This window comes from Chenopodium album, chromosome 2, assembly GCF_948465745.1.
Source record: "Chenopodium album chromosome 2, dcCheAlbu1.1, whole genome shotgun sequence".
NCBI lineage: Eukaryota > Viridiplantae > Streptophyta > Magnoliopsida > Caryophyllales > Amaranthaceae > Chenopodium > Chenopodium album.
The window spans coordinates 11323370-11394074 of record NC_137835.1 but is presented as its reverse complement, the minus strand read 5'-3'; the positions used below and the strand labels follow the sequence as shown (position 1 = coordinate 11394074).

Below are 70705 nucleotides of genomic sequence, written 5' to 3'. Positions count from 1 at the left end.
TGGTGAATAAAATACGAAAGAATTTTGACATCAATATCCTTCCACCACATCCCCAACCCTCCAGATCTACCAATACTACTAAAGCAAACACCGTTCGTGTAACCACAACGATTTTTTATTTTATTTAGAATTTTTTCATCAAGCATAGTCTCCATTACAAAGACAATATTTGGCTTTTCCCTCCAACACATATCTTGGAGGCCCCTAACTGCACGCGGGTTGCCAAGCCCGTGGCAGTTCCAGCTAAAAATTTTCATTGCTTTTCGAGGGCATGGGCATTCCCACAACCCTTTACTTTAGATTCAGAAATAAAAGAAGAAGCATCACCTAAAATAAGTTTCAGTTTCTTCTCAGAGACATTGGTAGGAGTATCATCATTCGTCTCAAGCATAGCATCAACACCCCTTTTTCTGGACCCACCGCTACCGTCACCACTTTCACGTACATCCATAGGCACACATTCTTCCTGTTGCTTGCTAGTTTGTTGCTTCGAAGCTGCTGCCCCCCTCTCCATAACACCAGCAGACTGCCCATCATAGTACATATCTTGCGCACCCATATCTACAACCCCTACTTCCGAACTCTGCCCATTACAAACAACACTAGGCACCATAGCATCAGACTTGGCTATCCCCTCTTGCATCACAGAAGGTCTCAATACTAGCTTTCCATTACTGTCATCAGGCACGGCTATGAGAGAAATAGCTCTTGGCTTCAGGGTAGTTGCGAGGCATGTGTTTGGTGATGAAAATAACAACTTTCTAGCTGCCCTAGGAGGACCTAGCCGAATAGCAGAAGGATTATTGTAGTCTGACCTTGGCACACGCCCTTTCTTGGATAAACTTTCAAACCATTTTTTCTCCTTCTCCCTTTCAATAGCAGGAAGCTTCGAACGGGGGGGGGGGGGGGGGGGAAGCTGTCAAAAACGACCCATATTGGAACACAATTGGAGAATTATCAGTGCAAGTATCCTTTTCCTCACAATCTTTATCGTTATGCCCAATTCGACCACAAAAATAACAAAAATCCCCAAGATGCTCATACTTAAAACCAATCCACTTGGTTTGCCCCGGTTCAACTGCAATTTTCATACCCCTACGAAGAGGTTTATTAATGTTCACTAGGACCTTAACCCTCATGTATTCCTCCCACCCAAGGGGGTCCGAGTCATCTACTTCCAAACATTCACCAATACAGTCACCAACCTCCTTAGAAAATCAGGTAGAGCGTTTGCCAAAGGGAACATCCAGAATTCGAATCCAAAACGGGCAAGAATCGAAAGAGATTTCAGAAGGTTGTTCAGTAGCACTAATTTCTTTCAATAGAAGGGTTTGATTATCAAAAGCCCAAGGCCTACCATCTAACACTTTCTTCCTATCATCAACATTAAAGAATTGAAAAATAAACAAATTGGTATCGACAGACCTTATTTCCACATTGTCATCGATGCGCCAGAGATTCTTCAATACCCTTTTCATAGCCTCGACATTGAACGACTTCTTTGTAAGGAGCTTACCCACCAGAGACAGAGCAAGCTTTTGTTGAGACCCATCATCATCGACCATACCACTCGACTCGTCAAGCACAAAGTTTTCTTCATCCGTCAGTTTCAAGTTATCCCACGCCACGATCAATTGGTCTTCCATATCACCAAGAAATCAAGAACATAAACTTTTGATTGATTTATTTGAGAAATAGCAGCAATAATTGGCACGGAAATTTTGGAAAAAAGCGAGAAACGTAGCCCTAGACGAGAGAACAAAACCCTACGCGAGGGACTTTCCTACTTATTATTATTTATTGATTATTATTTTTTTTATTATTATTATTATTTATTGATTATTATTATTATTATTTATTTATTTATTATTATTATTATTATTATTTATTGATTATTATTATTACTATTATTATTATTATTATTTGATTATTATTATTATTATTATTATTATTATTATTATTATTATTATTTGATTATCATCATCATCATCATCATCATCATCATTATTATTATTATTATTATCCTCGTTGTAATAAGAGCTTAAAAGAATGAAATTTGGCTTTATATCATTAGCAATATCATTACACATGAGCTGAACTAAATTGAACTGAACTGAACTGAATTTCAACATATGAGAAAAAACCCTTAATGAGTATTGAACTATTGACAATTTGACATCATCCATTTTTTTTCTTTTACCTTTGTGCTAAATCCTTCCATAGAAAATTGAATCTACCCTTTTTTTTTTTAAAGAAAAAATTGTACCTACCTATCTTAAATCAATGCACGACTACCCTTGTTCCTCCCCCCCCCCCCCCCCCCCCCACACACAAAAAAAAAATAATAATAATAAATTCTTGCATTTACTCTTCCTAATTTAGGTTGTTTTATTGCCCCTTCCACCATTACTTTAATAATTAATATTTTTTCCATATATGATTGTATTCTAATATACGAAGTAGTACTAATTTTATATTATTCGAAATTATGTAGTGTGTAGTCATGACTCTTTCGTTGTAAATTTTTGGTTTTTTTTCATATATACTAGCATAGTGCCCGTGCGATGCACGATTTATAAATCGAATTATTGAACCCGTAGGAATATAAAAATAAAAATAAAGGTAATTCAATTACTAATAAAGGACTTGGTTACTAATGGTCAATTAAAAAAAATGGAACGTAATTTTAATAGTATTCTATGTTATTTGAATTTCTTTTAATTTTTTATAATGTTATTTTATTAATTGAAAAATAACTGATTAATACTCCACATAACTATACAAGAGAAATGGACTAATTCATTTATATCTCCCGTTGAGAAAAACTTAAATTTTCTTATCATACCATTCGCATCAGTAGCTACAAGAAATCTAATATATACATGTTTTATCCGTTGCACTCACCAAATCTATTGAACACAATAATAACCTTATATCTGACCTATCATTACATATATTTTCTTAAGTTAAGCATTGTGCCAAAAACTATATATTATATAATAGTCATATAACCAACAGCTGGTTAAATATAATATACAACACAAATACTTCGTATATAGTTATGGATACTGATAATTTTATATAAATAAAATATACAGAGTATATATTAAGATTTATCCCTACCTTAATTATAAAAAGGTTAGCAAAACTCTTATAATAATGCATGGACATTTTTATCTCTAAAAATGTTCTTTTACATATATTTTCCCCCATTTAATTTTAAAAGCCTTAAAATTGTCTCTTGAATTCGCTAAATTGATTTAAAAGGTTATGTTTATTTCAATATTTTAAGTCATTTATTATTTTCATTTCCTTTTGTTTTAATTTTTCTATTTAGAATTTATTAGACTATTATATTTCAAGATCGAAGTCAATATCTTTTTACCGTATAATCACTAAATCAAAGTAACTCAACTAAAGTTTTGAACATTGCATAGCTACACAACATCCAACACATTTAATATCTTTCAAAATACGAAATATTTGTTTCCTTAATTATGCCACTTTAATCATATTGCTTCAAATAAGTTATTGTTCTTTAACTTGACTATAAATAAAGATTGGAAAGACGTTATGAACTATTTGTAGTATTGGAAAGTATATATTTTATTATTAAAAATAAAATCAATATTTATGTTAGGAAATCATGAAAATCTTATGCATGTATAGAAACCTGCTTTTATTGTTTAAAGTTGAACAAAAATAACTATGTTCGAATATGTAAACAGTAATTATATCGATATATTTTATACATAAGATAAGCCAATGAGAGAGTGACATTTGTCATCCTCACATTGAGGCGCTTCTCTTTTAGTATAATATATAGATTTTATTTCGAGCCAGACCCCATTGATATCCTATATCAACCAAATTTCGTTGATATAATGGCAATCTAGTAATAAGTTGAAACTTATTCTGAATCCCACACGAAAACTAGTGGAATGCTGACGAGGACCCCGTATTTCCAATTTTTTATTCAAAACTCGTAACGGTACTCATATGGACGGAAAATTTAATGTCGTTTGATATCTTTACTAAGATCTAAAATTCAAGAGGAGAGAGAATAACAAATAACTTATCTTCGTAAGAGCAAATGATGATTATCGCCGGTGGATAATCCGGTACCACCGCCGGTCAATTAATCAAATCAATACTTCTATAATTTATGGGCGTGATTTTGCTGCTTACCAGCTTAAAATTGAAATACAAAAGACGAATTCATCCATGGCACAATTAATAACATTCGTCTGCAACTCATTGTACTAAATTCAACTAGCAATGCATATAATCACATTTTCCAGCAATTTGTGAATCGAATGATACCTTAATTTTGGATTCAAATTCAACTTCGATCCTGTCTTTGTCAAAGCAATTGAGCTCCATCACATTTTCACTCTTGTTATCCTCGAAACCCACAGTCTTCATCATACGATGTACACGACCTTATTGATCATCGAAAATCCCAAGTACATCCACTTAATTCAGTGTAATTGTCGAAGAAATAGCGCAAAAACCATTAATGAGCTTCGACGCGGAAGAGAGAGAAAGCTCCACAATTATAAGCATTTCGAAGAGAGAGAAACAAAACCATTAACGACTGTTAACGTCGTGTACATCAGACCCCACATCAAAACGAGGGACATAAAACGAGGCGACACAGGATTTTCATTTATCTTCCAACTTTGTCCTTCATTTAATGAGTGAATTGACGACGCCACCCCTATATCAACGCCGCTCGTTGATATAGGATATCAATTTGGATTTGCTCTTTTATTTCCAAAATTATTTCAACTAATAGCTAGAAATTATATTTGTTTTATTACTCTTTTTGTTAAAATCGTATACCATACGGGGGCTAAACTAGTAAAGATTATGGAGTAAGGCCCTGTTCTCTCAGTTTAGTAAAAATAAGATCAGTTTAGTAAAATTAATTCCAATCCAGTAAAAATAATTTCAGTTCAATAAAAATAAGTTCAGTTCAGTAAAATTCAGTTTTCCTAAAGAAGAATTATAACAGAAAATCAGTAAAAATAATTTTGATTAAGCAAAAATAGTTTCATTTTAGTAAAATTAATTTTAGTTCGTAAAAATAATTTAAATTCAGCAAATATAAATTTTTTCAGTAAAAATAATTTCAGTTCAGCAAAAATAAGATGGAGAGAACGGGGCCTAAGTCGAAATTATATAAATTCATAAATTATACCAAGTAGTATTCATCATTCACCAAGCTTACAGAGTAGACTAGGATAGGATAATAAAATTTAACCACAGTTAGGGCCTGTTCCGATTGACTGAACTCAGCTGAACTGAACTGAACTGAACTGAACTGAACTGAGCTGAACTGAACTGAACTGAACTGAACTGAGCTGAACTGAACTGAACTGAACTGAATTGAACTGAACTGAGCTGAACTAAACTGAACTGAACTGAACTGAACTTATTAATTAGTGATTTTTAACTACGGATTAGTGATCTTTGATTATTTATTACTATACATATGTGTATATACAAATGTACATATTATTATTAATATTATTATTAATATTATTATTATTATTATTATTATTATTATTATTATTATTATTAGTATTATTATTATTATTATTATTATTATTTATTGATTATTATTAGTATTATTATTATTATTATTATTATTATTATTATTATTATTATTATTGTTGTTGTTGTTGTTGTTATTATTATTATTATTATTATTATTATTATTATTATTATTATTATTATTATTATTTATTGGTGATTATTATTATTATTATTTATCGATTATTATTATTAGTATTATTATTTCAATTATTATTGTTATTATTATTATTATTATTATTATTATTATTTATTGATGATTATTATTATTATTATTTATTGATGATTATTATTATTATTATTTATTACTTATTGATTATTATTATTATTATTATTGTTAATATTATTATTATTATTATTATTATTATTATTATTTTTATTATTATTATTATTATTATTATTATTATTATTATTATTATTATTATTATTATCTCAAAAACAAAAGTCATACAACCTACAATAAATTAGTGGGAAGCCGAGATACAATCTGGGCCCCCACTCCTCTAGCTATTGCAAATTCTACCCTAGTGAAGATATGAGCTGCAGCACGAGCCCCAATATCTTGCGTCGTCGAGAACCTCTGAATCCGCTTCAGTAACGCAACAACCTCTTTCTCTAATTCCCCAAGCGAAGAAAAGGAGAAGGGAATGAAACCATATCCAATCGCCTGACATCGAGCTTCATACTTAACCCGCTTCCGATGAGCTGCATCAGCCACAACCCGCCTAGGATTGAAGTCAGATAGCCCTGACTGTGTCAAAGGAGAAGACCCTGTCAAATCAACACAGACATCGCGACCACGATCCCATGAATAAAGTAACACATCCGCGGGTCTGAGGGCCTCGTCGTTCTCTCCGGCCAACCCAATGTCAATCTCTTTTCTCGCTGAAATCCCAGAACGATAGCAAACATCAACAAGGGTATCCCAAACAACATTATGCCGATGTTTAATACCCACAATACCAGCACAAGACACCGCGTGATCACCGAAAATATCTCCAGCAAAAACCCTCGAACAAGCAGAGCACAACGTCGAGATAGAGAACAATGGAGCACCCAACCGATAGGACAACACACAACGATAAGTCTTGGCGTTCATCGTCTGACCCAACCCTGAAATAGGAACCGCCCGAAGCCAAGCAGAGGTGTGATCACCCTGCTGTGATTTCCATAATGCTGATTGTCGAGGAGTTAAAGAATAAGCAGATTCTGCAGAAGCGGTAACCTTTGTGAAATATATATCTGCCAATTTCTTCATGAGTTTAGGGGCAGCGACCTCACTAGGATTACTCAAAATGTCAGACTCCACTGTTCCATTAAACAGACTCAACGCATCCTCAAAGGCTCGTCCAAGACCAACAATGCCAGCATGCCGAAGAAGTTGTGTCTGCAACCCAGCAGACTGTAACCGAGAAGCAAGAAAAGCATAGTGACGAACATCACCTGCAGAATAAACACCAAGCCCTCCAAACGCAAATGGTAAGGTGGCAAGTCGCCACTGCCAATCACCAAACCCAGGCCCCGAAACAGTAACAATACGCTCCATGGAAGATCGAAGAACTGCATCAAAAGTGCGCTGAGCCACCTCAAAAGTACTAGGAGGACAAGTACGCAATGCAAAGTAGAGTTTTGAAACTCCAGTACATGCCCTAAGTAACAACAGCTCACACTGAGGATCATCGAGCATAGCGACCTTATCCATAAGGGCAATGGTCTTGGTCACCCTCTGCATCACAAGCTCACCACTAAAACCAGAATCGGAACTAGCGGGACCTCCAAGCAACCTAACACCACGCAAAGGTCGAGCAATATTAGGTGGAAAGACACCCACCAGCCTGCTTCGAGGGTCTTCTGTAGGCCAGAAAACTTCAGTTTTTTCCACATTAAGACATAACCCAGAACGAGGTCCTTCCTCCATAATCAACTGCAGAACTTGCCCCACCACCAAAGTGTCAGCAATAATCGTGCCGTCATCTAAATACCAAGCCTGAAGACATACATCAAAAGTCTCTCTGATTTTACACACCAGGGGTTGTAAAACCAAAGAAAAAAGCAAAGGACCAAGGGGATCACCCTGCTGCACCCCTTGAGATGACCATAAGGTTTGGTCCCCATAGTACAACCTGGCTGGAGTAGAATAGCAGAATTCTACCCATCGCGAAATGCCCGGACAACGACGACGTACCTCACGTAACATGACCGAACGATCAACCAGATTGAAGGCATTTTGAAAATTCACCAACAACATAGATAGACCAACAACAGAACCACGGTCCTCAATTAACCGATTCACCGCATGAAGAATTGCCTCACCACCTGAAGAAACCCCAACACCAAATTGAAGGCCATCAAAGTAACTCCCTAAAGACTGACCAACCATAACAGCACCCACCTTCGAAACGAGACGCCGCCAAACCATACCCACAGCAATAGGACGGATACTACCACCGGGCTTGACAAGTGGCGTAAGAGGAGCACTAGCAATGTACTCTCCTAATTCCATAGGACATCTCCCAGCTAGAAAGAGATTAACCACCCCAGTAATAGAGTCAACCAACTCATCTGAGACTGCCACAGCTGCACCACTCAAGCAATCCATAAGATGTTGAGCACGCAAACCATCCCTACCACAAGATGTGCCACGAGGGAAACTCCTAATCCGATCCAAAACAACAACAGAAGTCGTAACGAGATGAAGGTGATCAATAGGTATATCAGGCAAGGATGGAGCTGGAGATGAAGGGTGCTTTGACTGTAAATCTGCAAGAGTGGCATCATTATTATTATTATTGTTGTTGTTGTTGTTGTTGTTGTTGTCGTCGTCGTTGTAATAAGAGTTTAAAAGAATGAAATTTGGCTTTATATCATTAGCAATATCATTAGACGTAAATTAAGAGTTGAACTGAACTGAATAGAACTGAACTGAACTGAATTTCAACGGAAGAGAATATGCCCTTAGAGGTTGCCATAATACCATATTACTACTTATATGCAGCTCCAAGATTTTTTTTTTTGACAAAGCCGCTCCAAGATATTGTGGTCATGTTTACCATGTTTCATCCTCGTGCTTTGGGTAGATTGTTCGTCTAGCAGAATGCTCGTTCTCAAATTAGTAGGACAACTTTGTTTCAAAATTGTAAAACTTTTACTGTATTTATTTAATTTTATTATTATTATAGATGTATTATAAGAATTGAGCCTATGTATAGAACCAATAATTGAAAATTCATCTCCAACCTAATAAGCAAGGAATTGAATGTTGCATAATACTCAAACTTGATAAAAAATAAGCGACGATTCCGGTGAATAAGCGATAAATTAAATGTCGTATAATCTGACAAGGAGTAAAATGGTATGTAGTATAATCATTTTAAATAAATCAAATTTTAAAGGTAGAGTCATATTAAATTAAAAACTTACCTTTTAACACACGATCACAACCCAACACGCCCCTTTGCCATCTTTGGTCACAATTTATAGGGCGTGTTCGGCAAAATATAGCTGTGAAGGTAGCTGTAGCTGTGGAGGCAGCTGTTAGCTGTGTAGGTAGCTGTTAGCTGTCAACAAGCTGTTAGCTGTGAAGATAAATAATTTAGATATGAGTGTTCGGTAAAGTAGTGGTTGACTAGCTGTTACATATAAAAATTAATATTTTATTTTTAAAACTATAGATTAAATTTTCAACAGCTACTTGAAAAACTACCTCTAATTTCAAAAGCTAATGTTTCTAACTTTTCACAAAAGCTACCTCCACCACTAAAAGCTACTCTAACCACTACTTTGCCAAACACTCACATTTTTTAGTCAAACCACTAAAAGCTACCTAAAAGCTACTCAAAAGCTAACGCCGAACACGACCATAGTCAATTGATTCCAGTCCGGGTTTTGAAAGCGTTAGTGTCTTCACGCCACCGTAGTAAAGAAGCCTACAAAATATAATTTCCGAATTTGTTTTAAGTTTCTGGGACAATAACACAAATTTCGAGGTTCGTTGAGAAAGGATCCTGACTCCCTGAGAGCCTGACCTTTATTTGCAGTTACAGTCGTCGGCAAATCCACAACTCCGGCGTTGAATTTCATCAAAAACACAAACTTTTCATTGGTATTTTCGCAGCATAGAACAAATTTTAATCCTGAAGCAAATCCAGTAAGCGATTCTACTCTTCAAATCGCTGCTAAATTACTCATCTTTTTCGCTTTTTCTGTGCATAAATTGCCCATTTGATGCAATTTGATTGATTGGTATAGTTTAGGTTTAACATTTTTCATGATTTCTATCATTGTTGAATCAAATATTAGTTTATTTGCCCTAATGTTGTGAGGGTTTGAAACTTTGAATCGAAGAACAATAACAAGAACAAGAACAAGAACAAATTTTGTGACATGGGTGATATTTATAATTTCAATTATACTTCAAGATTAGTTCCTCCTTTATCAAAATCGCAATACCCAGAAAGCATACAGCGTGGAAATCAAGGGAAAAGTAGTTTCCCAACTTACCTTGATGTTCCTTATGTGACCCCTAGAACTAGAATTCTATGTGATATTATATATGGAACCCCGGTATCAGATATCGAAGCTGCGTTGATTAGCAGTGCCATCACCCCTAGCCCTGAGCTTGTCGAGGAGGTGCTTAAGCTCTCCTATGGTAGCCCTGATGCTGCTGTGAGCTTCTTTCGTTGGGCGGGGCTTGCTCATAAACCGTCGGTTTATGCTTGGAATTTGATGGTTGATTTGCTAGGGAAGAATAAGATGTTTGATCAATTATGGGCTGCTATTAGGTCTATGAAGGAAGAGGGGTTAATTTCCCTTCCCACCTTTGTGTCTGTTTTTGGGAACTATTGTGCGGTTGGGAAATTTGATGATGCTGTTATGACCTTCGATGTGATGGAGAAGTATGGGGTTGAGCCCGATGTGGTTGCAGTGAACTCCTTGTTGAGTGCTATTTGTCGAGAGAAGGATCAAACTCAAAGGGCTTACAATTTCTTTGACAAAATTAAGGTGAAGGTTCCACCGGATGGGGATACCTTTGCTATTTTGTTAGAGGGTTGGGAAAAAGAGGGCAATGTTTCCAAGGCTAAGACCACGTTTGGGGAGATGGTGGTTCGTGTTGGTTGGGATGAGAAGAACATGGCGGCTTACAATGCATTTTTGATGACTCTTGTTCGTGGATCACAAGTTGATGAAGCTGTCAAGTTTCTCAAAGTGATGAAAGGGAAAGGCTGCTTACCAGGTTTGAAATTCTTTACCAATGCTCTTGATATTCTAGTTAAGCAGAATGATTCAACCCATGCTGTACCTTTGTGGGATACAATGGTGAGTAGTGGCATAATGCCCAATTTGATTACATTTAATGCCATGATTGGCCTGCTGTGCAACAACAATGATGTAGACAATGCATTCCGCTTTCTTGATGAGATGCCATTTTATGGAGTCTTCCCCGACTTGCTAACTTATAATATGATCTTCGAATGTCTGGTAAAGAACAAGAAGGTTCGTGAGGTGGCCAGCTTTTTCAAAGAGATGACAAAGAATGAAGTCCTTCCTACAGTGGCTAATTGTGCTGCAGCTATCGAGATGCTATTTGAACGTGATGATCCAGAGACAGGGGTTGAGATTTGGAACTTTGTTCTTGCTAATAGAGTGATGCCTGTTGATGAATGTGCTAATGTGCTCCTCATGGGGCTGTGTAAGGTTCGTCGTTTCTCAGAGTTGAAGAGGTCTGCCTATGATATGCTGGATCAGAGGATCATTATATATGAATCCACGATGAGGACATTGCAAAAGATCTTCTACAAAGAGGGCAGGAGTACAAGAGATACTTACGACAGCCTTGAGAGGAGGTGGAAAGCTTCATACTTAAGATAGCCTTGAGAGGAGGTGGAAAGCTTCGTACAAGTGTTGACACTTTATCCTCTTTTGTTGACACTTTATCCTCTTTCTCTCTCTCTCTCTCTCTCTCTCTCTCTCTCTCTCTCTCTCTCTCTCTGCCATCCCCCTTCTGTTATTCTATCAAGCAGCGTATTAGTGGTTCTTCTCCATTTTATATGCAGTTGCAGCTGTAATTGAAAAGGCTTTTTTGATATAAGGTTATTTCTTTTGTTTATTACTTTGGCAAAACTTTCCTGCCTTGCTCCCCCTTATTATTTTTTTCGTCCTTTTTCTATTCAAATTCCACTCGCGAACACTGAAAGGTATACGTTAACGTACGTTTACAATTGCCTTCTGCTCCTCAGTCATGCTGTTCATTTCAACTATTCTGTCTTGAACATACCTTTCCTTAGCTACAGATAGTGTACTCTGTAGTAATGTTCCCTGGTGAAAGCATGTGTTATATGTTTGCTGTTGCCAGTCAGCTGTGCAGATTTTTTAAACTCTTTGTATTATCTGCATCAACCCTCCTGCTTTTTAGCCTCCAAGGTGTCTTCTGTGAAAGAAAACAAATGTTCTGTAGTACACTCCTTAAGACTTTTCCTTATGACTTGTGGAGTCTGGATGTCATTATTCCAAGTCCGGAACAACTTATTGTAATGTAGGAGCTAAGTGCACTCGCAAAATTTACTGAAGATGCCTACTGAAGATTCCGAAGCTTGCTAATCACCATCGTTCTCCCACTGTTTGAGTTGATGGTTCCAAGTCTTTCAACTGCCTAAGCTGCCCAAAGTATTTTTTTCCCGAGGACTCACTTATTTAGGAAGCATTTTTTCCTGGTTGCTGCGTTTCCTGGACTGGAGAATTCATTTAAACCCTATCAATTGAGGTACGCTCCCTTCATCATAATATCTCAAAGTTGGTTGAATCTTCTTTCCTTCTAGATAGGGAGGAAAGCCAAACAGTGAGGTTGAAGGCCATCTTGATGCTACAGGTGGATGATATTTTGCTGTCCTTGATGGAAAGCCCTGTTCAAATGCTAGGAGGTTTCTCCTTAATTTTGAAGCCCAGACCCAAGCTAGGAGATGAGAGCATCTCGATCTTCCTTTGTCATGCTGCTGCTGTCTTTTAATCTGGCGTTGCCTCCTTTATCTAGAAGATGAGAAATTCTGCTACCTCCCTCGTCATATATAGTAACTTTTGTGAACTCTGTAATGCTTCTACGTTCTTTAATTTTGCATCAAAGAGACATGAAGTTTCTTAATGCTTCGTTGCAGCTATAGTTGGTGATCTTTTGACCCTTATTTTCACTTTACCATGCTGTCAAGGGCTCAAGGCTGATTAAAATTCTTAGTTCCTCTTTTGTTTTTTTCTTTTTCAGAAAATATTTTTTTCTTTTTGATTAAAATTCTTAGTCCCTCTTTTGTTTTTTTTCTTATTCAGAAATATTCTTGATTTTTGATCCTGTTCGGCACATGGGCGGTTGAAGTATAGAATCATATTGCTTGTCTATCATAGCTTCTCTGTGATTGTTTTGGATTTTTTCCTTACAATATTTTTTTTTTTTAATTTCCTCTTTCTGCATCTATGCCTATTGGACTTGCCAATGTCATAAATGTAATGTTTTCAACATTTGTTTGTGATGATTCTTTTCTTTTGCTATGGTTGATTCAATGTACAAAAAACCCAAGACACACAAATGCAATAGGGATCCTATTACGTCTAGGCGCTCCTTGGGTGGGCTTTGGTGTGCCTAATTGAAGTGAGACTGCACTGTATAATTTTTTTAAAAAAATTGACTGATGTGCACCTCCATAATTTGTTTCATCAAAATGCTGATTATGTTTGGCGGCTTATTGTTTAGTAATTAGTCCACTTCATACAGACATAAATCACTTGATGCTTAAAACTTCTCACATTTTCTTGTATAGCTTAAGTTTCTTACCATCTTGAGTTCTAGGAATTCTATCTTGTGATTTGGAGATCTTTCTTTCTACCAGTCATGATTCTCACGACTTATGTGTGTTCTGTGGACTTGTTCATGAAAGATATTAATAGTACAGTAAAGTCTGTGTTGACAACATTTAGAAAATAGTAAATTTATCCTTGAAATGTCACATATGAACTTCTTGGTAATGCATTTCCACCAGCAAATTGTTTTGGCCCTTTTGGGGACAATTTTTATTAATTGAGAGTGTGGGAAAGTAAATTCATTTCAAGGAGAGCTTGATATTCCTGTCTGTGTGGCATAGTCGGACGAACAACTTTCCTAGAAAAGTTCACTTTCACCTGTAGCACTTCTAGGTTTATATCTCCAATATTCTAGGTGATAGACCATTGTTACCTGATTCAGCATTATTAGATCAGGCCCAGGTAGATAATTTGATAGCATTGATATCTAGTAGGCTGGTTTTATTAAATTAGGCCAATGTGTACAGCATTCATGTATTAATTCGCCCTTTTTGACTTGTAGCTTCCTGGAAGATTAGGGAATAGGGAATTAGGTAGCTATGTAATACTGTAAGAATTCTTAAAACACTCACCACTGTTCATTTGCCTCCCATCTAGTTTCACAATATCTTGATTTGTTGTGCTTTCCTCATGCAAATTTCAACTATAAGTTGAGATAGTCTACACTAGATGAGGAGTCATGTTGATTTGGTGACAATAGTGTATGGTGTTTTCCGTTGATATTGTTTTAGTAGATGAGTCTAGCGCAGGTAATGATTCTAAGTCATTAATTGTAGGTAAGGGTTGAAAACCTGAGGATTGATCTTGAATTGTAGAAAAAAAATATATTTGGAGTAAAACTTGAGGATTGATCTTGAATTGTGCACGGAGGAAAGTGTGGGTGCCTTTACTAAGACTGTTGCTTAACAATGAATTATTGCTAGTGTTCATCTCTTAACATTGTGTTAATGGTTCTTTAATAACGGTTGCACTGGACTGTTATACCTTGCAGTTGCTTCTACTATGACTCTGTAAGTAACCATATACTGCTAGGTAGATATAAATGTGGGGCTAGGTAGATATAAATGTGGGGTGTAGAACCTCAAGTGTTTTTTCTCTCTCTCTCTCTCTCTTTAGATTTGTTTTATTGGTTGTTACATAAGCTTTTCTGGTGTTACTTATTTCTGGCTTCTTTCTTTATTTTTTCCCCTGTTGAGTCCTTGTCTTTTAAGCTCATATGCTTAATGTCCTAACAAATACTATGTCTGTTTCTGAAAGCTCTTAACACTTGTCGTTTTCGTCCGTTTTTTAATGTTCTTTACATTTTCACTTTATTTCATTTTTGGCAAACTCCTTTTACTACAATATTTACACCTTTCCAATCACTCTCTTTTACCTTATCCACTTTTTTTTTTTTTTTTTTTTTTTTACGATCTCTCTACCTTTTTCTTACACCCATTCACCACATCAACACCATCACTCTAATAGTAGATGTTAAAAACTTTTCTTGTGCAAAAGTTACAAAGACATTTTGACATAGAATAGGGCTGGTGCTGGTGTGAAAGAGACAGTGGAGAAGTGACTCCTCTGAGTCCATAGATTGGTTCTTTTTCGTATTCTAGGAAATTTTCTCAAGCAGATATTGGAAGAGAGACATGCAATACTTATAGCACTCATATAGTCAGCCGTTAACATAGAAGGTATATTGGTTTGTGTTGGTGCGTATATGTCTTGTTTTAAATATTTTTTCGGAATTTAAAAGTTATATCCACTGGCAGAGACAAAGATGGTATGGAAATCGGGAACTCTCACAGGTGATTACAGCATGTCATTGGTTGATATTGCCTCTGTGAATTAACTCCTGCAGGATTTCCTCAGCTATGGGAATGAACATCTGCACTTACATCAAAGGATACTAAGTAGAGAAAGTTATATATGTAAATTTTGAAGGTTTGGTAATTGTTGCTCCAAAGAAGAAGATAAGCATTTTGGCTTGTATAGCAAATTGGATTTTGAGGTATCAACTAAAATGAAGGACAAAGATGTACCAGAGAGTGAAAATTTCATGAATTGACCGTGGTAGTAGGCAATTATAGTTAGCGTTTTACCATTAAACATCGATATGGCTTATTATCTGCCTCCACTTTCTTATTCATTCTGGAGAAGGAGGCCAGTCATTGCATGTAGAACCATGGACAAAGATGTATAGTTGCAGCCTTGCGGGGATACGACTACTTACATCCACCCCCCAGGCCCCCCACCCTTCTTAGAGCCGGAACTTCGTAGAAGCATGGGTTAATCCTGATTTTAATTTGCTACCCTGAAACATCTCCTGTGGCAGATTATCACTATTGATTATCTGTGATTCTAGTGCTAACAAATCTCCTGTGAGTTGTGGATGAAACTGCGTGAGATGTGATTATTGTGGGAGTTGCATCTATCCACTATCCTCCATGTTGGAGCTCACTTCTTCCTTTCCTTACTGTGGTATTTGAGAAGCTTCGGGCTTCTTTGGCTGGAAAAAGGATAAAAGAAGAGAAGATCCCACCTGTGAGAATTCTAGTGCTGTTGTAGGTACGTATGCACAACAGAAGACTCTGAGAATTTCATTAATGCCACCTTGTGATTAGCATGTGTTGATTGTGATTGCACTTGATAAGTCAAATTAAATTTTTGCTGGTGATTAATGATCATAACCAGATTGAATTGTTTCCTCAGGTGGCTGACATATTCTGTAAGACATTTTGTTTTTCGTACATATACTTGGCTGGTAGACTGGCAGTTTTATCTTATAAATGTATTATGTTGGAGTTGCATCAGGCAGCTGTGTGTGTCTGTGTTTATTGTAGCTTCAAGACTAACTGTTGGTAACAGACTTGTATTATGCTCTGCTACCTTCTTTATGCCTCATCAAATTTTCAGCTTCTGTTATACGGGGATTCATAAAGTTTGTATATGACTGTAGAAAGGTACCAAGGTTCCGACTTGCCTGCATCTAATCTTCCCTTAAGTTGCCTTCAGAGCATCTCTGCCTGTGTTATTTGTATTAGCTGTCCTGATAACTCAAGTGTGACAGTGATGAATAACAGGTTTACGCTGTCCTGATAACGTGTTTCTCTCTTTTTATTAGCATTAGCCATTGTTCCTGAAATTTTGCTGTGAAAACTGTAAAATTCAGTTCAGATTTTGAAGTGTGATATCTGATATTCTAGCAATCAAGTAATATAGGTAAGAGTCATTGAATTCCCCTTTGAAGAGTTACATTGAGGTGTAGTGGCCAAGTATCAGCCTATTAGGTGGATAGCGAAACGCCGTAACCCCCATTGCCTTGAATCCTTGTTATATATTGGACATTGCTCCAAGCTAAAGAACAATGAAGTTTAGAACTAGCATCTTATAGTAACGGCAAAGTATAGTGTTGACTGAAGTACTTGTATTAATTAACATTTGACATTTCAACAACTAATTATTATACTTAATATGAAAAAGAATGCTTCTATATCTAGAAAGATGTTCTATGTCTGTTCTTTTTAGTTCTACCTATTTTAAAAATATTTGCTTTTGAGTACATATGAATGGTAAAGTACACCTTATTTATGAAACTAATGATGATTTAAACTAATAATACAACGTCTGAGATGATTATCACACTAAGTTATATATATATGATTGATCAAAAGCAATAAGAAACGTTTAATTGGAAACCCCAATAACTTTAATTGGGAACCCCTAAAAGTAAAATTGTGAAAAAAAAAGGAAAAAAAACCGTCAAATTTACCTTGAATTGGTCTTCAGTCGGTGGGAGTTGTTGCTTGCATAAATTAAGAGCCAATGTAAATGAAAAAAAAGATAAGTTTAAAGGAAACAGAAATAAGGGAAAGAGAAAAGAGAGGAGAGAGAAAGAAAGGAAACCAGCCATACATATGAAATAGAAACGTGGGAGGGGGATGAAAGAGAAGGGTGAATTTTTAATGTTCTAATCTGAGCCGTTGGTGGTTACTAAAATCTAAGGGTGGAGATTTCTTTTCTCATTTCTTATTTCTCATTCTAGCAAATCCCTATATATAAGAAATAAGAAATAAGAAATGAGAAAAGAAATCTCCACCCTTAGATTTTAGTAACCACCAACGGCTCAGATTAGAACATTAAAAATTCACCCTTCTCTTTCATCCCCCTCCCACGTTTCTATTTCAGTTCCTTTTTTTTCAATAAGCTCTTCATTCTCCTTTAATTGATCAATTGACCAAAAAATTATGTGATCGGCAAAAAGGACAAAAATTGCACCTTTACAATAGTATTATCTTGCTGCTTTGACCAACAATTTCAATCACAATTGAGGTATGGACTGGTATTTGTTTTTTTTATTTTTTTAATAATACCTAGACTTGATAATTGTTGGCTTGAATAATTCTTGTTCGTTTGTTTGCATTTTTTTTTTTTATTAATATCAAATCAAGTGGTTAACTAGATAGTACATGATTTTGGGGTTTTCTTTGATTGATTATTGTCTTTGTGTGTTTATATGGAATAGGTACATACATTCAATTTTTATTTCATTAATAAAAAATGCTTAAAATTTCATACTCTGTAGTATCTAACAATAGCACACCATTAATGTATTTTTTAATTACATCATCAATTATAATATCTTTTACTTATTCGATACATGTTTATTGTTACCCCTTATGAAGGCAATCAAGGCAATGGATAATGTCAGGCCATCACTAGGAATGATATTTAATAACTTAGATGAAGGAGCAGAATTTTACAAACGGTATGCACATAATATTGGTTTTAGCGTTAGGTCTTCGACGGAGGTGAAAGATAAGAAGACTGGTTTTGTTATATGGAAATATTTTTTGTGTTCTAAAGAAGGTTATAATCAACCTACAAATCAATCTATGAATGGGGGTAAATCTAAAAGGTTGAAAGAAACAAGAGAAGGGTGTGGTGCCAAAATCAAAATCAAGCGAACGGAAGAGGGTAAATATGAGATTAAGGAGCTTGTTGAGCACCATACCCATGCACTTGCAACTCCTACAAAGAGACACCTTTTGAGATCGGCAAGAAAGGTTAATTCTATGCATAAGGCTGTTTTATTCACATGTAGTCGAGCCAATATAGGACCTGCCAAAGCATATCAGTTGATTAAACATCAAGTTGGAGGATATGATAAAGTTGGATGTACGTAAAAAGACCTTCAAAATTATCAAACAGGACTTAAAATTATGATCAGTGATTATGATGCACAGATGTTTAAAGAGAATTTTGAAAGAAAAAAAGAACTTGATCCTTCTTATTATTTTGCATATGAGGTAGATGATGAACATCGGTTAAAGTATTTTTTTCTGGGCTGATGGCATTGGGAGAAAAAATTATGCCACTTTCGGTGATATTGTCTCTTTTGATACGACATATGGAACAAATAAATACTCAATGATATTTGCTCCATTTACCGGAAGAAATCATCATAGACAATGCATTACATTTGGTGCTGCATTTTTGTGTGATGAGAAAACTGAATCCTTTACTTGGTTGTTTGAGAAGTTCTTAGAAGCAATGGGTGGTCATAAACCTAGATGCATAATCACCGATCAAGATCCAGCAATGAAAGCTGCAATAAAAAATATATTTGATACCTCTTCTCATCGATTTTGCATGTGGCATATTTTAAAAAAAGTTTCTGAGAAGGTAGGTGGAAGTTTTAATAGTAACGAGGATTTTCAAGATAAATTTAAATCATGTGTGTGGCAATCAGAGACTCCAGAGGAATTTGAGCATAGTTGGACACAAGTTGTTAATGAGTTTGAGCTCACAAAAAACGAGTGGTTCTCTTCTATGTACGAGATACGACACTCATGGATACCTGCATACTTCAAAGACTTGTTCTTGGCTGGTTTATTTAGAACAACTTCTATTTCTGAAAGTGAAAATTCGGTATTTGGTAGTCTTACAGATAAGTGGCTCAATTTGGTTGAATTTTGGGTTCGATATGAAAGTATTATCGACAGGCAGAGGCATAACCAAAAAAAATCTAATCATGACACATCACATTCACTTCCTATATTGAAGACAAATCATAGTATAGAAAAGCATGCAAGAGATATTTATACTCATGCAAATTTTTATGTCTTTCAAAAGGAATTTTGGTGTTCTTGTATGTATTGTGGAGTTAAGGAGACCAAAGAGGAAAATGGAAGTATAATATTTGAAGTTCATGACAGTAATCCTTGGAAACCAAAGCAAAGAATTGTATCTTATAATACTTTGGACAATGTGGCTCATTGCTCATGTAAGTTATTTGAACAAGATGGCATTCCATGTCGTCATATTCTTTGTGTTTTCAAGGGCAGAGGAATTGATGCAATACCATCATATTATATTGTTCACAGATGGACTAAAAGTGCAACTTGCTCACTTATATTTGATATGGATACTGTTGTAGATGAAGGTTGTTCTCAAATTCAACTTGCTAATATAGAAATATCTGAGTTATGGAAAGATTTTCATGGTTGTGCAGAATTGGTCGATTATGATATTGATAAAATTCGTGTTTTAAGGAATGGGATCATAGATTTAAAAAAATCTTTGCTCGAGAGTACCAATGTTTGTGTAGATAACAAGACAAATGATTTGGAAGCATATGTGGAGTCTACCATTCCAGTGAAAATTGATATTCATCCACCAAAGCATTCAATAACTAAAGGAAGTGGCAAGAGAATTCCAAGTGGGAAAGAGAAGGCTATTGAAGATAAGCAAAAGCGACAGAGACTCTGTAAATCATGTGGAAAATATGCACAACATGATAGTCGCAATTGCCCTATGAAAGAGGTTTGATTCTCTTCTTTGGTTAGTTATTCCTTATTAACAATATAATTTCTTATTTATGATGTTAGCATTATTTTTTTATTTTTTTTATGTTAAACTATTTTATAACCTTTTGCCCTTACAGGTTGGTGCTTGTGATGCTTATCAAGATATAGGCACTTCAGACGGTGTTGGGTTTAATTTGGCTATTGAATGTTTGCAGAGTTATTCCATTTTTTGTCTCACATGGACATGTAATTGATTTTGTGATTGGGATTGAATGACAGATATATATTTATCTTGAATAATTATTATCTGCATTTCTATTTGGTTCAGCTCCATTTTTACATGCTCCATTGCTATATTGATTTCAGTATATGATTAATGCAATAATGCCAAAACTATAACTCAGGAAACAACAAATTACGACTAACTGATAACCCATGAGGGAATCGAACCCACAACCTTGTGCAAATGCACAATGCTCTACCGTTTGAGCTAATAGGTTTCACAAAATCATTTTTTGTTATCTAATAATATCCGAAAATTCAACTTATGAATGCAAAAAAAAATGATACAACCAAGAGTAACTCTGCCTATTACGTAGTATATATTTTAGATCTCAAAAAAAGGAGCTAATATGTTTCTTATTCCACTAATCAGTAAGCACAACAACCAATATATCAAGGCACTAGGCCACTAACCATTTCCAAGAGTATCATAGGTTTCGTAACAAATGAATCAAAAAACACAAATTTTGGGTAAAAAAGAACAATTTTTAAAAGGGTAATGCTATACATAGCCCTTAGGGCTATATATAAGCATTAAAAACGCTCTAGAAAATTGTATAAAATTAGGAATTCATGACAAAAACACGCGTAGATCGGTGTAATTAGTGTGAATTTGTCATGATTTTCTAAATTTAAACAGTTTTCAAGAGTATTATTAATGCTTATATGTAGCCCTAAGGGCTATGTATAGCATTTTCCTTTTTAAAAACCATAATTAACAAATATTGTAGAATTTGTAAAATAAAAATCAAAAACTTTATTTAATTGCAGATCCCTGAAACTAAAATTATGATTGATCAAAAGCAATAAGAAACGTTTAATTGGAAACCCCAATAACTTTAATTGGGAACCCCAATAACTTTAATTGGGACCCCCAAAAGTAAAATTGTGAAAAAAAAAGGGAAAAAAACCGTCAAATTTACCTTGAATTGGTCTTCAGTCGGTGGGAGTTGTTGCTTGCATAAATTAAGAGCCAATGTAAATGGAAAAAAAGATAAGTTTAAAGGAAACAGAAATAAGGGAAAGAGAAAAGAGAGGAGAGAGAAAGAAAGGAAACCAGCCATACATATGAAATAGAAACGTGGGAGGGGGATGAAAGAGAAGGGTGAATTTTTAATGTTCTAATCTGAGCCGTTGGTGGTTACTAAAATCTAAGGGTGGAGATTTCTTTTCTCATTTCTTATTTCTCATTCTAGCAAATCCCAATATATATATATATATATATATATATATATATATATATATATATATATATATATATATATATATATATATATATATATATATATATAATGACTTACAGTTCTATTTAGGCTAATATAATAGAATTCATTGATATTTTTTTTTTCAATTTAAATTATTTTACTGATCAAGGCTGATATATATTATGGCGAAAGTTGTAATAACAAGATCATTTATTGCTGTTTTGATATTTTTTTGAGGGAATATTGTTGTTTTGATATGATACTACGTACTTTGAATTATTATTTTCCTTGGCTATTTAAATTTATTTATGTATAATTTTTATTTTATACTCCCCCTTTTTTAAATACTTGCTCTATTTCTCCATGCGCGGAGTTTTAGGAGAAATTGTAGAAAATAATAGAATATGGAGGTAGTGGGGTTGGTGGAAGAATTAAAAAATTTAAAAGACAAAAGTAGTGGAGAGAATTGGAGGAGAGAGAATACATGTTGGGCCCATTAGGTGAGAGAAATTAATTAAATATTATAAGAACTTTGTAAAAAAGGAAATAGAGCAAGTATTTAAAAACGGCCGCAAATGAAAAGTGGAGCAAGTTTTTAAAAATGGAGGGATTACATATTTCTTATTGGAAAGAATCATTTTCCTTACCTTTGTACATGTATTTACTTTATCTAGAAAATCCAATGAAGTACTTGCAAAACCAAAAATAGATCTTTTCACATTAAAAGATTTTATAAACATAAAAATTAAAAAAGGACCACACAGTGATATTTTCTAGAGCAAGCATGGTATTTTCTTGTCTTTAGTACTCAAACACTTCAAAAAAAAAAAAAATATGTTGATCAACAACAACAAATAAAGAACAATTTTTTCCCTCCTAAAGTCTAAACCCATATCCTTTAACGTACGATTATTATTTAAAATCATTTTAACAAATAAAAACATACCATAATAAAGATTCCTAAGATCCAAAATATAATATTCTAAAGTAGTCTAACATTCCAACCTACCCTTAATTATACACAAACTTTACCTTGAGGAAAAGAAGATACCTAAACCTTCCCTGCCAATTAAGAGCAGGAACCTCTCATACCTCAATCTTCTTCCTTCTCCTTCCCAAAACATTACTAACATCATCACACCACCATCCCTACATAACTAAATCGCGACGTTGCCTAACATCTCTTCTTTTCTTATAAACGTTGGCTTAATGCCGAACGTTACCAAATTTCCCACCATTCATTTCTCAACCGCCATTCTTTGTCATCAATGCCTTATCACGGCCACGGCCACATCCACCACCACAACCAACGCCGCACCCACCCGTTGATATGGTGTGCAGCCATAATCTGCACCTTTTGCACGGTCATTGTTATTATTTTGGGCATTGTTGTGTTCGTAGGGTACCTTGCCCTACATCCAAGTATACCCTTTGTTAAAGTTACGTATGCACACCTAGATAAATTCGAGTATAGTCAAGCCGGTGTCCTTAACACCGAGATGAACATAGTTTTTCAGGCCGAAAATGATAATACTGGAGCACGCGCTAGCTTTTCGGATTTTACGTACTACCTCAGCTTCCATGATATACAAATTGCTAGGTTGAAAAATCTACCATTCAACGTAGACAAGAATGATAGCGCGATTTTTAACTATGATGTTAAATCGTATTCAATACCATTGGATCCACAACACTCGGCTATAGTAGATCGATCGTTGAAGCAAAATAGAATTTCATTTGATTTAATGGGATATACAAGAACAAGATGGAGGGTTGGACCGATTAAATCGGTCAAATTCTGGTTGCGTTTGAGTTGTGAGCTCAAATTTCAGGGTGATGGGAGTTATACTGCGGATTCTCATTGTAACTCTAAATCAAAATAAAACAGGTTTTTTTTTTTTTTTTTTTTTCTTAGTTTATTCTTTGAAAATTTGTAAACAAAAAATACAAAAATTTTAAAGTAGGTTGGTATAAATTAATTAATGGGTATACTTTTGTGTATACATTTCTTTTCTTAATTTGTTCCATTTTAGAATATATGTTACGTTGCTTAATAGCTTAGCACTTTTTTTTTTTTTTTTTGTCTTTTAATATTTGAAAATGCTCCTCAATTTTATTTATTTATTACTTATTATTACATTTCTAGGAGTTGTTAGAATAGGAGCAATGAAAGATTGAAAGTAGATTGTCTTTGCTTTTAAATTTTTCATTTTTCATTTTTAATAAAGTGATAATAAAGTTCAATATGTAAGAAGAAAACCAAGCCATATTTACCGCTTCACAATTTGAATTCTATTTATGGAGTTTGTGTACACTAGTTAAACACTTCATTTAGTTCCACAATTAACTTTCTTTGTTAATAAGAATATTCAATTGTAGCAAAGTAATAATGGTACATTCCCTCAAAAAAAAAAAAAAAAGTAATAGTGGTACATACATGATACATCAAATTGATATATATTTATAGGTTAAATTTTTTAATGCGCTTAGTTTGAGAACTCGAATGGAAAATAAAAGGTTTCAAATAAATCATGACAAAGTTGTGTGGGAGTACTTTCAATCCTTTTAATTTTTTGAATCAATATTTTGGCATGCTTTTATCCTTAGTGCGGCTCCTTTTTTTTTTTTTTTTTTTTTTTTTTTTTTTTTTTTTTTTTTAATAAACGGGTAACTTTTATTGATACATCACCATTATTACATACAAAAATGGCCCCATATTTTTGTAAGGTATTTTTAATTCAAAATTTGTGTTCTTTGTCTTTTTGTTTTATTTAATTATCAAGTCCTTTATAAATAACAAGTTGATGTCAACATTTTTTTTAATAGAAAATCATCAAAGGGATTATATTAATAAATCATTCAAAGCAACATCCAAAATGCGAGTAGGGATAACATTATTCTCCAATCTCCCTTGTTTGACTAACCTCTTAAGCTTGAAAATGAGTCAAATCCAGCTTTTTCTAATCTATTTTAGCCTTCCTTATTAGCCCAAATCATTTTTGAATATAAAAAAGACTGTTAGCTACAATTTGGTAAAACAATAACTCCAGCGACAATTTAGTAAAAAAAAGTTAACCCTAAGTGACAATATAATTTGGTAAATAAAATTATTTCAGGCGACATTTAACCCAAGAAATACAAAAAAAAAAAAAAAAAAAAAAAAAAAATACAACAAATTACTCACAAATACTTAATTAAGTTCGTTTTTCGTGGTTTTTTACCAACCCTTTTTATAGAAATAACAATTTTAAGAAAAAAAAAAAAAAAAACATACTAAATATCAATTTCACTTAAGTAACATACCCCCTATTAATGAATTTTTCTTAAAAAGGGATAGGAAATAAATTTGGTATCAGGATTTAAAAAAAAAAATTGACATAATAATTCAAAATATTTAAAAGTAAAAATTAATTTCAAAACAAAAAAAAAAATTAAATTATGATTTTTAACGAGTTTGTCGGAAAAATAGATTTTTTTTGTCTAAATGCCGCTGGGTTTTATCGTTTTTACCAAATTTTCGCATATAGTAAGGTTTTTTTTTTTTTTTTTTTTTCCAAATTGTCAACAAAGTAAGTTTTTTTACCAAATTGACGCTATGTGTCTTTTTTATTTACTAATCTGGTCATTTGACATTTAATAGCCCAATACATTTTATTTTCTCCCATTATCCATATCCAACCCAGAAAAACTCAATTAGGGCTCAATAAAGAATGATTGCTTTACATGTCAACAGAGAACTAAACAAATATTTACCTCCGTTTTTTATTTGATACGTATTCCTTTTGATTAAATTTTTATTTAATTGACATGTTTCCTTTTAGGGTAAGCTTTTTATTTTGTATTTACTACATACCTCACTTACTTTATCACATTTTCTCTTACTATCTCCTCTCTTTAATATGTGTATCTAAATTAAACATATTAGGAAGAGAATGAAATCCAAATACTATATCTAAAAAGTAATCGTTATGCAAGTTTAAGACTCCTGTGACACCCCTTCGACTTTTGTGTCACACAAATTAGTAGGGTGAAGGGTCACGGGTGAGTACTGAGTACTGAGTAGTGGATGATACAGTGAGTTTTGTACTTCCTCCGTTTCTATTTAGTTGACGCGTTTGATTTAGGCGCATATATTAAGGAGATGAGAGAGAGTGAGAGAGAATGAAAAAGTAAGTGGGGTAGCTTGTAAATACAAGGTAAAAAAGTTACTCCAAAAGGAAACGTGTCAACTAAAAAAATAACTTCATAAAAAGAAATACGTGTCAACTAAAAAGAAACAGAGGTAGTATTTTATTCTAATTCATCCCCTTATTGTTTGTGGCCAAAATTTATAGGCAACGAACAACATTATTCTTCAAAAGAAATTTGGAGAATTTCTTTTGTGGTCTTTTTGAGTTATTTGTTTTCTTTTGTTGTTCTCCCTGTCAAAAAAAAAAAAACATTATTCTCCAAATTGTGTGACATGCAAATCCCAAGCGTGGTACGCTAGTCTATAGGTGCCGCATTCAAATCTTTCACGTGTATGTCACACGAATTCCTAGATTTGTTTATCTTTTTCGATTCTGATTCTTGACTCATCAACCCATAGAGTCACTTGGGGTTGGGGATTAATCGTTTATTAAACGCACTTTGAAATAAAGATTTCCTTCTAATAGTAAGGATTGTACTTTTAAGGTTGGAGTTTAATTTTCACTAAAAACACTTTAGGGTGGACTTTCTTTACCCTTTTTCTTTCGGAACTCCGGAAAGACTTGTAAGAGCTTCTAGCCCAATAGGATCCTTCTTACTAACCCAAAAAAAAAAAACATGTAGAGCCTTAGGGCCTGTTCTCTTCCGTTGAAATTCAATTCAGTTCAGTTCAGTCAGCTCAGTTCAGTTCAGTTCAGTTCAGTTCAGTTCGGTTCGGTTCAGTTCAGTTCAGCTCTTAATTTACGTCTAATGATATTGCTAATGATATAAAGCCAAATTTCATTCTTTTAAGCTCTTATTACAACGACAACAACAACAACAACAACGACGACAACAACGACAACAACAACAACAACAACAACAACAACAACAACAACAACAACAATAATAATAATAATAATAATAATCAATAAGTAATAAATAATAATAATCATCATCAATAAATAATAATAATAATAATAATAATAATAATAATAATAACAATAATAATTGAAATAATAATACTAATAATAATAATCAATAAATAATAATAATAATAATCATCAATAAATAATAATAATAATAATAATAATAATAATAATCAATAAATAATAATAATAATAATAATAATAATCAATAATTAACAATAATAATAATAATAATAATATTAATAATAATATGTACATTTGTATATACACATATGTATAGTAATAAATAATCAATAAATAATCAAAGATCACTAATCCGTAGTTAAAAATCACTAATTAATAAGTTCAGTTCAGTTCAGTTCAGTCAATCGGAACAGACCCTTAGTGAGATAATATGAGACCTCTAAATTAGTTATTCAATTAATTTAACGTTTAAAAACAAAATAAACTTGAGGTTCTACCTTTTGACCAAAGTGAAAGGCACAGTGGCTACACTCTTGAGGAGTTGAGGGTGATTCCATTCAACTTATGTATATTGAAGTTCTATTTATAACTAGGCAAACTAGCCTTTTGGTCGTTCCATATACGAGTTATTATTTCTTAAATTATGCAAGTTACGAAATGTCTACAATGTTTAATCGTTTAATATTATAGTATAATCTATATTTAAGTTAGTGGGAATATGAAAGACTTAATGTTATTTATTTATTTATTTGAACGGGCTTAATGTAAATTATATGTAATGAAATAAATTTTATCTATGATTTTAATATAAATGTGTAATAAACGAGAAAGTATTGGGTACGTCAAGCCATATCAAAGAATTCTTGCGGCAAGTATATATGATATATTGATATGTAGTATTTGATAAAGAATATGTATTATTTGATAGAGGATATGTGTTATTTGTTAGTGGATATGTAAAGTTTGTTGGAAGATGTATATTATTTGTTATAAGATATGTACTATTTGTTAGAGGATATATAGTTTTTGATAGTAGGAAATGTACAATTTATCTAGGATACGTAAGGTTTGTTAGAGGATTGAATATGATGTAGTATGTAGTGAAGTATAGGTGTCATTTGATAGAGAATACGTACAGTTTATTAGAGGATATGTAGTATTTGAGGAGGATAATATTTGATAGAGTATGCGTAAAATCCGTTATAGGATATATATTACTTGTTGCCGCACGAATTCTTTGGTGCGGCTTGCCACACCAAATACTTTATGTTAATAAAATAATAGGAAGAAAAGAATTTAAATGGTGAATGTGATATGTTGCGCTATTGGTTTATGTTATTATATATACAAGAGTATAGATAGGGGGAAAAAAAGCTAAATGGTGAGTGTGAGTGTGTGACATATCGCGCTATTGGTTTATGTAAGGGGGTGCTAAATACCGTCCTCCAAATTTATCACCATCGCCATCATTTCAAGCAAACTGACAATCCTGCCCTTACTAGTTTTTCCCAATTTCTTTCTCTAACATTAGAACATCAACCACAATCGTATCAACCACTACCTTTTACACCAGACAGCCACAAACGACGGCGAAAGTCGACGAGAAATCGAAAGTGATCGAGGTGGCTCGACGAATTACGAACCGGTGACGCATCCTCGCGTTTTCAGCAAGTACGACATTTTTCCGATGGTTGTAATTCGAAATATTGACCGGCAAAACTGGCTGATGACGATCAACCAGAGTCAAAATCTGGTTAACCATTACAATAACCGTTTTTGGGCTGCGATTGTTGTCCACGGTAACCGGTTTTGGCCTCCGATTACCGTGCCATAATCGGAGATGGAAACCGGTTACCGTCCACGGCAACCGGTTTTGACCTCCGGCTACCATGGACAGTAATCATTTTTGACCTCCGGTAGTTAACCATGGTAACCGGAGCCCAAAACCGGTTACCGTGGACTCCCATCATCACCCATCAAATCCATAATTTGATCCTCGTGCCACTCCGCCTCCTCCTCCATGTCCTCCCTCTCTCGTCCCTCCTCAACCTCATCTTCAACACACGCTTCCTCGACTATAGGAACGGATGACCTATGTCTTCTAGCCGAAGCAGTCACTACACGAGAATTAGTAAGTCACTCACCCGACCCATCAATAATACGGTCAAACGTCATTTTGAGCCTAGCCAACTGTCATAACCAAATTAACTAAATATTTGCAACCAACAACAACAACAACAACAACAACAACATTAATAATAAAAATAATTACAATAATTTTATTTAAAAGAAATAATATTAACTATAATAATCATAATATTAATAATAACTATCACTCAACAATAATACACAACAACTTTAATAATAATAATCTAACGCTATATCCAACAACACATTTTTTTTTTTTTTTGAAGATAACTAAATCCAACAACATTAACATTACTAATAATAATTAATTAGAATTATTATATAATAAAAATATAAGCATAATTAAAATTAAAATTGTTCAAAATTTGCTCTATTTTCTTTTAAAAAACAAAATAATTTAAATTTAAATTACGATGGGTGGTAACCAGTTGGCCGCTCCCGGTAAGTGAACGCCAAATCCGGTTACCTTCGTTGGTAACCGGAGGCCAAATCCGATTATCGTTGCTGGTAGTCGAAGGCCAAATCCGATTATCGTTGCTGGTAGCCGAAGGCCAAATCCGGTTACCAGCGACGGTTAATCGGATTTTGTTGCTGATTACCAGCAATGGTATCCGGATTTCGTCGCCGGTTACCTGCGCCACTAATTGAATAAAAAAAACGAAAATTAGACAAAAAAAAGTCAGAAAATAGAGCTTCTTTCCACCTATTTTGTCATCGTCGATGCCTGAATTCGCGCCGTCTCCACCACCAAAAGTCGCGCTGCAGGGGCCGCTGCCTGGCCTGGGGTGGCGCCGCCAATTGCTTCCTGATAAACCCCGAATATGTGGTTGTGTGGTAAAAATGGTGTATGATTGGTGTTTGAGGAGAGAGAAACACAAACTTAATTTAGGGTGAAAAAATAAGGTGAAAAATGGGTTAGGGTTTAATAAGGTCAAAATTGTCACTTTGCTTGAAATGATGGCAGTGGCGATAAATTTGAACGACGGTAATTAGCATTTCACTTATTATATATACTAAGTATAAATGTAGCCTTCAAATTAAAGCTCGTGTTTGAATGAATATGCATTTACTTCTACGGAGTTTTTATTTATTTATTTATTTATTTAAAGTATGCTTTGAGCGAGAATCGAACCCGTAACCTCCAAAATACAAATGTTATACATTTACCATCTCAACCAACTTTGATTAATGTTATAAATTTCACATAATTAACATTATATATTCCTTTCATATATTAAGTAAATTAGAGGTTATATAATTTATTTATATTTCACAAGATTAGAAAATAAATACATATAAGGTAAAAATATAATAACACCCGAGACAATGCTCAAATAATCAGTCAAACATAATTATCAAATTAAAGAAGTACATACTAGCAACCCAGGGCATCGCCCGGGCCATACACCAGTTATTGTATTAGTTCGTGTCTTTTTTTTTTTTTTTTTTTTTACCCATAGTTCGTGTCTTTAAGGGAAGCATTGAGCATTTTACTCAAACAAAAAAAAGAAAAGGATATGAGCAAATAGAATTCTAGGAGTACTAAGAAACCCCAGCCTCCTTTTCTCTCTTCTCTCTCCTAAAACTAGTCTCCATTGTCAATTTTAAAGGGGCTTTCATCGGATTTCACCGGTGGAAAGCCCCAATCTATATTTTCTTTTAAGTTTTTTGTTTTAGATTACAATAATGTCTCCCTTGAAAGAAAGAGTTTATCTCCTTCGAAAGACAAGGTTTTTTCGATCTCCTTCGAAAGACAAGGTTTTTCGTACTCCTTCGAAAGACAAGGTTTTATTTGTGCTTAATTTGGTCTCCAGTTGTGCGGGGCTACTATTGATTATGGCTCGGATTCGGGTTACGGAATCAGCACAAGAATTTACTTTCTCACAAAATTGTGAAGCGACGACGGATCCACTCAAAAAGTTGTATGAGACAATGAATCGAGAATATGTCAAATTGTTATATTTATGTATTTGGATTCTTAGCCCTTCCCTGATTAATTCTTGTTTGATTTTGTTAAATTCGTTTTCATTATCGTTCATTGTCAATTGCAGATGTCGTATGACTTATATTAATGAAATTTAGTGTCCTTTAATTAGGACTTCTTTCAAAAAAAAAATAAAAATAATTCTAGGAGTACTAGGGTGCGTGGTTAATGCGCACGCCTTAGTTTAGTTGTTAGTAAGATTAATGAGGGAAATTATATACACACATTAATAAGGGTAAATAATTAAATTCTTGTCAAAAAAAAAAAAAAATATTTTCACCAAAAAAAAAAAGTAAATAAACATTTTTGAGAAATTTTTTATCCAAACACTATTTATATAACTTATAAGAGTAAACTCTTTTATTTATTTTTTCCTAAAAAAAAAAAAAAAAAAAAAAAAAAAAAAGAGAGTTAACTCAAATTGTATTGTTTAAAAATATATTATTAAGCCCCGTTTACTCCACCTCATTTTTGTTGAACTGAAATTATTTTAACTAAATTGAAATTGTTTTTGTTGTAATTATCTATACTAAATATTACGCAAAAAAAATTCATTTTATATCATCTTTATTTACGACAAATATAAGAAATTTTTTTTTCTTTCAAAAAAAAAAAAAGAAATTAAAATAAAAAATTGACAAGATCTTAAAAGCGTAGTTTTTTTTTTTTTTTTTCCTTTTTTGAAACTCTGAAGTCTTAACTCTGTTAAACTTGATGAACCAGAGAAAAAAAAAGCACACACACACACACCGGCAGTTTAGCATCACCACCGCATCCTCTCGAAGGGAATCGCAGCTTCAGCCGAGTCTATGACTAATCAATTCTCGCCGAGTCGTCCTAAATCTGATACCTTGAAGGTTAGCCAATTCTATTAAATTTGAGAGCTGAAATTATCTGCTTTTTAATTGGGAAATTATTTTGATTTCTTGCTATACTTTTGTCCGCTTCATTGTTTAATCTATTTTAGTATCGTTGCTGATATATTCTCGGAGTTGAATGTATTTTGATTTGATTAATCAGTTATCTAAAATTCTGTTATTTTTGTAAGATAATATTTAGCTCAAATAATTTTCAAAGTTATGATTTTTGATTTCTTGAAGAGCTTGTTATATACATGGGTGTACCGTATACCCATGGGTATTATGTTCTTATTGGTGATTGTTTTTTATTAATTATCAAATGAAGAGCAAACACTAACGATTAGTTTGGTGTACGGTACACCCGGGTTTATATAACAAATTCTAGATTTCTTGTTATTCTCCCGGAACATTGATATACATATATGATTTTTAAGTGTTTGTGTAATTTGATAATTATTTTAATTCCTTGGACCCCAGTTATGAGATTAAGGATTTGATTGATTGATGGATTGATTTGAATTGGTTGTTTGATGAATTAGAGATGTAAAAGGAAAGGGGTAGAGGAAGAATGCCGGATAAATGATATGCCAGATGAGATCCTGTCACATATATTGTCATGGTTGACACTCAAGGAAGCAATAGCTACTGGCATCCTTTCAAAGAGATGGAAAAACTTATGGGTATCGCTACCTAATCTTGATTTGGGATGTTTAAAATCATACAAAACGGACAGACGTAGATATGTGCAATATGTGCAAATTGTTGATAAAATATTAAAACAATATAATGGTAAAAAATTGCATAAATTCAGGATTGTCCGTCCGTTGATACATTCTGCCAGGCATTGTTATTTTGATAATTGGATTTCGTTTGCAATTAAAAATGGTGTTTCCGAGCTAGATCTAAACTTAAACGCTATCCAGAGATTGGTCATTCAAAAAATTATTATTTTCCTGCTCATCTTTTTGGTTCATCTCCCAATTTCGAGTCTTTAAGAGATCTCTGCCTAAGAACTGTGAATGTCTCAGACGATGTTTTTGACTTGATTTTATCGAGCTGTTTTTCTCTTGAAAGATTTATCTTGGAATTTAGTCATGGGCTAGTAAATGCAAAAAATAAGTCTCCTCACCTAAAGTTGAAATCACTGGAGATGTACCTCTGTGAGGACCTGGAATATTTGCAACTTTTGGCCCCAAATCTTATATCATTCAAGTATCAAGGAAGAGAACGAAACCTATGTATTAAGGATGCTAAGCAGCTTGCTTCATTAAGGCTATCAACTTGTACATCTCCAGACCAAAATACAAGCTTCATCTTTCCAGGATCAAAAAATTTCCTTTTCAGTCAGTTCTCCTCTCATTTCTCGAAGCTTAAATCTTTGGTTGTTTCAGCTCATCTCTTTGAGGTAAGCACTGAGCAGATGCACATCAGAAAGCCATTTACTTTTCTTGTGCTTTCTTCCACTTACTGATGTATGGCCGGGGTATGTGCATTGTGCAGGACATGAGTGATTTTACACAACTCTGTGTTTTTAGTAATCTAAAACAGCTGGTGGTTGATGTTATTATGCATCAATGGACCAACCTATGCTACACAGTAGTTGCTTCCATAATCAGGGGATCCCCACTATTGGAGCTACTTGAGATAACTGTAAGTGCTTTTGAATTTACCTTTTTCTTGCCATGCACTTGATGAAACATATTCTTAATAAGGAAAAGTTATTTGTTTCTTAGAGCTGTTGTAATTTTTTAATCATGTCTTCAATTTTCTTATTATTATTACCATCATTGTACTTCCTCCATTCCACATTAGATGATCTACTTGTTTAGACATGCTTGCTTACCAAATACCAATGCAATACTTAAACCATTATTATTTTTAATTATAAAAAGAAAAAATGAAAATTTAAATGGTTTGAAAATATAATTGAGACTAATCTGACATGATTCAATTGGATTATTTTATAATTAAACATTTAAACTGTTAAAGATATATTACCAAAGATAGTCTAAGTAGGCTATGTGAATTGTGTGAAAAGTTAAAACAGTTATCTAATGTGGGACAGATGAAGTATTAGATAGAAATCTTGTTTTCTGTTTTCATGAAGTTTGCTCGTATGGTCGAAACATCTGCCACTTAAAAATGATCTTAGTAACACTTTCCATTTTGTTGTTGTTGTTGTAGGGTTCTTTGTGTGTGTGTGGGGGGGGAGGGGGGGGGGGGTGTGGGGGAGGGGGTTGTTGTAGGAGGGTTGTGTGTGTGTGTGTGTGTGGGTGGGGTAGGGGGGGGGGTTAGTGATGGGAGTAAGTGTATTTTATATCATAAACCTAGTGGTTTATAACCACAATGAACACACAAAGGGTAGAGCTTCTGTTGTTGAATCAAGGTGTAGGCCGCAGTTTTGGGGTTTAGGAATAAAAAGGTTCAAACTTTAAGGCTGAAGAACAAAGCTTTCTATTTTGGGTAAGTTTTGGGTCAGTAGTATGAAGGTCTAGGGAATTGCGGCCTATTTGGGACTGTGGTAAATCTATGGAGGTTTGGGGTGTGAAGGTTTCAGGGACATTAATAGAGGTGTAAGGGGTTGGAATGAAAGAAGGGCTTACTGTTCTGGTGGTTTGTCTGATAGGCTCTGTGCTAAAGTTAAAAGGGTTTGGTGGATGGATGTAACCATATGTGACTGACTATGGTCCGCTCAAGCCTCACCAACTGACCTTGAGGTAAGCTAGCCACTCCCTCTCAGACGATTCACTCAGAATAAAAGACAGCAAGAACCAAACACAAGAATGCGTATGCTTAGAAAGCATAAAGCTGAATGATCTCTATTTCTTATAATTTGATTTACAATGAACCCTCTAGGGGTATTTATCAGGGGAGGGATCCAGCCAAAGCTAAGTTCTATCTTGTTGAAGCTTCCTCACAAACTTCAGCCCTGATTCATATTACATATTTAGGCATAATCCACACAGCTGATATCTTCCTGCAAGGTTTCGAGCATATCTTTTCAGTAAGGCTTCCAGCATAACTTTCCTGTTAGGATTTTAAGACAGCCTTCTCAGGAATTTTTAAGATTATCTCCTCCTTCATACCTAACACGACTTCAAAAGTGGCCATGCCCGACTCTAGCTTTTCAGATTTTCTCCGCCAGCTAATCTACTTATTCTAGTTACATTATTAAAATAATAAACTAATAAAATAACAAGCTAAAAACCGGAAAATCAAGGTAGGTGCCCCCCAAAACCAATAGTTATATCTCAACCTAAAGAACACATAAAAAACGATTATAGATTGTCTAGGACAATGTTGACCCTGCCCATCGGATCCACCCTAACATACCTACTAATTAGGCAGCCTCAGATCCTAATCTTCTATAACACTTGATGTAACCAACTAACGAGATCTAGCAACATTAAATCTATTACAAAGTTTAATATTGATCTTCTTCACCTGAAGTAGTTAACATTAGATTCTAGAGCACTTGATTCCTAACCATCCATAGCTGATAGATCATTGCACAAAACCATCCTTTTCCTGATTTCTGAGCTATTGAGCGAACTTGCTCCCCCCTTTTTTCCGCACTTATACAGTCTTAAGTTGTAACTGTTGATTGTTAATCCGGAAACAACTTTCTTCACACATTCTAACACTGAGCTGACATGAGTGACAGATGGAGTAAATATTTTGAACTGATCAATTAGATCAAGCATCAGACAAATTGTTTCTGCAAAAATTCAACTTTCACTTAGTTTATATCTAGTTTTTATTTTGATAAGGACAACCAACCAAGCTGTTACTTTGGATGGAACACATACTAGAGGGGGGAGGGTGTGGGAGGGGGGATTGTACTTGGAAGTACTTCTAGAACTAACTGCGGAACTTAAGAAGAATTTGCAAAAATAAATAACACAGGTAATTTAGTGTGGAAAATCTTCTCGGAAACTATCAAGAAAATCAATAACCACGAGGATATTTAAGGCGAGCTTCTTTCAATCAGATTTAACAACTTGTTACAATCTAATAGGAACACTCTAACAAACTCAAGTTCCCCACCGAACTCAAGCTCCCAACAATGATTCTTCACAAAGCACTGTACTCACTAATGTACTCAAGTTACAATAATGAATTTTCACTCAAATGTGTTTCCCAATTACAACTCAATTGGAACTCTAGTATTAAAGCAACTTAAGTAACTCAGAACAAGGATTTTATGCTTACTTACGAATAGATCTCACGTTGAATATAATAACTTAGTGAGGCAAAGAGTTATTTATCAGTTAATAATAACAAGGACTTTGGCTTGCTTTATTTGTTTGATATGATGGATTTGTGTGAGCTCAGTTTCATCCACAAAACTCTTCCATGTGAAAGTCACATCTAGTTGAAACACATTAGTTCTAAGTATGGTTTGTCGTCATCAAAACCATAAGGGCAACACATGCTATGAAACTATATCTAGGAATGTTGAATCTGTTACAGATCCATGTATCATCTAATGATTGTTGAATCTATTTAAGACCTTTGGCTGTGCTGCAACCTGGATTAACCATTAGCAATCTTATACCTTTTCCTACTAGTTTCCACTGCTTTTGCTCAAGCCCAGACTTCATTTTGTCTGTTTTCCTAAGAATACTCTCCCAAAGCCAACTTGTATCAATAGATGGTTGATATTCAAACTGGCTTTTATCTTTGATATACACAATGTAATTCACCCGAAGGACATCTGCATAATAACATAGTTGCCAAACTTTTAAGGCTTGAAAATGTGATCTCAATCATCAACATGAGCTGTTTAGAATAACTTTTCCTTCCCACTTGTTTTGATGATATTCAATCAAACATATTATATAAATGCCATAGAGAGCTAGTTTTTTGCTCTTTTCAATAGAAGAGAAGCCATCTGAATACAAGATTATGCTTTTTAAATCTTTAATATGATTTTTAGGCTACCTTCCTTAGATCATTGGAATATAAAGGACCTTAACCATGATGTTTCTGGAAAGTGATCTATTTCCTCCAATGTATGGAGTAATGAAAATAGCGTACAATATTTTACATCACATACCAAAACAACGTTAACTTGGGAATACTTTACAATATTGTGCTAAATCTAGCTTACTAAGATCAGCAATATTGTTTAAGGAATACTACTTCATTAAGAAATTGATTTCTTGTCTTGTATTACTTCATCAAGCTTTGTAATAGCTTGTATTACTTCATCAAGCTTTGTAATAGCTTGTATTACTTCATTAAGCTTTGCAAATTGACTTCTTATCTTGAATTTCGGAAACCAGTGTCTAGCAGCTATTCAGTTTTCATTGAGCTCGATGTCCCAATCATTGAGAGCTCAATGTCCCATCATATTAATGTGTCTGCATGGGGTATCTTTATGTGAGTTTCATACTGTGTCAACGTGCATGTGCTACATGCCAATATGTGTGAATTTGTTCTTCACTTAAGTTTTTACTCTCCAAAAGTTTTACAAAGATGAGTTTCAACTCTTGAATTTCCTTTTGTGCAGTGTATATAGGCGTATTATTACTGCCGTATTATACAATATGGATAATGCTGATGACATTCTTTCTGATGCTTGTAGCTCCCAGCATATACTCCTTGGCAGAAGTCCCAAGCACTTGAATTGGCTTCTATGTCTCCGCACCATAACCTAAAGGAGGTTAAGTTGTATGGCTTTAGAGGTGATGAACATACCATGAAATTTCTTTCCTACCTTTCTGAATACACCGTTTCTCTTCAGAAGATCCATGTCACTTCACGAGCTTGTATAAGGCTTGGTGAAAATCTGACTGTTAATGTTGGATTATTTTGGTGTAAACCAGATGCTGCCGAGCATACTAAGAATTGCGTGTTGCATCTCAGGCAAACTTTGCATGCTAATGTGCATTTGATGTTTCCTGATGAATGACTAATTCCGAAGTGTTCTCTGTCCTTGTGACGATGATTTATTTTTTATGTACTAGTTTCATGCCCTGCATTTCCTGGATAATTTGTAATTTTACAAAAATATTTTTAGTATAAATAGTTATTTATTTATTTATTTTTTTTTTTTTTTCTGTATGGTTGTGAAATCAATTCATCCAATGAATTACAATTTTGGTTACATATATTGTTATTTGTAATGTAAACTGTGTGCATGAATTTTTAGGTGACATTATCATATTCACTGTCACTGTTTACTTTCCAATAACAAGTCTATGATTAAATTTTAGGAAAAAAATGAGTTTATAAATTTCAACTTTGGCGTATTATGAATCTCAATTTTATTTTATTTGGAAAATTTGTCAAAAATAAGCCAACCTTTACATGGCTAGCTCGAAATAAGTCAACTTTCCGATTAACTTAGAATAAGTCAAAATTTAAGGGGTACTTTATTTAAATAAGTCAAATGACCTTTAACCTATCAAACAGGTCATTTTTAAAATTAAAAATATAACTATAATTAAACATTATACTACCTCCGTTACATATTATTTGCAACGATTATACATTTTTTCTCTCTACTTTATGTCAAATCGTTGCAAATAACATGTAACGGAGGTAGTACTTATAATTACTAATTAAAAAGTAGAAAAAATCCTAAGCCACCCCCTTTCCACGACCTACACTTGCCAGCCCCCCTTGCCAGCGGTCGGCGAGCCGACTAGCCACCCCCTCGGCGCCGATGAACCCACCCTTTCCTCCTCGAAAATCCTCACGTTGGATGGTTAGCCTCGCACAACCGTTGAAACCCTTATCCCAAGTACGTAGCAACAACCCCGAAAACCCACCAACCTGGGAAATTCGATTGAACCGGACTGATAGGGTTGCGAAACGGCGGGAAGGGAAGGGGTATGACACGAATGGTGTCACGGTCACTTTTGGGTCGACCTAGGCAAAGCCGTCGACCACCCCTCATGGGCGCGTAAGGCCTTTAGGATCCCACTTGCCTACGGGAGCAAGTGCGTGCTCGATTCGGGAAGAACGAGCCAAGTGAGGCTAGAGTTGCTCACTACCATGTCTAAGACTTATGAGGTTATCAGGGATAGCCCCCAAGTGCTTAGACTATGGTGCTAGCAAAGCATTGGTCAGCTAGGCCTTGGGCCTATGGCTAGCACGCGCGCTCGCGCTAAAAGATCCTCGGAGTGTTTGGATGAGCAAACCTCCATAACAACCTTTGATACTTATTAAGGGGACTTATTAGGACCCTAAAAGATCATACATGGCCTTAGGCCCAAGGTTGGGTTCAAGGATCGGGCTTGAGAGCCCATTATCGTGTTACTGTCAGTTGGGTGTTCACTAGTATTTCAAGGCCATATCAAAATAAAGCTCTTTAGGGGGCGAGTGCTCACTCAAAGGTCAGGGGCTGACTCAAGGGTGGCCTTAGGGCTAGGGCCTTGGGCATGGTCTTGGACATAGGATGGCCTATGGGGACTATAGCACACTTAGATGGCTATGGTGGACACTCAATAGGACAAATCGACTTGATAGTCCTGACTAGGGCTGGTGCGGGGCGACTATCAAGGACTTGGGACTTAGTACGGGCATACTAGCTAATGGTGCGTGATTTGGCTAAGGGATGCTCTAGGGATCGTGTAAAGGTGTCTCAATGGTCCACTACTATAGTGGAGACCATAGTAGCTCCGGCATGGATGAACAAGTGCGGACCGTGCTGACGATGACCATGGGTCCTTTGGGGGAACCATGGGCTTGCGTGGCCAGGTGCTGGATGTTGGGGAAAGGTCCTAGCTCGATGATTGGTCTAACCAAAGCCTTCCTTTGTGCGCTATTTGTAGTAGGGATTCCTTGACGGTTATACTTAGTCATTATGGTTGCATGCAGTTACCTTAAATCTAGGGATTGGCTAATTAGTGGGAATAGTGGGCGGTTGAGATAACCACCCACGTTGCACCATTCTCCCTAAATTATCGGGACGGTTATGCTGAGGTGGAAAGTGGCTAAGTAAGGTTCCTAAAACATAGGACCATGATGTTAATGGTTGACTAATGATTATCTTGGCCATGCCTTTGATGTGGTCAAACAGAAACGCGGTTAAGCCACACCAGGAGGCGATTCCTATAAAATAGGGGCTCCAGCGTAGTGGGATGTAACCATGGACGTGGGTAGTCATTCTGAGAGAATAATGCCACGTCAGGTGGAAGTTACTCCACTCACTTAGTGGCCCTAGAAAATAGGTACACTAAGGGAGTGGGCGGTTACACCCACCAGCGGTTGAGCGCCATTTAAGCACACTGATGCATGTCTCCTAAAATGTAGGAACATGGCATAGTGGGGTGTGACGGTTACCAGGCGGTTACAAGAGCATGCTGAATGTGGATAACCCCCTTGAGTACGTGGACAAGTCCAGATACATCCAAGTAAACATCCAAGTAGTGGGCAGTTACTAGATCATGGGTGTAGTGGGCAGGGCCGTCTCATGCAAATTTGGGGCCCTGTGCTATTTTCATTACAATGTTTAATAGTTTAAAATATCACTAATAATAAAAAGAAAATGACACAAATATTCAAGTAAATTAACGGTGAATTTATGCCTTAATGATATACGGTCATATACTTTGTAAGTGATATACATGTAAGACATAGATAATGTTATATTATTGTAATGAAAAAAAAAATCAGGTAGTTAATAATAAAAAAAAAAGATAAATTTTATGCAATGGCCAATGACAAAAGACACGTACATGATAATAATTCTTCCTTTAGGTTCGAACCTCACACCAATTATAACAAAGCCTAACTATTCTACCACCAAGCCATCAAGGTTGTGCATTAAATGATTTTACAAACCTGACAATTATGCTAAACATTTTCATTTGGGGCCCTTGAAATGTATTGGGCCATGGGGCCCTGTGCTGAGGACCAGCTTGCACAGGGCCTTAGCCGGCCTTGGTAGTGGGCATAATGGGTAGTTATCCTATCAGATTGGGCTGTAGTCAGTGCCTATAAATAGGCCAAGGCATTCATTTGTTTGGCATCGAATTTTGGGAGTTCTAGAGAGAGATTCTAGAGAGATAAACTCATGTAGTTTGTAAGCCACGAAATTAATAAAGTGTTTAAGTCGTTGGTGCTTGTCTCTTATTTGTGTGGGTTCATTCATTGTTGCTTGAGTGCTAGGCTGGTCTAGCCTTGGTCTAGTCGCCATCACGGGAACTTCCTTGGTCCCTAACTTAGAAAAAAAAAAGTTAATTCACAAAATATTCCATGACAAATGGGGACTATGGTTGTTGAATTGGGGAGGAAGGGTTGATTAGGGACTCGGGGAGGGGGATGGAAGGGAAGGGGGAGTGGAGGGGGAAGTAGGAATGGGTAGGAGGGGGTGGGGGTGGGATCTTCGTCTCCGGGGGAGAAGTCGCTAGCCGCCTGCCTTTGGCAAGGGAAGGGGTGGGGTATCAGTGGGTGGCTGGGATTTTAAATTTTATTTTATTTATTTATTACATTATTTAATTATTAATTGAAAAAAGTTTTGTTTCCAATAATTAATCAAAAAATAAATTTTAATTATTTTTTTTTTATAAAAACCAATCACATAATGACACATGTTATTTTTTACTTTAACATCCGGTTATTTTCTAAACTAACAGGTTTTGGCTCATTTTGAGAAAATTATAAAATCGACTTATTCTGAATTAATTGAAAAATGGATTTATTTTGAGTCAATCAAGCAAATAATGATTTATTTTTAACAATTTTCTTTTTATTTTTAATAATCCAAATTTTGGGAGACTTTTGCTTTATTGACCCGTGAACTTTAATCAACTGCCCTTACCGTTGAAGGCGGTTACTGCCATGTGTCACATTGCTTCACATCTTTATATTTATATTAGGAAAATTTGTCAAAAAAGACCTTTTAAAAACACTATTTTACAAAAAACAACCTTTTAAAAGTTTTTTTGCAAAAGAAAACCTTATTGTTAAATTTTTTTGTTGAATACAACCTAGTATTACTAATTCACTCAATTAAGTTCTAATGTTTTGTAATTGCCCTTTAACTTTCACTTATCCATTTAATAATACCACCACCCCCTACCTTTCACCCTTCCCCTAGCAGCAGCCCCCTCCCCCAATTGAGCCGCCACATAGGACCCTCTACCCACAGCAACCCACCTCCATCACCGAGTGGGCCCCTTTCCCGGTTTCCACTTTACCGTTGCTGCGACTACACACCGATAATAGTCCTCGCCAAACTCTACACGCCGGCGTTCAATTTCATTTTCATCAGAAACACAAATTTCATTGGTGTTTTCGTAGCAAAGTATTTTCATGATTTCTATAATTGTTGAATTAACTATTTATTTGCTAATATTATGAGGGTTTGAACCTTTGAATTAAAGAAGAACATTTTTTTGCGACATGGGTGTTATATATAATCTCAATTACCCTTTAATATTACTCCAACCTTTATCGAAACCGCAATACCCAGAGAGCATACAGCGTGGGAATAAGGGTAAACTAATTTTCCAACTTACCTTGATGTTCCTTATGTGACCCCTAAAACTAGAATTTTATGAGATATCATTTACGGAACTACGATATCGAACATTGAAGCTACGCTAGTTGATTAGTAATGGGAAAGGGGTTAGTAATGGGTAAAGGTTAAACCGGGAAAAGGAAGGGGTTGACTCGGTGGTGGGTAGCTGGGGGAGGCCTGCGAGTTGGTGCCTTGGTGGTGGTTTTATTTTTTAATCTATAAATTAATTCAATTATTATATAGTTAAGTGATTTTTAGAAGAAATTAGAGGTTAACTAAGTGGATTAGATATACTAGGTTGTCTTCAGCAAAAAAAATTTACAATGAGGTTTTCTTTTGCAAAAAAACTTTTAAAAGGTTGTTTTTTGTAAAATAGTGTTTTTAAAAGGTTTTTTTTAACAAATTTTCCTTTATATTAAAAAAAACAAAAATTCCCTAATAGTGATAGTTGTTACTATTTGTAATTAATTTCTGTATTGTTTCAAAAAAAAAATAATAATAATAATTTCTGTACCGTTCAAAAAAAAAATAAAATTCTGTATCGTTAAAAAAAAAAAAAAAAAAAAAAAAAAAAAAAAAAAAACTGTATAAATACTCATTTTCCCGAAACTTTCTCTCATTTTCTCTGCATTTTTCTGTTCAAGAAACTTTAGTATTTCCGCCATTATTGAAGCTCAAGGTTTTGACATCCAGAATACACTTCTGTAAACTCCACTCCCTCATTAATCTCAACTCAGACCTTTCTTTAGCATGGGAAAACGAAAGAGCAATGGAATGGAACAGTTTAACCTGGGAAAATGGGATGTTAATGAAGGTATGTTGTTATTTCGATTTTACCCATTTTTTTTTTTTTTTTTTTGAAGAAATTAATCAAGAATATTTATTCAAGAGTTGAAACTCATCTTTGTAAAACTTTTGGGGAGTAAAAATTGAAGTGAAGAACAAATTAAATATTGACACTAATCAAAGAATTATGAAATCGAGATTATCATGTTTTTGTTCTGATTCTTATTGCAGGAAAAAGAAGAAGGAAAAGGAAGAAGAAGCTTGGCATTGAAGCTACGATTGAGAAAGGCAGGACCGACATTGAAGCCCGGAATGAGAATGTCAAGGCCAAACATAATTCAGGCGTTGAGAGCAAGAAGACAGAACGCATGGAAGCTCAAGAATATGGTGAGACTTGGTTTTTTTAATTACAACTAAATTTGATTCATGGATGAAGGTATGAAGTGTATGATTAGTGTTATTTGATTAGTCTAAGTAGGCTATGTTATGTGAATTGTGTGAAAAGTCAAAATGGTTATCTAATGTGGGACATATGAAGTATTAGATAGAATTCTTGTTTCTGTTTTCATGAAGTTTGCTCGTATGATCCAAACATCTGCCACTTGAAAATGACCTTATTTGTTGTTATTGTTGTTGTTGTTGTTGGGTTGTTGATGTTGGGTTGTCGTTGTTGGGTTGTTGACTTGTTGTTGTTGGATTCTTGTTGTTGTTGTTGGGTTGTTGATGTTGGGTTGTTGTTGGGTTTTGTGTGTGTGTGTGTGTGTGTGGGGAGGGGTTGGGGGGGGGGAATTGTTGTAGGTGTGTGGTGTGTGTGGGTGGGGGGGGGGGGTAGTGATGGAAGTAAGTGTATTTTATATCATAAACATAGTAGTTTATAACCACAATGAACACACAAAGGGTAGAGCTTCTGTTGTTGAATCAAGGTGTAGGCCGCGGTTTTGGGGTTTAGGAATAAGGCTGAAGAACAAAGCTTTCTATTTTGGGCAAGTTTTGGGTCAGTAGTATGAAGGTCTAGCGAATTTCGGACTATTTTGGGACTGTGGTAAATGACGTAAATCTATGGAGGTTTGGGGTGTGTGAAAGTTTCAGGGACATTAATGAAGGTGTAAGGGGTTGGAATGGAAGAAGGGCTTACTATTATGGTGGTTTGTCGGGTTCTGTGTGTGTGTGGGGGGGGAGGGTTTTTTTTTGGGGGGGGGGGGGGGGGGAATTGTTGTGAGGGTTCTGTGTGTGTGTGTGTGGGTGGGTGGGGGGGGGGGTAGTGATGGAAGTAAGTGTATTTTATATCATAAACATAGTAGTTTATAACCACAATGAACACACAAAGGGTAGAGCTTCTGTTGTTGAATTAAGGTGTAGGCCGCGGTTTTGGGGTTTAGGAATAATGCTGAAGAACAAAGCTTTCTATTTTGGGCAAGTTTTGGGTCAGTAGTATGAAGGTCTAGCGAATTTTGGACTACTTGGGACTGTGGTAAATCTATGGAGGTTTGGGGTGTGAAGGTTTCAGGGACATTAATGAAGGTGTAAGGGGTTGGAATGGAAGAAGGGACAATTGTGGTAAGCCAGAGCACTTGATTCCTAACCATCCATAGCTGATAGATAATTGCACAAAACCATCCTTTTCCTGATTTCTGAGCCATTGAGCAGAACTTGCTCCCCCACTTTTTCCACACTTGTACAGTCTTAAGTTTTAACTGTTGACTGTCAATCCAGAAACAACTTTCTTCACACATTCTAACACTGAGCTGACATGAGTGACAGATGGAGTAAATATTTTGAATTGATCACTTGTCTTGACCAATTAGATCAAGCGTCAGACAAATTGTTTCTGCAAAAATTCAACTTTCACTGAGTTTATATCTAGTTTTCAATTTGATAAGGGCAACCAACCAAGCTGTTACTTTGGATGGAACACATATAATGGGGGGGGGGGGGGGGGGGATTGTACTTGGAAGTACTACTAGAACTAACTGCGGAACTTAAGAAGAATTTGCAAAAATAAATAACACAAGTAATTCAGCGTGGAAAATCTTCTCGGAAATTATCAAGAAGTTTAAAATCCACAACCACGTAGATTTTTAAGGCGAGCTTCTTTCAATCATCAGATTTAACAACTTGTTACAATCTAATCAAAGAATAATGAAATCGAGATTATCATGTTTCTGTTCTGATTGCAGGAAAAAGAAAAAGGAAAAGGAATAAGAAGCTTGGTATTGTAGCTACGATTGAGAAAGGCAAGACCGACATTGAAGCCCGGATTGAGAATGTCAAGGTCAAACATGATTCAGTCAATACGAGGCCGAGCAAGAAGACACAACACATGGAAGCTCGAGAATATGAACATTCGGATGATGATCAAGAATATGGTGAGAGACTGTTTTTTTTTTTAATTACAACTAAATTTGATTCATGGATGGAGGTAGTAAATTGTCGAAGTGTATGATTAGTATTATTTTATTAGTGCATGATTAGACTTAGCCCATATATCATACTTATCATCAGTGAGAATATATTTCGTATATGATATACTTTTCCCTTTAGATGGATGAAGGTAGTAAATTGACAAAGTGTCATGAATAAGCATAGGTGTCTTGGTATTACTCCCACCAGCCATTTGAGACCCAAAAAAATTTTAAAATCATGTGGTTGATACACTCAAAAAATAAATAAATCTGGAAACTGTGTGGGAGAGTAGCCCAAATCTGAACAGGTAGGTAGGAAGGGTTAAGGCTCAGAAGCAAATCCTGGAAAATTATGGCCAGGATTCCTGGCCATCAGAGGGGAGGCATTGCGCTAACAGTGGATTCAGGCATTAAGGACATTATTGTAAAGACTGATGCTTTGTCCCTGAAAAATAGTATTGAAGACATTGAGAAATACAAGACCAGTGAGCTTGCAGTAATCTTGCAAGATATTTGGGAATTCCTCAAAATGGACTGCAACATTGAGTTTAATTATGCTCCAAGAGAATCAAATTATGTGGCTCATTACCTTCCAAGTTGTACTTCCAAGTTGTAGGGGGCACTTGATATGCTTAGGATCTTGCTCTTGCTCTTGCTCTTGCTCTTGCTCTTGCTCTTGCTCTTGTTCTTGTTATAGCAGCAAACTTTTATATTTAGTAATCTTATTCCGTACAATTGCTTGCGAGTGGTAGTAGTCTACTACAAATTATTAATATATTCCCTTTGTGGAATTATTGATTTGCAGTTTCATTTGCGGAATTAGAAAGAATTTCTTCTGATTTGGAAGAGATTGCTGAAAGTTCAGAGCAGTTGGCAGAAGAATTGGGGATTAGTTCTAGGAAATTGGAAGAAAATTCTGTGATGATGGCTAAAAATTTGGTTGATACTGCAAAAGAAATGAAAAGGAGGTTGGAAGTGAAGAATATGGGGCTTGATAAAGTAAAATCAGATGGGATATCTAAGGTGATAGGGGAGATAAAAACTGATTTTTAACTAATAGAACACAGGTCTGATTATGTTGCTCAAAAGTTCAAAGAAATTTCAAAGGTTTACAGAGATTTGTCGACAATAAATCTGGTTAATAAGTCAAGGAGAATGAGAAATAAATCAAATGAGCTAAGAAGGAGGCTTGAAACCATGACAATCATGGCTGAATCTGGTGTTGAAGAAGGGTTTCTATGTAAACTTGGATGGGCAGTTGAGCATGAAGCAACGGAAGCACTTAGTGCAATGAATAGTGCAATGAATAAATTTAAGTTGTCGGATGAAGCATATGCAATTCTGAATGAACATCAGCAGATTCTTCAAGATAAATCCTACCAAGAGCAAGTACTGCAAATAGTGCTGAGCAGGAAAGAGTACAAGGACTACATGAAGGATTTGATAGTAGCAAAAAAAGAAAACAGGAAGATTGGATATATATTTTTGAAGGAAGGAAGGAAAGCCATGTCAAAGATGGTTATGGTGAGAAATATCCAGGAATATCACAGAATAAAGACTGAATCACAGAAAATTGGAACCTTCCCACAGCATATAGTTGTACCAGCGCTGCCAGAGAGTGTGCATATACTGGAACATGCTAGGACTGATCGATGTACAGTTTTACTGTATCTGAATCAAGATGCTGCTGAATGAGATGATTACTTTTCTTTATCTAGGGAACAATTACATGGAGTTTGATGGAAGTTACAAGATAAGAACACTATTTTTTCTGTGTTTTCTCGTTCGTTTTTGCTCCTCCTTATGCTTAATTAGATCATCTCACATTTGAGATTTTGGATCTTGGATTTTGTAAGGTGTACATAGTAGTAGCCAAGCTAGGGAACAAAAATGTTGAGTTTAGTAAATAAGTTCCAATAGGGATTATTTCTTTTCATATCATCATAAAAAATTTAGCCATGCTTTTTTGTTTGTTTTGAAATATCTGATTTTGTAAATACTTTGCTTCATGTTGCAATTGAATTTGTTCAAGTGTAATTTTGTTGGTTTATTATTTGATTTAAGACTTTCAAAACTTAATTTGATTGATAGTGGTGTTTGTCTTCATATGCATAATGTAGATTATATCAAAACTAGAAATAAGTCAGTCTTTTTCTGGCTTTCGACATTTGATTTGCGATTGAATTATCATTGAAATTTGATTTTACAGTAAATAGCTTATAATTTGGGCTTATAGTGGAACTTTCCCGAAGTTGCTATGGTTTATGCAGGTCTCTTGTTAAGAAAGGGGGTGATAGAACTCTAAAACTCGTGACAAGTGCAGTGACTTATAGTGGTATAACAAATGAACTCAAAAACTAAAGGCTGGTGTAGTGTTATAATTTCTGATAGAGGATAGTAAACAGTACTTCAAAAAAGCCTTTTGTATCATATCATCTTTCTTTTTTCAAGATATTTAAGGAATCTTGGAAAAGAATGAAGAATTAGGTGTTATTTGAATACAAATTTAAACTCTCAGGTCACTTCACCATGCTTTCATTTTGAATTCGATTATTGAGTTCTGGTCTTCTTAGGCATAGATTCCTTGATCTTGTCCTTTTCGTTTCACCTGTCTTGATGTTGTTAGGGCTTTGCTAAGATCTTCTGGTGGAAAATTAGAAAGTATGAATGTATGATGAAGGTTTTTTAATGAAGAACTCTGGCTTGCTGATCATATCGTAGTGTCTTAAATTATGAAGTCCCAACTTTAATGATGTTTGTCTGGTTACTTGGTCATCAGGATGCTACCATAAGAAAAACAGAGATGAGAAAAGTTAACTATACATCTTGTGACTTGTGCTGCTCCAAAAAAATTCATCAATACTGCAACTTAAAGTTTGGACACTTAGTTACAGCGACTTTCGGGCTCTGAAATGAACATTATTTGATCAACTAACTAATTGTACATATTGTGCTACTTCCAAAACTTTCCTTGACTACAACTCAAAGTTATTGGGTAAACTATGAGAAAATCGAAAGGTTAATTGTTGCCCTGCTATGTAAAAGAATTTTTGGTTTTTGTAATTTATGCATATTGTCAGGTTGTTAATACAGTTATTTATTGGATTTCAAATCCTCTGGCTTGTTACTCTGTCTTAAAGTAGTTGTCTGCTCAATGGTACCCCAACATTTGGTAGAAGAGGAATTATATTCCCCAGTTTTTAACAACCTACATGCTACAAACTACATATGTACTTTATTACTTAGGTATAAATTACTATATTCATCTGAGACGATAACCTACATGTTCATTAATTGAATTAGAGAGAGGAAGTTTTTGGTCTCAGAATGTGAAATTAGTGTTGCACATGGTATTTAACTATTTACTCTAGCATTAGGCTCATGAATGCGAAATTACAAAGCCATGGGGTGTTGGAATTATTTTATTTTGCTATCACAGTGTGTAAAACACAAGCATTGGATGAGTTTAAGTGTTTAACTTTCTGATTATTTTTAGATTTTGCAAATGACATCGGAGGTTTTTTAGCCAATGAAATGGCATTTATTGTTGAACCGGGCCTTCTATGTTTGTTGGGATGAATATATCCATCATTACTTTGGAATATGCATGTAGCTTGCAATTAGGGGTGTTCGCCGTGCGATTTGTTTTTCAAACCGCACCAAACCGCACCGCAAGATGTGGTTTAACCGTATTTTATTAAAATTGTAATTATTCTTTTTAAAACAAAACTTTTATTTTATATTATACGGAGTAATTATTAGTTGATAATTTAAATATTAAACTCTTTTTATTAACCTTTAATTAACTAATAGTAAAAAATTAGCTTATATATTTTAGTTCTTTTATATAATTTTAATGAAAATATAGTATAAATCGCAAATCGCAAATCGCAAATCGCATTAAAGTGCGGTTTGGTCTCAATAATTTTGGAAACCGCACCAAACCGCAAACCGCGGTTTGGTCATTTTAAAAAACGCACCGCAATTTTCAAACCGCAAACCGCACTCTATACAACCCTACTTGCAATCTTCATGAGCCAAAGGTGTGGCGTTGCAAAAAATTTTTTGATTAAGGTGTGTATTTGCAAAATAAAATTTATAAGGGGTTTCTTGCAAAAAAAATTGGTTATAAAAGATGGTTTATTGCATTTAAAAAAAAAAAATAATAATAAAAAATAATTTCATTTCAGTAAAAATAAGTTTAATAAAAGTAATCTTATTTCAGTAAAAATCAATTTATCTAAATATAAAATACAATTCCCTTCAAAAAAAAATATAAAATACAATTATAACAAGGTATTAATAAAATAATTTCAATCTATTAAAAATAATAGCAGTTCAGTAATAATGAGGTGAATTGAATAAGGCATAACAATTAAAAATTGATTATTTAATTTGAGAATTGAGACCAATTTGTATTTTTCTCCTTTAAAATCTGAAAAGAAATTATGAGGATGAGTCAGCTAGCTGCAAAGTAAGATGATATGCTAAGTTTGACGCGTAGATTTGCAGACTATATAATTAATTTTCCCGCCCTCTTCTTTCTCTCTCTTCTCCTTCTCAATTCTACCACACGTGTCTACCATGGCCGTACTCTTGTTGCCACCTCTTCATCCTTCTCTTAAACCCTTTTCTCTTGCTTCCGCTCTTGTTTCTGCAACTGTCAGAGAAGTGAACGACTTCCCCATTCTCGCACAACATAGGTTATCACGCTTTACCAATTCTCTAATTTAATTCAATTACTGTATTGTTCTTTTAGTCAATTTCTTCAATTATATATGTATTTATGAATGAATTGTGTTTGTAGTCTGCTTATTTGGGTTCAATTTTCTCCAGGATTTTGGTGTTTTGTTGTTTGTATTTGGGGTCTGAAGAATTTGGGCTGTTTGATACTGCATTTTTTTTCAATTGGGTCTGTCTTAATATCTGAGATTGTAAAATTCCATCAAATGGGTCTGTGGAATATTAGATATCTTCATCTGGGTGTTTCAGAAATTGTAAAATTTCAATTGGGTTTGTGAAAAATTGCAAAAGTTTCAGTTGGGTTTTGTGATAACTCGAAAATTTTAAGCCTTTAAAGAGACTAGTTTTACCAGTATTCTGCTCTTGCCAAATTGCAGTGTGAATTTATGTTTTGTGTATGAATATATATGAGAGAAATTTTAAATAACTCTACTTCGTGAATTATATACCGGAGTAGTAGCCAATTCCGACATGATAGCGTGTCACATTGAGTATGATATAACTATGAAAGTAAATTGCTAGATTTGCAATTTCCGGTGATTCTGGTAGTTTTTGGCTGTTGGTTGCAGTCTTCAGAATTTTGAAGTGGGAACAAAATTGAGTATGTTATCATGAATTTTATTTTAGTTAGATTGTTTAATTTGTCAATAGTAAATGCCTTTCAATTGTAAAATTTTCCATTATTTTGACTAAGCTTATCTTATTTTAAAACTAACTTTGTCTGAAAGATTTGTTTTGTCCTAAGAAAAAAAAATTATTTTGTTTAATGAACATTTTTGTGTGAAAATTCTTTTGTTGTCTAAAATAGGTTAAGATAAGTTAAATAACAAGCCCTATGAGAGTGTTTGAGGGAACGGTGGAGTGTGGAGAACATTACATAAGCTTAATGTATCTATCTTATTCATACTAGTGTATATAACACTTGACTACGCATATATGGGGGAAAATGAACTTTTCCTTGGTTTGCCTAATTGTACGCAATATATAACTAAGCTCAAAGGCACACCAAGGCGTTTTAGAGTATCCTGCGCCTCAATGTGCCTTGAATATTCTATTAACACTTTGTACTCAAATTTTGTTAGCTGTGATAATTAGGCTTGCTAGCTTTAGCCATTAAATGCTTGATGCAGTTTGTGGAGGAGAGTAATGGTTAGGTCTTTCTTTAGCACTATCCACCACATATCTTTGATGTGAGGGAAAAAAAATTTGTGTTATTGTTATGGGTGAGTTGGACATTATTTGATTTGTACCCATATCTTTAGGGATCTTGTCTGGTAGCTTCTTACAAGTGATTTCTTGTAGCAAAAGTTGACGTTAAGGGCAGGGAAGAATTAGAGAGATGCTGTAATCAGTGATCCTAGTTGTAGCAAGTATCATACCTGTTTTTTTTTACTAACTATGGTGCATTTTTAGATGGTTTGTTACTATTGTTTTTATGTATAATTTCTTATATGGAGAGATGGCTTGAAGCCATTGCAAGTATTACTCAGGTAAATTCCCCAATTTGTACTTCAAGTCCTCCCAACATCATTGTATATTGGCCTTAATTAACGCTTTCTCTCGTCTCATGAATTCTGGACAGAATGTGGGTAACTTCTAAAGATTTTGTTCCTGAGCTCTCACATTAGTAGAATAGTGTCATCCAGGATTTGTGATAGTATATGGCTGTTCATTTGTTGTTAATGATTTAGCGCTCAGTTTCCATGCTAGAAGATTACTTCTTGGTACTATAGCATTGTAAAGCAAGATCAGTGCTCTGTTGCGTTGTTGTACTTGTATCCTGTTTTTAATTGTACCATGTTTGTACTTATACCATGTTTGTACTTATATCATTGTTTTTAGTTGTGGCTACCTTTCAATTATGTATCTGTCTACCAAGCATGTACTTGTACCTTTGACTAATATAGAAAATTTTTAGACATGTAGTACAATTATTTGGAGCCTGCTTCAAAAGCTGCTGGGATTGATTCACAACAATCACAAGTACTGGCTTCTGTTGTTTGTGTTGGCATAAATTTACATGCTGAAGCTCATGTTCTTTCTTTTTATGAGAAGCCTTTGGTTATCGATCGTTACTTGGATGCAGCTTCTAGGACTGTTAGTTAACTGGCACGCAAATATGTGCTGGAGATTTATCCTATGGACTGTGAGCATCACAACTCTTCCTATACGAGCTTTAGGTGCACTCCTAAGGGTGAAAGTGGTAGGTCTTCTCCATACTTTCTTTCATTAGGTCTTGTAGTTTTCTTGGTCAGGCTGTCCCCAAGTTCTCAAAACGCTCTATCAGTCAAATAGCAAATCAATGTCCGACATCACTCCTAATCTCTATACATTAAAATTACTTGTTTCACGTTCAGGCATTATTAGTTGTTTAGTTAGCCGTCAGCATTAACTCTTTATAATGATTTTCAAGGCCTGATAAGTGTAGTTTCATGTATTTTTCTTACTACACCTTCTCACTTTCTTTCTTTGTTGTTTTATTAATTAATTTATTTTGTTGTTGTTGTTGTTGTTGTTGTTGTTGTGTGTTTGGGTATAAAGGAAACTTGTGATTGACAAATATTCTAAATATGCCTTTGATGCAGATGGAGAGGCTTCTCCAGGAAATGCAAAATGAGCTAGAGAGCCTCTCATGGGATAGTGAGAAGCTAGCAGGACATTTGAGGCTAGCTGTCAAGGAACATCATCTTATGGAGTCGATGTTGGCTGATTTAGAAGAGGAGCATGACAAAGCTATTGGTAAAATTGAATTCCTTGAGAAAGAGGTGAGAATTTCTCTCTTTTACAAGCTGTATTTGTGTCATAGATTTCCTTCTCTCTGAAAATATTGCCTGATGCTGATCACCTTTAATATAATCTGTGTTGCTTGCTTTTTACATATTTTTTTTCAATTGCCTTTTCTAGATTACTAGACCTTCAATTCTGCTAAAATTTCTGATTTAAACTATCTTACTTATTAAATTCCGACATACACTCCTTAGTGGAGGGGCTGACTGCTTGCCTATTTGGCAGCTAATGGCTTCGTTAAGGGCAAGGTGAAGTGGTAGATTTGTTCTTATCTATTATTCTTTCTTACAAAAAAAAAATGGTCATTGTAATTGCAAAGTTACCATACTACATCCAATATAATAAGCAATCCTCAAACTATAGGAGCTTTCAATATTAAAAAAAAAAAAATTCCAATCCACATTTTACTGCTATCATCGGAAGAGACTCCAACATCATCGTAAATTTCATCCAAGTAAACAACATATTTTCCTGTAGTAGGCTTTCATAAAAAGAGAGACAATATCCACAGGGTAAAAAAAAAAATCATGGAATGATGAGGTCATTTTATTAGCTGGTGTCATAACATCAATTGGCAATTAAACCATTGCTGGCTCACTGGTTAAGACGCGACCTTATTGTGATGGAGGTTTAGGCTGAGTGATTAGGAAATAGAATGTAGACTAGCATTATGCTATTATATCATTAAAAGGTGATAGTAGCTGTGCTGTTTATGTGGTAAATTTACCTTTTAACTTTGTTTGTCTTATACCTGGCATATGGTGACGGTTGAATCATATGAGCTATCTTGATGATTATTTTGTTGGCAGTCCTTCGCTCCTTCTAGGTGACTTTGCCACTTGTCATATCTAATCTCTTTTGTACTATAACTAATGAGGTCTGGAATATCAATTCTTATTCTTCTCTGATACATCTTAGAAAAGGGTTTGTGCTAACAAGATTTACAAGTAATTGAGGGTTTACAACAAATTTGGATGGTATCGTGACCACAAGCATGTTTATTTAGGTATTATATCCATCGTCAGATTAATAAAGGCGTTCATGGAATAGTGGGTCTTTCGTAAGAGTGCTTGGGGGTGGGTTGAACAATCACTTGGGAGCCTTTTAATGGGATAAGGCCCATAAGGGTTAACTTGTTACCAGTGACCTATATAAGGAAGTATGATTGTATAAAAAAATAATTTATAGAGTTAGGACATGGGATCATTTTACCTGTATTTAGTAAGGTGGATTTTGTAATTAATCAATAATGTGTGAAAGGGAGGGAAGCAGAATTATATATTTTAAAAAAAATTAAAAATAAAAGAATCGGAGGAGTTGACTTTGTTGAGAGCTGATGAGAAAGCAAAATTATTTCTGTATCCTTTTTGGAAGAGTGTAGCTGAACACCTTTACGCTGTCGTGTTCGGAAGTAGCATATTGATTTAGGCAATTATCAGTGCTGGCACCATAAGTGTAGAGCAAAGACAATCAAATGTGCATGTTCCAATAGTGGGGTACAGACTACTTTTGGGTCTAAAATGGTATGATGCTCTAATGTTTATGTCCATAGCTGTTGCCGGGTATTGATTACGTTCAAGTTACAAAACAATGTGCACTTGTAGAAAGTTCTGCATGATTTAACAAGTTAGATTTGTTTTTAACTACTAGAGAAGATTAATTTTGCGACAGTTATGTTAGTTGCTCAATTGGTTTGTGAAAGATTGGTTGCTAATCCATGCAGTGACTTACTTAGAGGGTCCCTAATATTTGCAACTAATTTAACAGTCGCTTCCACATTATAGTCGCTACTTTCCAATTAGCAACCTGGGCTGCAGTTGCAAGAAAAGTTGTAAAGAACTAAAAATGGAAACTGGCAACGATCTTGAATATGTAAGAAGCCAGAAAATTACTTTGTAATTTAAACTCAGAACTTCTCACTTGTACCATTACTGCCGTAGAATATAGAACAAATCTCAATTGATTATTAATCCTACTAAATAATAAAAAAATTAATCGCAATTCATGAACAGTTGAAAGTTAGCAAGTTACCAAAAATGAAGGCTCAACTAATTACTTATACTATTATAAACCTAGTGAATAGTACACAATATATAGAAAATTCAGACATCTGTACTCTACAACAAAACGCCTGACTTCTCCGATGAGGAAAAATCCTGCACGCTGTAGGAATAGAAAGCAAGATAGGAGGCAAAAAGAGGAGAAGAATGGAGAGCGAAATGTCAATGGTAGAGAGAGGTCCAAGGGGTAAAAGTTTATTATAGTTCTCATTTCATATGGGGGTGCTGATGCAGGAAGAACCGAGTGTTGTTGGTTTTTATATTAGTAACCGTATAGGCAAAAGAAGGCATATTATGCTGACTTACTGCCTCAACTCTAGAATTAGTGACTGCTAAAGTAGTTATCTTTCTATTTTTGAGCAATCCTTCCTATATTTCTTGTTAGCTGAAACAATAACAAAAGATAGCATTGTTATGGCAGTGACCAAGTACTTTTGCTACTGAACTTCACATTCATGTACTTATTTTCTGTATGATCATGTTGCTCTATTATTGAGACGATGGAACTCACTTTTGAATAACATTTGCTAAAGTTATACATTTTGGCTTAAGCCAGTATGTATTCCAAAAAAAAAGTGTGTTTTTAAATGAGATAACCTGTAAACAAAATTTAGTGCTAACATGAATTAAACCATCTTTTAATAGGTGACGCGCCTGAAAGACAAGAATCTTAGACTGAAGGAAGTTCAGACTAAAGGAATCTGTGATCCAGGGAAAGTGGAAATGTTGATTGATCCTGAAAAGGATGAGCGTCCTTGGCATTCTAGAAAAAGTGGAAATTACAACTTGCAAGAAGACCTACAGTTTCCACAAACACCCAGGACTACTAAGGAGCAACTCCAAACTGGGATGGATCCTTCAGGGCTTGTGGATCCACTTACACCATTGATTTTCTCAAGCAACGTAGATGTAGATGCAGCTCTTAATCAACGAAGGGAGGTTGCACTATCCCAGAGTCTTTTTAGCTCCTTGTTATCTCTGCTGGTTGGAATGATTATTTGGGAAGCTAAAGACCCTTGCATGCCTCTTGTGTTGGCTCTGTTCACTGTGGTGGGCTTGTCTTTGAGGAGTGTAGTGCAGTTCTTCTCGACCATTAGAAATAGACCGGCTGCTGATGCAGTTGCACTTTTAAGTGTCAACTGGTTTATCCTTGGCACACTTTCCTATCCTACATTGCCGAAGGTTGCCCATATGTTGTCTCCGGTCATTTCAACCTTTCTAGGGCAAGGGTCAGGGTCTGAACTTGGTTCTTTGTAGTAGGTCGGTTTTTAGGCATGTATTATTTAATTAAATACTTGTCTTTTGTTCCCTTCATAGGAGGTCTGTATAACTTATCGCTTGTGTAGGAAGTCTGTTAAGGCCGATTGAGGCGGTGTGCAACTGTCCCTACCCCCCCACCCCCCTTACTTTTGAGAAGAAAAAAGGTTTCGCAGTGGGCATCTGTAAATGTTTTTATAGCTGTATACGGTACTGGCTTTTGTTTTGCCCCTTTAATGGAAGTATAGGTAATCACTTGTACAGGCAATTCATAGTTTGTATAGATAGGCTGAGGTACAAGAACATAGCCGTTTGAACCGTTCAGGTTTGGATGGGTTAAAATATAACTCAATTGACGCGTATGTAAACAAGTCAGGATGAGCTGAATTCTTCATCAAATTTAACTCCATGAAGCATGTCAAATGTCTAACTAGAACACTGTCCTAAAAAGTTGTACAGGATTCAAGTAAAAGGTACTCCGTATATGGGCAATGTGGCTTAGCAAATTATTTAATCCAACTAAGTCATCTAATCTTCCCAAAGAAATCAATTATTCCTTCCATATCTAGACGCATACATCACATTTCTTATGGTTTTTTCACTTGTCATATCATGCAATTTATATACGTATTATAACTTTGCCAATGTCATTAATTCTAATGACTTAGGCCCTGTTCTCTTCACCTTAAAAAAAAAAAATATTAAGTAAAAATAATTTCAGTTCAGTAAAAATAATTTCAGTTCAGTGAAAATAAGTTCAGTTCAGTAAAATTCAGTTTTTTTAAAGAAGAATTATAATAGAAAATCAGTAAAAATAATTTCAGTTCAGTAAAAATAATTTAAGTTCAGTAAAAATAATTTCAATTCAGTAAAATTAAGTTCAGTTCAGTAAAAATAAGTTCAGTTCAGTAAAAATAATTTCAGTTCAGCAAAATTAAGGTGAATCAAACAGGGCCTTAATAATTAGGTAAGATAATGTATAGAGCCTCACACACCCTATAAACTTGTAAAAAAATTAGCACACCCTTGACATTATTTTCTTATAATTTGTTAGTATTTCATGATTTCCAATTATGATACTTGCATTTTTTTTTTAAAAAAACATTCAAGTCAATTAATTTGTTTAAGGGATTTTTTTCAACTTATTTCAGGTACTTATTACTTATTCCTTAATAAATTCAGATCAGGTCAGATTAGATCAGAACTTTTGATTATCATTTACTTATCGTTAAATATTGTTAATTGCGTATTATAAAAATTACATATTTGAAAAGTTCATAATGAGACGAATATAATAAGATTAGGTTGATGATGTTTTTCTTTATAGATTAGTATTAAAATGCGGTCAAAGTTTAATCAAATTGTTAAATCATCGTACCAGATAATAAAAAGTTCACATCAGATCAAATTAGAGCTAAAAAAAAAAAAGACCAGATCTACTTGTGTTTAGGTGAAGTGAACAAATCCTAAATTATGTATCAGTTAAAGTATAATAATTAAAAAAATAAGCAGTAAAATAAATATACAATCCCGTGTGCAACTCAAGCTCGATAACCTTTTTTTTATTTTTTATTTTTTATTTTTTTTTAATTTTTTTTTTTTATTTGGGTTGAATTTTCAACTCATGGTTGTTTAATTTCTTGACAAACCAAATTAGTCCAAACTTGATTGTGATGTATCAATTTCTTCATTTGCAAGCTGCTACTTTATCCTCTAATTATTCATTTTTCTAAACAATCACATGCCAAACATTTGACAAATTAATTAAGAACAATACAACACATCAATCTCATACATGCCACACCTATTTACAAGTTTCCTAAGGACTACACCTTTCACTCCTAAAAAATTATTTCAACGAACTACACCACCATTAAATTCCATATCTTTAGCGATTTAATATATACCCCAAATTTAAAATTTAAAAACTGTACGAGTTGTTTTTTTTTGAAGTAATTGTACGAATTAGTTAATTATTTTTTTTTGCCGAGTATTACTTATATAAATTAAAACCAAACAATCTTGTAAAATCAAACAAAAATGAAAAAAAGACATGTTCTAAGGATAGACCATAGTAATACAGATGCTTAAATGGACCTGGTTCACACTAATTTATTATGGACCACTAACATTAGAGAAAGTATGGTTGTTTTATTAACAAAAAAAAAAAGGGTCACTATAATTTTAAAAAAGGTTGAAATAAAAATCATTTTGGTAATATATAGGCCTAAGTGGTTATTTTTGTAATGAAATATTTTATATACTGATCAATATGAATAATAAAGGCCACTATGCTAAAATTAGGGTAATAGCGTCGTATTTCAAGTTCACAATATTATTAAACGTTGTAGTAGTTTTAATAAAGGTTACTATATTAAAAATAAGGTTACTATGTTAAAAATAATGGTCACTATGTTTAATATAATATCAGTTGCGTGTGTATAGACCTCGGGTTCACAATAATATTATTGTGGACCAGGTCCACGCAAGTCTTTTTGCTATAGTAATATGAAAATGAATAATTTAACGCACCAAAAAGTTGAAAAAAAGTAAAAAAAACAGAGATGATACAAGTCACAAAACACAAAAACGTTCACACAAACTTTATTGACTTGAGAAGCAAGGTACACAAAAATGGTGGGCCCAAATTAGAAACCCATCATAATAAAAAAAAAACCTAAAAAAGAAACCCGTTTTAGAAACACCGTCAAGTACGGGCGGGTTATTCACCGAATACCAACATTAAGGTAACCTACATACGTGTCAAAATCCTAGTCGTCTGTTACTCCTTATAAATAACCAACACTGAAATCTTTCTCTCTCCTCAAACACATGAGTTGTTAGATTAGATTAGCTGAAAATAGGTATAGCCTCAGAAATAAACAGCACAAAACCAAAACTAGCAAAATTAAAAAAAAAATTAATTTTTTTTTTACTATAAATAGATTTTCTCCTCTTTTTCTTACATTCACAAATCTAGAGAGAGAAAGTAGAGATTTTTTTCAGAGAGAGAAAGTAGAGATTTTTTTCAGAGAGAGAAAGAGCGGCGAAGACAGATTTGCGGCAGCCTCTGATTCGCTTGGTGCAGGTCGGGAACTGGTCAAATTAAATGTTCCGCCGCCGTAGCAGCCGCCGCGTTATCAGCGGTGTGAGTTTAATTGTTTCTGCTTAGCCGGTGGTATTCCGGATCCCGCCTTGCATCAACTGAATCGGAGTTTGTTGTGAATTACTTACTCGTTTTTTTATCAGATCGGATGAGTTTGGATTTGGTAGTTCATTTTGAGCTGGTTATTGATTCATTTCTGTGTTTTTTTTGATTGATTTATTGTTAGTTTGTGTTGTTGGATTGATTTTGATTGCTTTTTGGTTGATTTGTTTGTTTATGTGAGTTTTTGAGATTTGAATTTGTTAGGAAGAGTTTAGATTTGTGGAAATGTGATTTGGTGATTGAATTTGTTTGTGTTGATGTTTTTGGTTTGATTTGAATTAATTGGAAATTTGTTGATTGGAATTTGGTATGTTGCTGAAATTTAGTCATTTCGCTATATTGTTTAGTATGTTTTGCTGTAGTACTAGAAGATTAATCAATGACAGATTAAGAACTAAGATAATTGAGGTGTCAAATCGATATGAAATCGATTGTTATTGGTCTAAACCTTGTTGAAGTATTGTTGACATCTCTTGTTCTGATTAATGAATCACCGTAATCTCTAATTGATGATATCGGTTGTTATTGGTCTAAATGAATCTCTTGTTTTGAAGATATGTTCTTCAGCTAGTTTTGGATTTTCTTTGAATGGATTCTATTAGATTTGATTGCTGGATTAACTTATAATTGACGTCTTGATGACAACGTTAACCTTTTAGTGTCTCCGTAATTAGGACATGATTGTCATAGCGAATTAGCGACTACTAAAATTTTGGTGGTGCACCAAAGCACCATATGAAGTAGCTGGGATCACATGGGGGTTTCAGGAAGCTGTGCTGATAAGTTACTGGCTCATTCAATTCTATAATTTTAACTTGCATACAATAAATATGTTGAGTGTTACAGGTTGTGGACATTAGTTGAGTTTTATTATTTAGGTGATGCAACAAATGAAGTGGCGCACCATGGAAATGGTAAGCTGTATCGATTAACTACCAACTCATTTTAACTGCACGGACTATGTTGATTTTCTTGAGTTTGGGCAAAATGGTACATTAGACTGTAAAATTTGCGTTGCTTAACAGTCATTTTCCATTTGTTACTAGTTCAAATGCGCAATAATGACTAAGAACTACTTTGTTTAGATTTGGAGAGAAGATACTGTGAGGAATATTGTGCATTTATTAGAAATTGTTCTCTGTATTGCACTATTTTTTTGAGTGTGATGAATACGTTTGTGTGATGAATTTGCAGCAATATTGCATTTGGTCATTGATCTTAATAAGGCTTTAAGGATATCATGTACTCTTTTGCGACTTCTGGGCCTCTGGTGTTGCTGAGCATAAATATTTAACTTCATATTATTTGCTGTAATTTGCCTTTAAAGAAATAACAAGTGAGTGGCTGTTAAGTTTATGTACAGTATACCCCTTGTAACAGTCAGCATCATTGTTGTGAGTCAGTCTGATATGTTAATTACAAATGGTCTGATAGTGGTAAATCAATTTTTGCCTTCATCTTTGATTTTCACCCGTTTGAGAGCTTGACTCCTGATTCAGGTACAAATTGCTGCTGTGCTTGACTTTTTTGCAGCTTATGGCCTGATGCCTGAAGTGTTGCATGAAAGTTCCGTCATTCTGTGGTGCTATGCTTTTCAATTAATCTTTCTTTCTTCAAGGTCACTCTAATTAGATTTTGTCCATGGGGGCACATGTTTATTGGTTATGGTTAATATTTGCTGTCAGCTACGGCCTACAGGAGCTACAATTCTACAAATTTGTATGGCAATTTGTTTGTTCTGCACTTCTGCTCAGCTGGTGGTATTCTGGATCTTGCCTTGCATCAACTAAATCAGAGTTTGTGGTGAACTTATTTTTATCAGATTGGATGACTTTTTTTGGTGGTTATTTTTTAGCCAGTTCTTAATTCATTTCACTATTTATTTTAAATACTTGATCAGTAAATAACGTTTATTTGATTTTAATATCTTTTTGAGTAGATCTAATTGATTTTATGAGTTATTGAGATTTGCACTTTGTTAGAAAGAATTCAGATCGCAGAAATTGAGATTTTGCAATTCAAGTTGTTTGTGGTGAAGTTTTTTTGGTTGGATAAGCGTAGTTTTGATTACAATTGATTGGATATTTGTTAATTGTAATTTGGTATGCTATTGGAATTTGCGGTGTTAATGTCAATCTTTAGAACTAGGCCCCTAAATAATGTTATAAGAATTGAGATAGCTGAGGTGCTTATATATTAAGATAGACAATGAATTTGAAGTATAATTAGCTGTAGTATTGGAATAAGATCGATTGTTATTGGTGTAGTCCTTGTTGAAGCATTGTTCTGACATGCATAGTTCTGTTGAATGATTGAATGAATAACATTTTCGACTATAGTCTGGATTCATATTGGAGCTTATCTCCCTTTGTCGTCGATAGGGATATCGAAGTGCAAAGTAAAGGTCTTTTGTTTTGAATGTTGGGAATGGGGGATGTGAATTTTTTGAATGGTTCGTTGTTGATTATATGCTCTTTAGCTAGTTTGGGTTTTCCTTGAATGGGTAAGTTGTTTCTATTGCTGGCTTGACTTATAATTTATGTCTTGAGGACAACATATACTGTTTAGTAAATGTCTTTGTAATTCAGGAATAGAATATCATTGTAACTACTGAAAATATGGTGGTGCACCATATGAAGTGGCTAGGGGCTCATGGGAATATAAGTAAGCTGCATCGATAAATTATCACCTCATTCAGTTTTTAAAATTGGACATTAGACTATATATGTTGAGTTTTATAAATTATGGACTCATTGAATTTTGCACTTTTAGTGGTGTACCTCATGAAGTGGCTAGAAGCACATGGGAATAGTAAGCTGTATTAATAGTTTATATTATTAAATGACACCATACATTAGAGTATTAGACTGTGAAATTTGTATTGTAAGCATATGCCTGCGCAACAGTCCCTGATAATTATTATTCATTTGTTATATGGTACTGAATGTTTGGGCTGTGAAGTAGATCACGAGCATAAGATGAATGTGGCAGAGATGCATATGTTGCAATGGACGTGTGGCCATACAAGAAAGGATCAGTTGAGATCTGAGATATTTAGGAAGAAAGTAGGGGTTACATTTATCAAATCCAAGCTGCAGGAGAATTTCCTAAGGTGGTTTGGCCATGTACAAAGGAGACCAAGTGAGGCTTTGGTAAGGAGGCCTGAAGAGTGGACGAGTGGCAAAGCGTTGGGATCGCTAGTGGTAGGGGAAGACCTAAAAAAAAAACTTAGAAGGGTGATTGAGAGTTGTATGACTATATGAGTGCTTTGGGGATTTAGGAAAATATGGTGTTGGATTATGTGGCGGATCTTGGGCCAAAAAGTGGGGCCAAGGTTTGATCCTCCAACCTTTTGCTAAAAAATAACAATACTTAACCACTATGTCCATAACTTTTTAATTGTACTTCCTCCGTTACGTATTATTTGCAACAAAGGCGTATTATTTGTTAGACATAAAATATTCCTTTGTTGCGAGTAATATGTAACGGAGGGAGTAATTATTAAAAATTATATTACTTTTAACTAATAACTTAGAAAAATTAAGGGGGGCCGGGCCCGGACCCGCCTCAATGAAGGTCCGCCCCTGTGTGGAGTGGATGGAGAAAATTTATGTCGAGGACTTGTCATGATTTAATATATATATGTATATACTTTTGTTTATTTTATTTTAGTATTTACTTTTATTGTTAACTTTAACTCGTGTTTTGCAAACTCAACTTATTTCCTTTGCTAAAGTATTCTCAAACCTTAATATTTTTTGCTCACATATTTCTCCTCTCCTTTTTATTCCTTTACAACCAACTCAGAATTTTTTTGTATATTCTTTCTGTTTCTCAATTTACACACATTCTTTTTTTCTTTTTCACTTTTATTTAATCGATTATCTTGTTATGCTCCTGTTCCTTGAGAGAAGTTCTGTTCCTTGACGATTCATGTTAGCCGACCCAGATCTTTTTGGGACTAAGGCTTAGTTGTTGTTATTGTTGCTCAAGAAAGTAATTTGTGTAGGTTTTGAGAGAAGATATTGTGAGGAATATTGTGCATTTATTAGGCATTGTTCTCAGTACTGCACTATTGCTTTCAGTGTGATGCATATGCTTACGTGATTTGCAGCATACTGCATCTGGTTGTTGAACTAAATAAGACTTAAAGGATATTATGCAATTTTTATATGACTAGTATTCTGTGATGTCCCGTGACTTTTGGGCCTTGTACTTGCCTGAGCATCAATATTTACCTTAAGATTATTAGCTATTTTCTTCCATTAAATGAATAACAAGTGAGGGGATGATATGTTAATTATAATTGCTCTGATAATGTTGTTTCAGTTATTGCCCTCATCTTCTATCGTCACCCAGTTTGAGAGAGTGACTTTTGATTCAGGTACAAATTGCTGCTGTGCTTGCCTTTTTAGCAGCTGATGCCTGAAGTGTTGCATGAATATGAGTTGCTGTTATGCTCTGCAATTATGTTTTGACTCTATATTCATAAAAGTCACTCTAATAGTTTAATTAGATTTTTGTCCATGGGGGCACATTTCTATAGGCTATGCTTTGAATTTTCTGTGAGCTACGGGAGCTACAGATTTACATGAGGTATATGCTTCCTATATGAAATGGCATGTTCTGTAGGTGAGCTAGTGTTTTTCTTTATAACACAGAGAGTTGGTTAAAGTTGTCTTTCAGGACTGGCTTCCTATTGCCTTCAAAAGGATATTTGCTGTATACTTTGTTGTTAACAGTTTGAGAAGAAGTTTTCTGTAAATGGATTGCTGCAAACTTTTGGCTTCATCCCACAGATTCCGGTAATTTTGTCCAATTCTGTCATAAAAATTATTTGTCCAATTCAAGAGTGTGGTTGTCTTTTAAGATTTTTTTGTGACTATATAGCTAGCTTCTTCCCTTCAATGATTACAGTATAAATGATGGGTGAATGATTAATCCTTGGGTTGCACCTCAGAAATGTTTGGGATGGAAATCTGCATCACTGTTAGTTGCTTCTGTGACTTGTGTACATGCTTGTTGCCTCAGATCAATGGTATCTGCAGATTTTGAATTAATAATAATTGGTATTCAGTGTTTGTTGTGGTCTTGCCATATTTTCAATTGAATCCATGACCAACTGTTTGATTCTTAACCAGCGTTTGTCCCTTATATGTTGAAGCTGTAATATACCGCGATTATACAACTGTCCTTTTTGACCTGGTTTGCATTATCTTATCCATGAGCCTCTTGTTCATTTCGTCCATAATTGTGGAGTTTACTTAATATCTTTTTGGAAAAACACTTCTCTACTCCCTGTTCTGTGTAACTATATAAGCTCATATCCATAACCTCTGCTTTGGGTGGGACACATACCAATATTACCTTGTGTACTGGTGAGCTGTGCTGCCTAATTTTTGACATAATGATTTTCATGATTGATCCTCTTATGACTTGCTTATTCTTTGGAAAATTTACTCTTCTATCTACTATCTTTCATCCTGATTCTTGAATTTCTCGAGTCATTAACTACGTCAGAAGATTCACACAAAAAGAAGTCATAACTATCGGACAGTATACCAAAGATTGTTTTTAGCTAAAAACCACCCTCGAGTTAGGCCTCTATTACCAAAGTTGTATCCTTAAGAGTTAAAACACTCATTCCCTCTCTTCTATGCTGTTGAAAAGAGAACCGCTTCCTTCAGTAGCCTCAAATTTTCTCTTTCCACAGTCCAACTACTCTTGGCTGCTTTATTTTTTACAACTTACCATCTTAAACCTCCTCCACCTTCCGAGCTGTCAACTTATTTTGTTTTCTTTTTTGCTTTTGTTTGTGTTGGCATAAAAATAATTGTTACATTTTAAAAATGATCCCGCCATCAGATAATTGTCCTCCTGAACCCTATTTGCATCAGTGATACTTCTGAGTCATCGATTCTAGCTTGACATATCTAATAGCTGAAAGCAGTAAGACAGTGACACACATTTTGGAGAGGTGAGGTCATTCTAAATTTGGTAACTTGTCTAATCTTTGAAAGCAGTGAAGGCTGTGAGCTTTTGACTTAAATTTTGAAGATCAGACGAGGCTGGAATGAAATCTGTGTTGAGCTTAGGGGTCAAGCGGAGAGGAGAGGTGGGTTTATTATTTAACTGTACTTAGTGACAACTTATTGATTGATTAAGTATAACAGAGAGGAGGAGAGGCGGGTTATTAATAACTTCACTAAGTGATTAATAAGTATATGTTATGGTTGATTAAGGATGAAATGATGAATTATATGAAATAAAGTATGAATGTCTACTTAGAAAAGTAATGGTTTTGTTTTGAGTGTGGATTTTGTATCCTTATTATGTTTGTTATGATGATGGATAATAAAGTGTATAATTGATGAATGTGATGTCCTTTGATGTCAACTGCATTATTACTTTGGTCTTCCTTTTTTATTTTAAAGTTGTTTGTCTGAACATCGCTTTATGCATCTTCAGGCAGTGAGCATTTCAGGTTATTGCATTATTACTCAAGAGATATCCCGAAATTGGATCTCTATCTTCAATTTTTATGTGGCTGGTGCTAGTTCTCAAAGGTCTAAAATCAAGACATGAAGGTCAAGGATGCCTAGTAAGTGCTGTTGTTTGCCTTCTTAAGTCATCACTGATAGAACTAGTGATTTTAACTTCCCCATCTTAGATGTAGAAAATAGCAAGCCTCATGATTTAACCATGCCGTTAGCAGCATAAACGGATAGAGATGGCTATCTGAGTGAGATTCCATAATTTGTCCAAGGCTTGTTTAAGATGTTGCTTTAAATTTGAAAACAGAATTCCTTTGATCTGTTTCATTCAGATGATGCAGTGTCCTGAGAAACCCAAAAGGCATCATGGAAAGTTTCAAAAATTTGGATCATTGCTAAATCATGGAGCTGCACCAACCAATTTTAATTCTAAACTTTGAATTGGAAATTTACCTGTTAGCACTGCAGTGTTTGAGCCTGTATCTCTGAAGGAGACCGATGTCTAGTTATGCGGTACAGATAATCGTGTGGTGGAGGAGAAGGCCGGCAGGGGTGACCGTAGAACATATGTGCACCACAGGATAGGAGCAGCCACCCTTAAATAGGTGATCTGCTTGGGAAGTTGCATATGCCTCACCCATGTGGTCTCAGGTCGCTCCTGTGGGACTTCACCACCTGTTATAATACAATCTATATTTATAATTTCATGATAATGAGTTGAATTGTTAGTACTTGTTCTAAGATTTATAGTAGTTGTTTTTATAGTGCAACCAGTGTACATGAGTACTCCAGTGTTGTACTACATAAAATGTTGTGGTACTGCTGTACTAGCTTGGGGAGCTGTACAAGTCACCTCAAAGTTCCAATTTGTACTTAGGAATTGTTTGGTTGCCTAATAAATTCATGGGAAGTTTATTTTCCTAGGAAGTAGATTTCTATATACTTGTTTGTTTGACAATTATGTAGGAAGTGAGACTTCCTAGGAACTTCTACTTCCCACAAAATAGAGGAATTAACTTACCTAGTCCCCCCTAGGTAAGTTAAACTTCCCATGGGAAGTAGAAATTCCCACATTCAACCAAACAAATTTTCACAATTCCTAGGAATTACAATTTCATGGGCATTGAGTTTTCATGGGTATTTCTACTTCCTCCATTCAACCAAACAAGCTCTTATACTGAATATGTTGTACTAACTCCGAAGAGTTGTACAAGATCTTCTAACTTCCTAAGTTGTAAAACTGTTGGTTTATACGACATATACCTTCCTGACTTGGAAGATTATGATTGCTTATCGATCCAATCCTGGACTGAAACCGGAAGGCCGGTGCTATTCATCACCCTAGGATATCCACCTATTTCTCAAATTTACGTTTATATCCTTCTAGCTTCATTCTTTTGCTTCTTTTCCTCTTCCCTCTCACCTTTCTATCACTTGTTCCCCTTTCATCAAAATTGCCCCCATCACAATCGCCATTCTCTCATCTTTTCTTTCCAACCTTAATCTCCAAGGCGCATTCCCATGGTGGTGTGATATGCTTAGTCCAGAGCTTAAACCATTGAAGATATAGCATTGGGCATGAGCATTCTTCATACAACTATATAAGAATTACAATTTTATTAACTCTTGAATGTAAAAAAAAATTGAGAAATTACCAAGTTACCTATGGTGTGATATTCTTGCAAATCTTGAGCCTTCGTTTCAGAGAGTTCAAACTGGCTCAACTATCACCAAATGACTAAAATTTTAATCACCATGAGAAAATTTAAGTCATTTGATGAATTGGTGAGGAGTTAATCCGTATCCCTAATCTTAAAATTGTGGTATATTCATTAAGAAACGGTTCTGAAGGTAGATGTTTTACTGTTGTTTGCAGGAAATCTGATGTTTCTAGATGATAAGCAGTTCTTTGCATTTATAGCAGCCAGATGTTTGGCTTAATGGTGTGAATGTTTTTTATTTATTTATTTATTTTTTTTTTTATTTTTTATTTTTTTTTTAACACAACAAAATAAGATAGATCTATTAGAGGATTATCCATACATCGAAAATTTTACACGAAAAATTGATTAAGGTAATCAAAAGATAGCTACCCCAAACAAATAGCCAACAATTCAAACTTAAAAACAAGGGGTAATAAAACATAACTAGAAAACAAAGCCACTTATCAACAGTACAAAAGAAACATCTAAGCTGGAGGTTGGTGGCGAAATCGATTAACAATAGAAGGACCGACCATCTCCCTTTCATAAAGGGGCTTGACACAATCATTGACAGTGTAATGGGTCCTATGGCCAATACACATATCATTAACAACTTCAGCCAACTTGTGAGCAATGACATTGAGATCCCTTCGAATATGCTTAATCTCCACAGCCTAAAGTTTTTCTTAATGCTAGTAGCAATATCATTGATTGTGGAAGCAAGAGGATGGTGAACATTAGGATCTAAGGTGTCAAACATCACCTTAATGGAAATAGCATCAGTGAAAAGCTCCACTTTCTTCACTTAAAAAGCATCATCCATAGCCACACATGTCTTACAACATATAACTCTCCTACCATAGCAGTAACCGTGTTATACTAGCCGGAGCAACCCAAAAATCGGGACCCATCTTCATTCCTAATAACTCCTCTACCCGCAACAACCTGAATCAACCTCCAAGAACCATAAGTGTGGATTCTTTTAAAACCAGGGGGAGGAGGAATCCACTGTTTTTTAAATAAATAGTAAAAGAGGAGCTTTTCTGAGATAGAAAACAAGCACCAGCAATAGAACCATCATAAAAAAGGGAGCTGAGGAGACTATAGCAGGGGCAGCAGAATCAAAGGAACTAGCACTCACAACAATGGAAGGAATGATAGAAGAAAGGGGAGCAACATTCGAAGAAGAAGCCAACCCTTTCCCTTTATCTTGTTATAGCAAGTTAGTGCAGTGATAATCATTGTAAAATCTAGCAAAAATAGCATGAGAATAGAACTTTTTTTCTCAAAGACAGTGATATTCCTATTTCTCCATAAGTGCCAAAAAGTCACCACAAAAATCATTTTCCAGTGAGAGTTAAAACCAAGACTATAGTTCAACCAATCATTCCGGTTAAGATTCATAAAGTACTTAAAATTAAAACCACAAGGAGTTCTAATCTTAGCAAAGATATCATTCCATAAAATATGTGAAGAAAAGCAATCCCAAAAAGGTGAATATGGGACTCTTTATACATATCACACCTAGCACAACTTGAGCTAACCAAAGGCAAGAAAACACAGATTTTTTGAGTCACAAGGAGAATATAGTGCATACTGTTCCAAAGCAACAAATATCTTTAAAGGGAGCTTGAATTCTCCATATACTTTTCTAGGAACTACAGAAGGAGGATGTGATGCAATTATCCTTAATTAAATGATGATAAGCCGATTTAATACTAAAAACTCCATTATTCAAAAAAGATCAAGTAATAAAATCATCCATATTACCAAATTTAGAGCAAGGAGTGGCTAAAATTAAATTCACCGTTAAATCAGGAAGAATATGCATAATATCATTGAGATACCGATTACCATCCCTAATTATATCACAAACAAACCATTGAGCCTTAGCATTGGGAACATCATGATCCAAATAAAGATAAATAGGCTTATCACCCACCCAATGATGATACCAAAGCAAGGTTTTTTCCCATTGCCAATAACAATTTTAAGACCCGAAGCAAGAAGATGCCTTCCTTTTAAAACATCCCTCCAAATTGGGGATTGAGAGTTATGGGGATTACAATAAAAAAGGCAGCATTCCCTAAATATTTATCGTTAAAAATTCGAACCTACAATTTGTAATGTCTATCAAGCAAAGTCCATCCCTACTTTGCCATGAAAGCTACGTTCCACTCTTTAAGTCTTCTAATACCTAACCCTCCCAATTTCCATAGGTTTAGTAACATGAACCAATATAATTCTTGGAGAGTAATGAACATTATCCGATTTATTCCATAAGAATTTGTTAGCATTTTTTTTTTCCAGTGGACTTGATAAGAGAAATAGGCAGCAATTTAGTCTGCATATGATAGACATGGTAAGAGCTCAAAACAACTTTGACAAAAGTGTTCCTACCAGCCAGATTAAGAAGTTTATACTGCCAACCTCTTATTATGTTTATGGTCTTCAAGAAGAGAAAGATAGTTGGCTCCCTTGAGTCTATTAGGGCCAATCTCAATTCCTAAATATTTACCGAAGGCAAAAGATCTGAGATCAAACTGCTCACTAAGACTAGTCCTTATCGAATGATTCATCTTGGTAGGAAAGATAAGAGAAGATTTAGCAAGATTAATGCGAATACTAGATAAATCCCCAAACATATTTAAGATGTCCATTATTTCCTTAATATTACTTGAGGAAGCATGACCAAATAGAAAAACATCGCCAGCACAAAAAAATATTAAAGATGTTAATGTTTCCAGAAATCTTAATCAATTTCCACCTCTTTTCAAGCTTCAATCATATTATATAGCTTCTCAAGAGATAGAACAAAAATGTACGAAGACATGGGATTGCCCTGCTGTAGGGGATATTTCAAGCGTTAACCCCTAGCTCGAACCCCACTGTGATCATACACTAAAGTACGGTGGCATCCAAAGGGAAAGAAGATAGAGCAAAAGAGTCACCAACAAGTTTTAGGAACTTGTAAACCATTCACGAGGTGAAGGTTACACCCCTTAACGATCCAAG

General features: G+C 34.7%; 7 protein-coding genes across 8 annotated transcripts; all 7 read left to right on the top strand.

The window, feature by feature from the left end:
• The first annotated feature begins 9475 nt into the window (after positions 1-9475).
• On the top strand, positions 9476-11707 carry LOC145583039 (uncharacterized). The gene has a single exon (XM_081640154.1). It carries the CDS (start codon positions 9982-9984, stop codon positions 11464-11466), a length of 1485 nt encoding a protein of 494 aa, XP_081496280.1. The 5' UTR covers positions 9476-9981; the 3' UTR covers positions 11467-11707.
• A 6415-nt stretch (positions 11708-18122) lies between these two features.
• LOC145568441 (protein FAR1-RELATED SEQUENCE 5-like) lies at positions 18123-18611 on the top strand. The gene has a single exon (XM_081627865.1). The coding sequence runs from the start codon at positions 18123-18125 to the stop codon at positions 18609-18611; it is 489 nt and encodes a 162-aa protein (XP_081483991.1).
• A 244-nt stretch (positions 18612-18855) lies between these two features.
• LOC145568430 (protein FAR1-RELATED SEQUENCE 5-like) lies at positions 18856-20594 on the top strand. Its single transcript, XM_081627855.1, has 3 exons — positions 18856-20250; positions 20372-20480; positions 20563-20594. Exons 1-3 carry the CDS (start codon positions 18856-18858, stop codon positions 20592-20594), a joined length of 1536 nt encoding a protein of 511 aa, XP_081483981.1.
• Positions 20595-22838: 2244 nt separating this feature from the next.
• On the top strand, positions 22839-23947 carry LOC145583033 (uncharacterized). The gene has a single exon (XM_081640143.1). It carries the CDS (start codon positions 22990-22992, stop codon positions 23602-23604), a length of 615 nt encoding a protein of 204 aa, XP_081496269.1. The 5' UTR covers positions 22839-22989; the 3' UTR covers positions 23605-23947.
• A 7653-nt stretch (positions 23948-31600) lies between these two features.
• On the top strand, positions 31601-37890 carry LOC145583020 (uncharacterized). Of its 2 annotated transcripts, none has more exons than XM_081640131.1 (4): positions 31601-31770; positions 32848-33178; positions 33274-33423; positions 37364-37890. In XM_081640131.1, exons 2-4 carry the CDS (start codon positions 32924-32926, stop codon positions 37688-37690), a joined length of 732 nt encoding a protein of 243 aa, XP_081496257.1. In that variant the 5' UTR covers positions 31601-31770; positions 32848-32923; the 3' UTR covers positions 37691-37890. The 2 variants fall into 2 exon arrangements, with proteins under 2 accessions (XP_081496257.1, XP_081496248.1); XM_081640122.1 differs by having other exon boundaries at positions 32313-33178.
• A 4978-nt stretch (positions 37891-42868) lies between these two features.
• LOC145583009 (uncharacterized) lies at positions 42869-47394 on the top strand. The gene is made up of 4 exons (XM_081640111.1): positions 42869-43064; positions 43268-43423; positions 45214-45402; positions 46244-47394. Exons 1-4 carry the CDS (start codon positions 43001-43003, stop codon positions 46489-46491), a joined length of 657 nt encoding a protein of 218 aa, XP_081496237.1. The 5' UTR covers positions 42869-43000; the 3' UTR covers positions 46492-47394.
• A 2598-nt stretch (positions 47395-49992) lies between these two features.
• On the top strand, positions 49993-56416 carry LOC145583000 (uncharacterized). Its single transcript, XM_081640100.1, has 4 exons — positions 49993-50141; positions 52100-52384; positions 52767-52946; positions 55674-56416. The coding sequence occupies exons 2-4, from the start codon at positions 52202-52204 to the stop codon at positions 56283-56285; spliced, it is 975 nt and encodes a 324-aa protein (XP_081496226.1). The 5' UTR covers positions 49993-50141; positions 52100-52201; the 3' UTR covers positions 56286-56416.
• The last annotated feature ends 14289 nt before the right edge of the window (positions 56417-70705 follow it).

Excerpts from the sequence above, each read along its gene's own strand:
- LOC145583039 (XM_081640154.1), top strand. The coding sequence starts at position 9,982 with ATGGGTGATATTTATAATTTCAATTATACTTCAAGATTAGTTCCTCCT.
- LOC145568441 (XM_081627865.1), top strand. The coding sequence starts at position 18,123 with ATGGATAATGTCAGGCCATCACTAGGAATGATATTTAATAACTTAGAT.
- LOC145568430 (XM_081627855.1), top strand. The coding sequence starts at position 18,856 with ATGATATTTGCTCCATTTACCGGAAGAAATCATCATAGACAATGCATT. Across the intron at positions 20,251-20,371 it reads GCAATTGCCCTATGAAAGAG|GTTGGTGCTTGTGATGCTTA; the intron begins GTTTGATTCTCT and ends TTGCCCTTACAG. Across the intron at positions 20,481-20,562 it reads TTTTTGTCTCACATGGACAT|CTCCATTTTTACATGCTCCA; the intron begins GTAATTGATTTT and ends TATTTGGTTCAG.
- LOC145583033 (XM_081640143.1), top strand. The coding sequence starts at position 22,990 with ATGCCTTATCACGGCCACGGCCACATCCACCACCACAACCAACGCCGC.
- LOC145583020 (XM_081640131.1), top strand. The coding sequence starts at position 32,924 with ATGTACCTCTGTGAGGACCTGGAATATTTGCAACTTTTGGCCCCAAAT. Across the intron at positions 33,179-33,273 it reads TTTCAGCTCATCTCTTTGAG|GACATGAGTGATTTTACACA; the intron begins GTAAGCACTGAG and ends TGCATTGTGCAG. Across the intron at positions 33,424-37,363 it reads TGGAGCTACTTGAGATAACT|CTCCCAGCATATACTCCTTG; the intron begins GTAAGTGCTTTT and ends TGATGCTTGTAG.
- LOC145583009 (XM_081640111.1), top strand. The coding sequence starts at position 43,001 with ATGGGAAAACGAAAGAGCAATGGAATGGAACAGTTTAACCTGGGAAAA. Across the intron at positions 43,065-43,267 it reads AAAATGGGATGTTAATGAAG|GAAAAAGAAGAAGGAAAAGG; the intron begins GTATGTTGTTAT and ends TTCTTATTGCAG. Across the intron at positions 43,424-45,213 it reads CATGGAAGCTCAAGAATATG|GAAAAAGAAAAAGGAAAAGG; the intron begins GTGAGACTTGGT and ends TTCTGATTGCAG.
- LOC145583000 (XM_081640100.1), top strand. The coding sequence starts at position 52,202 with ATGCTGAAGCTCATGTTCTTTCTTTTTATGAGAAGCCTTTGGTTATCG. Across the intron at positions 52,385-52,766 it reads CACTCCTAAGGGTGAAAGTG|ATGGAGAGGCTTCTCCAGGA; the intron begins GTAGGTCTTCTC and ends CCTTTGATGCAG. Across the intron at positions 52,947-55,673 it reads TTGAATTCCTTGAGAAAGAG|GTGACGCGCCTGAAAGACAA; the intron begins GTGAGAATTTCT and ends ATCTTTTAATAG.